At 35.2% G+C, this 72089-nt stretch overlaps 4 protein-coding genes, 2 long non-coding RNA genes and 1 other non-coding gene across 8 annotated transcripts in view; 4 read left to right on the top strand and 3 right to left on the bottom strand.

Annotated features, from left to right (window-relative positions):
* The first annotated feature begins 17784 nt into the window (after positions 1–17784).
* LOC145012132 (protein tesmin/TSO1-like CXC 5) lies at positions 17785–22734 on the top strand. The gene is made up of 7 exons (XM_078970911.1): positions 17785–18589; positions 19149–19256; positions 19327–19504; positions 19575–20059; positions 21308–21402; positions 21514–21873; positions 22261–22734. Exons 1-7 carry the CDS (start codon positions 18207–18209, stop codon positions 22425–22427), a joined length of 1776 nt encoding a protein of 591 aa, XP_078827037.1. The 5' UTR covers positions 17785–18206; the 3' UTR covers positions 22428–22734.
* Positions 22735–24413: 1679 nt separating this feature from the next.
* LOC145010293 (putative protein ABIL1) lies at positions 24414–26439 on the top strand. The gene is made up of 8 exons (XM_078968856.1): positions 24414–24649; positions 24739–24821; positions 25023–25170; positions 25256–25355; positions 25432–25468; positions 25544–25674; positions 26090–26148; positions 26249–26439. Exons 1-8 carry the CDS (start codon positions 24536–24538, stop codon positions 26336–26338), a joined length of 762 nt encoding a protein of 253 aa, XP_078824982.1. The 5' UTR covers positions 24414–24535; the 3' UTR covers positions 26339–26439.
* On the bottom strand, positions 26318–30302 carry LOC145010292 (subtilisin-like protease SBT6.1). Its single transcript, XM_078968855.1, has 9 exons — positions 29576–30302; positions 29372–29500; positions 29140–29292; positions 28755–29056; positions 28412–28675; positions 27288–28335; positions 26719–27219; positions 26589–26643; positions 26318–26512 (listed from the first exon to the last, which is right to left on the bottom strand). Exons 1-9 carry the CDS (start codon positions 30152–30154, stop codon positions 26433–26435), a joined length of 3111 nt encoding a protein of 1036 aa, XP_078824981.1. The 5' UTR covers positions 30155–30302; the 3' UTR covers positions 26318–26432.
* Positions 30303–57626: 27324 nt separating this feature from the next.
* On the bottom strand, positions 57627–57707 carry TRNAL-AAG (transfer RNA leucine (anticodon AAG)). The gene has a single exon. It is a non-coding gene; the product is annotated as a tRNA-Leu (tRNA).
* Positions 57708–62537: 4830 nt separating this feature from the next.
* On the top strand, positions 62538–63666 carry LOC145008190 (heat stress transcription factor C-1-like). The gene is made up of 2 exons (XM_078966816.1): positions 62538–62824; positions 62933–63666. Exons 1-2 carry the CDS (start codon positions 62621–62623, stop codon positions 63530–63532), a joined length of 804 nt encoding a protein of 267 aa, XP_078822942.1. The 5' UTR covers positions 62538–62620; the 3' UTR covers positions 63533–63666.
* A 2217-nt stretch (positions 63667–65883) lies between these two features.
* LOC145008883 (uncharacterized) overlaps positions 65884–72089 on the top strand; it is a 7580-nt gene continuing 1374 nt past the window's right edge. Inside the window, exons 1-2 of one of the 2 annotated variants that reach the window (XR_013663685.1) lie at positions 66181–66805; positions 67189–67335. This is a non-coding gene — a long non-coding RNA (uncharacterized LOC145008883). Of the gene's footprint in view, positions 66806–67188; positions 67336–72089 lie in introns of both variants that reach the window. The other variant, XR_013663686.1, reaches the window with a different exon arrangement.
* Positions 69332–70863, bottom strand: LOC145008884 (uncharacterized). The gene is made up of 2 exons (XR_013663687.1): positions 69995–70863; positions 69332–69663 (listed from the first exon to the last, which is right to left on the bottom strand). It is a non-coding gene; the product is annotated as an uncharacterized LOC145008884 (long non-coding RNA).

The raw sequence follows: 72089 nt of genomic DNA, 5'->3' as shown, positions 1-72089 counted from the left end.
TCTTCGGTCTCACCGCTCTACCTAGGCCTCTCGAATGGTATCTAAGACTGAAGTCATCACTGTCATCCTCATAAACACATCTTGGATCGAAGCACTCGCTGCTCTACGACTAACAAAATCGGCTACCACATTAGCCTTGCCCGGATGATATAAGATCTCACAGTCATAGTATTTCACTACATCCAACCACCTCCTCTATCTCATATTTAGGTTGGGCTGATCCATAGGTACTTTAGGCTGTTGTGGTTCGTATATATGGTACACCGGACTCCATACAGGTAGTGGCGTCGGATCTTGAAGGCGAACACCACCACCCACAACTGCAAATCGTGAGTGGCATACCTTGTCTCATGAGGTTTCAGCTGCCTCAATGCATATGCTATCATGTGTCCCCTCTACATCAACACTGCACCCATCCCGGATATTGAAGCATCACAATAAACTACATAGTCATCCACTCCCTCAAGAAGGGCCAATATTGGGGCTTCGCATAATCTCTGGCAAAGAATCTCAAATGAGGCCTGCTGCTCGGGCCCCCAAGCAAAAGTAACACCCTTCCGGGTCAACCTGGTGAGAGGAATGGCAATCTTGGAGAAATCTCTGATAAACCTACGATAGTAGCCGACCAAACCCAAAAAAACTCCTGATCTTGGACGGGGATCTCGGCACTTCCCATCACTTAACTTCCTCAATCTTGGCCGAGTCGACCAATATCTCATTCTAATTAACGAGGTGTCCCGGGAACTGTGCCTCTCGTAACCAAAAATTACACTTGTAGAATTTAGCATAAAGCCTCTTCGTCCTCAATACTCCAAGAATCTCTCTAAGATACTCCTCATGCTGCTCTCTGGATCTTGAATACACCAAAATATCGTCAAAGAACACGATCACCGATCGATTCAACATAGGCTTGCATACCCGGTTCATGCGGTCCATGAATATTGTCAGTGCGTTGGTGAGTCTGAAAGGCATCACCACAAACTCGTAGTGTCCATAACGAGTCCTAAAGGCCATCTTCTGGATATTCTCCTCGCAGACTCTCATCTGATGATATCCAGATCTTAAATCAATCTTGGAAACCAAGACGCCCCCTACAACTGATCGAACAAATCGTCGATCCTGGATGGTAGATAACGGTTCTTAACCGTCAGCTTGTTCAACTCCCGGTAATCGATACACATCCGGTGTGAACCATCCTTTTTCTTTACAAAAAGGATCGATGCTCCCCTCGGTGAGCTACTCGGTCTGATAAAAACCTTCCCCAGCAGCTCCTGGAGCTGTGAGGATAACTCATGCATCTCTGGTGGCGCAAGATGATAGGGTGGCTTGGCAATAGGCACCACTCCCAGAACCAAATCAATCCGGAACTCCATCTGCCTCTCGGGAGGCACACCCGATAACTCCTTGGGAAAAAATCTGGAAACTCGTACACTATCAGAACCTCGGTGATAGAACTTGGCCTCTCTGTAGCAACCCGCGTATCCATCACGTACGCCAAAAAGCCCATACAACCCTGCTGTAGACTCTGTCTTGCTTTGGAAGCAGAGCAGAAACCTGATCTAGATCGGGTACCCTCGTCATACACCGTAAGCACTCCCCCACTAAGGTCTCGTATAGTTACTAACTAACACTCATAGTCAATCACAACTCCAAACCAACTTAACCAGTCCATGCCCACTATGACACAGACATCACCCATCGCGATCGGTACCAGGTCTATTGGGAACTCAACACCAAAAATATCTAGTACACATCCTCGGATTACATCAGTTGCAAAAACTGCATGCTCGTCGGCTATAGAAACCCTCAAATGTCAACTCAACGCCTCTCGTCAGATACTGATGTGATGACTAAAAGCTGAAGACATGAAGCATCGACTCGCACCCGAGTCAAATAACAACAAAGCAGGTACATAACTCACAAGAAAAGTACCTATACACAGCACATTACGAGCACAACATATCTTAAAATAATATAAATAAAGAAATATGTACCGGCCACGACGTCAGGTCTTGCGCGGACCTCCTCCACTATCATCTGAAAGGCTCTCCCACGAACCCTGGGTGTCTCGACCTTCGCTGGCCGACTCTCAGTAGCACGCAAAGCAGTAGGTACAAAACCCTGTGTTGATCCCTGAACGAGTTGAGGGCACTTGGCCTTCCAATGGCTGGTCTGGTTGCGGTGAAAGCAAACTGCAAACCCCTACCACATTTGTAGCAAATACATGCCCGATACGATCCCCTATGACTCTTGCCGCACTTGCCACACGTGCGACCCTTCTGGACCCTGACTCTCGTATCAGCGGGCTTAGCCCGCTTTGTCGTCGGCTGCAACTGCACTAGTCTCCGGTCCCTACCCCGAGACTCCTCCTCCTCTCTGGTCTGTAACTCTAGCTCAATCTCCCTCCGCATGGAATTAGTCTGAATCTCAATCAATGTCCGGTATGATGAGTTTTCCACGAACTCGCATATATACCTCATCAGTATGCTCAGATATCAGCTCACACATCGTTGCTCGGTGGACACATGCTCAGGGCAGAACAACGCCTGTGAAACATCCTCGTAATCTCAGTCACCGAATTTGTCTTCTGCTTGAGAGATAGAAACTCATGTGCCAAATGTTCCCTTTCCACCGGTGTAACATACTCATCTCAGAACAACTAAATGAACCTATACCACGTCACTTCAGCATGGCCTGCAGGAGGAAAACTGGTAATCACAAACTTCCACTAGTCCTTCGCCCCCGCACGAAGCTGGTTCAGCGCAAACTGAACTCTCAAATGATCATGGGTTGAACATGTATAAAAACACCCCTCGATATCATAGATCCATATCATAGTAGAAATCGGATCCTGTGTCCCATCAAACTCTGGTGGATTCGTGTTGCTGAACTCCCAAAACAACAACGAGTCAACTCCCTGTAGCCTGGCAGCAGCGTCAGTTGTGGTGGCTGCAGCAGCAGTCGCCTCAGTAAATAGCAACATATCGCTCGTCAAATGTCTCAATAAGTGTGGTATTAATAAACTCAAGCATCTCAGGTATCGCCTCTCGAATAGTTGCGACCACCTCCTTATGAACCATCCTGTGAATCTCATCATCACTAGTCCCACTGCTCCCGGTGTTGTGGTGTGTACCCACCATGATGTCTCTGAAACACAACAAAAAAATCATCAGAGACTCTTTGGAGCATACTCACACTCGATCATTCGTCCCTACTTGTTCCTTAGCATCCTAAGGATTCTTACTTAGGTTGCATACATATCCGGTGCTTTCAATATAAGGGCCCAATACTACCTTCCACAACACCATGTAGTCACCCCAAGTCCTCCTCCTAGGATCCCAATTCACAAGTACTCTATCGCTCATGAATAATAGACTACCCTCTCAGTAGACCTCTCATATTCTCATAAAGGTGTATCTGCTAGATTATCCCTCAACTTAGAACTCCCTCTATGTGATTCTTGCTAAATACTCCTACTCAACATTTACTCAAGGCAAATATCAGATAGCAGCAACTCCTAGGTTGAGGCATCACAAATTAGGAAACTCTAGCCCTAGATATGAAATACCTAGCCTATCCTCTATCATGCATCCCTATCATCTCATAAATATCTCATAACATAAATAAGTAAGGGTATTTTGCGAAATCACTGTTAGGGCTCTGGCTGATTGTACACACTGCTCCAACTCGTTTTTCTCTTTAAACTCTTTCTCGTTTTTGGAAAATCATTTCTTTAGAAAATTATTCTCAAATCCTCATTTTGAGTCCGGACACACCCGAAGGTACATCCGAATCCCTCAAACCAAGACTCTGCTACCAACTTGTAACACCGTAAATTTTCAAACAAATTTTTTTATTTAAAATCACATTAATGTCGTTAGTTCAATTTCAAAAATCCACAAAAATAACACTTTATCACAAAACACATATTCATAAATTGTTTAAAACATAATTCAGGATCCTCCAAAACATATCTCCAACTCGTGTGTGTACAATCAAGTCGGAGCCATCTCATGATCCTGAGATGTACCTGAAACACATAACACATAACACATAACACGGTAAGCACAAAGCTTAGTGAGTTCCCTAAAATACCACACACATCTCATTAGCCTCTCATGGATATACTCGAATAAGACCCTCTGGTCACTGTGTCTCAGTGGAACCCTAAGGTCCCACAATTCGGATGGACCCTGCGGTCCTAACTCAGTAAGCTCAAAATAATACACAACATAAATCACAAAGACATAATGCATGATATCACAATACTCAATATAAGCACATAAGACCCCATGGTCACACAAATATTACCACTCTAGGTAAGTATAGTGAGAAGACTCACCTCGTAAGCAAGCAAGTAAATAATCCCATACACGAATCTCGAACTAGTATCCGCCTAACACATAAGATAATTATCTCCAATTAACATTTATATCATGACTCTAAATAAACTAAGTTATTCTCTCTCTCTCTCTCCCTCAAACTCTTGGAACGATGAAAAGACCATTTTACCCCTCCATGGTCCCCATAATCCTTGCCTTGACCAAACCCTAAAGTCAACTGAAGTCAACACTCGAGTCAACAGTCCATGTTGACCTGACTCACCGAGTGCATCTATATGACTCGCCAAGTCCCCATTGTTCCTTTAGAAATGTCGCAAAAACCCAACTTAACATATCGAGTTGCCTCATCAACTCGTCGAGTTACCCATGTCCAGACTCATCGGGGAAAACCCTAGCTGAATCGTCGAGTTAAATCGTTGACTCGGTGAGTTCATTCAGTCCATGTGCTCATTCAGACGTTTTAAGGCAAATCCATGACCCCAAACTCTAGATCTGGCTCCCTAAGGCTCAAATGTCACGTAAAGCTGTGAGCTTTACATCCATGCATGGCATATTAAGCTCATAATACCAGAGTCTCATGGAGGGGGAGCATATGAGTTTATGTATAGATCTATACATGACTGACAATCTCGCGTCCTGACTACTAGCTATAGTTGAAACGGAAGTTCTGGGGTGACAAATGTCATAAATTTCTGACTCCTGAAGAACGTCGTGTAGGCCATTAGTCATATTAGCATGGTTATAATAAACACTCACAATAAGCATTAACTAAAACATTGGGTCTACAGGATAAACACGGCCTCAATTGTTTTATTTAAATAATAAAACTGTATTACACTATTTTCAAGTACAATATTTCATACACGTTGTTTTAGAACAACAGAGAATCATATTATCGTCTATGATTGCTTAGTGTATATGCTAGAGTTATATAAAATTAAGATCCGATCGAATTAGAATTTGGGTCTGTTTTTGGCTCTGTTCTTTGTTTGGTTGTGGGCTTAGGGCAGACCCATTACATGAGACGGCCTATAGAACCTTGATTTTATATAGCTTGTATACACTAAGGGATTATAGAAGGAAGCTATGGGATTTCTAGAATTACACACAGTTACACTAAAAGCACTACAGTATACTACTTACTAATGCGATGCGATTAGCTTTTCAGGAAAACATATATTGACGACCCTTATTGCTAAATCTATGATTACTTAATGTATACGTTAGGGTTATATACAAAGAAGGTCTGATAAGCAGTGGAATGTGTGATTTTCCCTTACTTCCAGTTCCTTGTTTGGTTGTGGGCTTAGGGCAGAGTCACCCATTCGATTGTCCATACGATCTTGATTATATATAATGTGTATTCACTAAGCAATCATAGAATGTAACAATACATGTCACACCATTTACATAAATTAGAACTTCGCATTACAAATTTTAAGCATAAGAAACTTATACTTTTTGGTCTTAAGGTACTAAGACTACAACTCATTTACAAAGAAAATATTGGATTTTCTGGAAGAACACATAAATGTTTTCAATAAAAAAAGAACATATATTTTCACATAAAATGCTTATGAACTCACCTACTTAAATATTGACACTTTTGCAAACCACTTGTATTCTCAGGAAATTAGTAGACAGGTACTCTCACAAGTGTCACGAAGATGGAGCATAATAGCGTCGCGTCTTAGCTTTTGTTATAATTTTGGTTTCAAACAAGCAACATTTTTAAAACAATGTAAATTATATATTTTGAATATGATGGTTTTGCTTCTTTGATTACTATTATTCAATTGTTATGATATTGTAGATGACATCCTTCACCCCCCGAACGTTTCTGCCGTTCCGGTTTGGGGGTCTGACAGATTGGTATCAGAGCATTGTTTATAGTGAAATAAGTATATCAAACCATATAAGATATACAACTATAAATACAATAGGACTAAAACACTCTGACCAAGAGTTATACTTTTTAAATATAATAATATTTTTATAAAAGTATACATGCATACATACATACTAGAACAGTGTCATAATAAGAACAAAACAAAAGTATCAAGATTGTTGAACACTGCGAGTAAACCTTAGTGTATGTAATCAGGTCTGTGGTGAATATAGTCTGATCAACTATATTTATCCGATAGGTGACTAACATATGCCTGGGAATAGGCGTAGTGAGCAACAAGTCTTAAACTTACTAACTCTATATACCAAGAAACCCTAGTTTAAAATACTACATGAGTATTTTATAGTACTATAAATAACTTATGTGAAAACTAAAAGACCCTTATTGGTAGGTCTATAATTGTTGAGTGTATATGCTAAGGTTATATAATTAAGATTTTATAGACATAGAATTTATGATTTTCGCTCTACTTCCTGTTCCTTGTTTGGTTGTGATCTTAGAGTAGGATCACTTATTCGAAGGTCTATTCGATCTTAGTTATATATAATTGGTATGCACTACGTGATTATTGGAGGACCCAGTAAGGATCACGCCATAAAAATTTCATTAGAAATGCTTATGTTAACCTCATAGATTCTTCATAGACCTCAATTCTCGCACCAATCTAGACATCACAACCTTACCAAAACAACCAATAGAGGAGTCGAGGAAGAACCAGGAGGGTTCATGAGGAGGATTCTGAGAAGGGATCGGACGAAAAGATAGCCACCATGAGACAACAAATCTTGTAGCTGGAACTAGGGCAATCATAGCAAGGACAAAGAGAAGAAGAGACCATTCCCGAGACGTGTGAGGAGGCAGAGCACCTTATGCGTCACACTAATAATTAATAAACTAATGAGTTAGTGATTACACTACTCACACTATGTGTTAGGCTTATCGCCTCTTTTGTAGCAACTAATACTAGTAAATCAAATCACAAAATTTCATTTGAGAGTGGTTACTATTAGAAATACATAAGTTTATTTTACATAGATTTCGGTTATGAATTGTTTACAAAAAACTTGGAAATTCGGAACCTGATACACACAAAACTAAGATAAGCTAGTTCAAATAACATCCGACTTATAACCACTACTGAAGACTTACCACCATTTCATCTTTTAAACCTTATGACAGAAAGATGCCTCCACATAGACCAATAAGGTGTGTCATCACCACCGCCACCACCACCACAGTACGACCCTACTGTTTTCCAGACTGCTGTAACAACCGCAGTGACATGCGTTATGACTCAGATCCACGCGAGTGGTGCCAATGGAGCTGATAGTGGTACCAACCCAACTAAACATGGAGACAGCCACAGATACCCAGGGGAGTGTTCCTATAAAGACTTCGCCAACTGCAAACCCAAATCCTTTAATGGAAGGGGGGTCATTGCTCTGATGCAATGGTTCGAGAAAAAAAGTCGATTTTTGAGATATGTGCATGCCTAGAAGGAAGCAAAGTGAAGTTTGCTGCTTACACCCTCTCTAATAGGGCCCTTACATGGTGGAATGGCCATGTCAAGTCACTGGCCCTTATAGTGGCTAACTCAATGGGATGGGGGAACATAAAAGCAATGATGATGGAAGAGTACTGCCCGAGGGGAGAATTAGAAAAGCTGGAACAAGTGCTTTGGAACCTTGCCATGATACACTCTGACATAGTAGCCTACACTAATAGATTCGGCGATCTAGCAGCACTTTGTCCCGATATGGTTAACCCAAAGAGTAAGAAAGTAGAGAGATACATCTGGGGACTATCCCCTCAAATTCAAGGGAATGTATTGGCTTTGAACCCTATTACTTTCGATAGTGCCAAACGCTTGGCCTAGAGACTCATCGACCATGGAGTCCGCCAAGGCGTGATGGCCCCCGTTCCTGAGCCAACCAAAGGGGGTGACTATAAGTGAAAGTCTTGGAGCAAGAAAAAGGGATAGCCAATACAAGAGACCTTGAAGAAACAACAGATTGTTGCTATTCATGCTACCACTACCCTTTCTGCTCCAACACCGGTAAGATAATATGTTGGGATTTTTCCAAAATGCAACAAGTGCAACTTTCGTCACTATGGAGCTTGCGGAGAGTTAAACTGTAAAAATTGCAACAATAAGGGGCACACTTTCCGTTTCTATAGGGCATCAGCACAAGCAATCACCCGGGTTCCCAATGTTGGTGTAAGTTAGGCTTGTTACGAGTGTGGTGAAACGGGACACTTCAAGAGGGATTGTCCAATAGCAAGGAATACTTGTGGAGATGGAAGGGTATTGATGATCACCATAGGAGAGACTCTCCCGGCACCACCTGTGAATAACGGTACTCTTCCAAATAAAAATATTTCAAGCTTAAATTTTTGTTACTAAATACCGGTGCCAATTAAATTCTAATCGTAAATTACTCCCTCATCCGAAAAAATCACATTATTCATATAAAAACAAAGGATCCTTGCAGGTGAGCTATGATGGCTTAGTGTAAATGTTAGGGACATATATAATTAAGATCCTAACACGCTTAAAATGCGTGATTCCACCTTATTTCATGTTCCTTGTTTGGTTGTGGACTTAGGGCAGGGTCACTCATTCGACTCTCTTGTCAATCTTAATTATATATGACTATTTTACACATAGTGATTATAGAGGGACCTGGTAGGGATCATATTATAAAATTTAACTACTAATTATCGAAGCACTCGTACTACTAGTACTCACTAATTTCGGTACAAAATATCCCAGTAGTAGTAACAAAGATAAAACTGAAAGCATTACAGACATGTACATAGAATACACTATCATTCTAAACAGTCACCCCTTCTAAACCGACTTAACATTTGATACAATAAGAAGTTACAACATCGTCATTTGATATGAATTGGATTGTTCCTCACCATACCAATTTTGTGTTCTACAAAGAGACCCTTCGCCTTAACCGACCGACTAACGAAACCCGTTCAATCTATAATGGCAAACCTCTGAATCATCCCTTGCATCTAGACTCATAAGTACCTATGTAAGAAGTACCACGCTCTTTCTAGCCCACAATAGAAATAGGAAGCAGAAGACATCAAGAGTATCCCAGAGGTTTATAACTTTCCCGAGGTATTCCCAGAAGTTCTTTCGGAAATACCACTCATGTGCTAAGTTGAGTTCAAAATCGACCCGTTGCCTCCTACAAACTTTCTTGAACCAAACTTGCTCTTCTTATTGGACCTTGCAGATCCCTCAAACTTCCTCTTTTCACCAACCTCAACTTTGCTGGAGGATCTTCCTTTGATCATCTCCTCAACAGACTTGGCAGCCCAGATAGCTGCCTCTAGAGTAGGTGCTTGACGTACTGGCACCGTATACTCCCATGAAAGTCCCTTTGCATACTTGTCGATTTTCCTTATCTCGTATGGAACAAGGCGCATAGCAAACTCCATTTTATCTGTGAAGTTGTTGGTATATTCATCGATGGACATGCTTCCTTTCTTCAAAGTCAGGAATTGGTTCTCTAGCTCGAGCAAGTTTTGGACCGAGCAGTATTTGCACTTAAAATGTACCAAAAACTCTGCTCACGTAAGTTTCAGGGGCTCATTGGGGATTAGGGTCTTTCCCAGGGTGTTCCACCAGGGAACAATGCCACCTCTAAACATACGCTCTACGAATGTGGTTTGTAGCTTGCCTTTGCAACCGTACGTCATGAAGGCTAATTCCATCTCTGAGATCCAATCCATTACTCCGATGGGATCCTCCTTCCCAGTGAAAGCTTATAACTTGCAAGTTGTAAAGTCCTTATACTTTCATTTGTTTCTCTCGACTCCATCCTCTTGGTTATTTCTCCTAACCACTGGTGGATCAACTTGACCAACAGTCCTGCTGTTGTTTCCTTCTTTTGATTTCCCATCATTCAGTTCTAGCTGTTCGACAGGCATTATAGGTTCACCCCTATTATTCTCGTGCAACATCTGTCTCATCTCTTCTCTTTGTTCAACTAACATGGCCCGGATCATGGATTGGACTCCATCCATTGTGATTGGCTCACCTACAGCTTCTACTACATGTATTGGCTCAATCACTTGGGGTTGTGGTTGTTGGTTTCTATTTCCATTCGCGTTTCCAACTCTACTGCAGGTTCTTTCCATTTCGATCTATACACCAAAGTAGGTGAATTTAGATCTTTATTTATGATATACGTTTAAATCTTCCTTGCCTCTCCGAAACATTACATGCTAGTTCTAATATCGTAGTCGAACGCTTAGAATCCTAAACATATAAGGTTTCCAAATACGGTCGTCAATAGACCATAGATCCGAAAAAATAATAGCATATAAAGCGTCTTTATAGCTATAACATAAATCATTTAGCACATAAAATCATTTTAGGCATATTTCCTAAAATAAAATAGTGCTCGTGTCTAATATATAGTAGACACTCATCTCACAATCATCGCTTAGCATTCTAAGTTTAAGTTTAGAAATCCTAAAAATTCCTAGTTCGCTTAAACTAATGCTCTGATACCAACTGTGACATCCCCATTTTCACGGCCAAAAAAGACTGATTTGTTTATGCTTTGTTTGAAAATCAGAGTAACATTTTAAAGAAAAGTGTTGCGTAATTTGTTCCTAAAAGAAAAAAAAATATGATAAAGATTTATCAAGCATTTCCGAAGAAATGTATTTCATTATATTAAAACCTCGGGATGTCATGTTCGATACAGAATAAAATCATAAATAGAACAATATAGGTCTTACAACATTTATTTACATCTACTGGCCTATAATCCAAAATCCCTCATCAAGTCATCCAACTATGATCTTGTGCCACTACATGTAATACAACAAAACTTAGTGGGTCAGGCTTGGGATCCTGGTGAGCACATAGGGTTTTCAACCTACAATAATAAGTTTATTAATTTCGTCAAACCAAACAAACCCGATTACTCGTTCCCGTTATCCTCACTTTACGTCCCTAAAGCATTTAATATAAGGGACCTAGCCTAAGAATTTTCATCGGGGTGACAACACTACTTCGAGGATTCCTCAACAATTTATGTCATATAAGGCAACCATGAAAGGGATGGAGTACTGCTGGTGATCACTCAGTTCAAATAAACACCTACATGATGCGAGCCTGCTAGCGTTCCACTGGACTATCTAGAATAGTTTGTGGTCGTCATCTATACTCCGTTATATGACTGGATCATAGTAAGCATCGAGACCTCTCATCATTTTATCACACATCCTCTATTTCATCTACCCATGTTATGCCCAACATTTTTGTAGATATAAACTACATGTACAGTTTAAATCATTTAAAACATGTATAAAAATGTTCATCCAGCATAAATATCGAGTAAACAGATAATATGCACACATAGCATGTAATTTATATAAAATACTTCATATCTATGTGTAAATGAAAGTGACTATGCTCTCACTTGTTAAAGTATGATTCCAAACTCGGGCAGCACTTCGCTTCTAACGATTCTATTTTCCATCGACGAAACCTAACATTATTATCGCTAAGTTTTAGTCTAATATTTATTGCGACTAATTATTAGTCTAGATTCATCATTAACTCAAAGTCCACTTCATGATATATCAAGTAAGGAACAACCAGGTAGGATTATATCATAGGTAGAGTTTGTTTGGTATATGAAGTATACTGTTTGGAAATCCCACTTTAAACACCTCACTAAATCACAGCCTAGACATCATCCATGTAAGTAGATCAATCTATATAACGACTTGGAATCACTGATAAATATTGTTTATAAGTTCATAATAACAATAATTAACTTAAACATAAGTTATACTTAAAGTAGGGTAAGCATAACTCACTTACAAGGGGGTTTAGCGAAGAACCGGGCTTTGCGTGGGCGGAACTTCTGAGCCGAAAGCTCTTCTTCTCGGAGCCTTCTAGCACTCCGGGACTCACCGCTAGCACTTAGAAGTTGCTAGGGATTGGTAGGGAGAGATTGGGAGTGTTCATAGGTAAAGAAGGGTTGTGGTGTGAAGAAATGGGGTGATTTACGCCTCTATTTATAGGTTGTCAGCGCCGAGTACGTTGAGCGTACTCAAGAATTACGCTGAGCGTAATGGGTTTTTAAGGGTTATGTCAAGCATTCCCAAAATTACGTTGGGCGTAATGTGTCACGTGTACCTATCACATGCAAAGCCACGGGGAAGAAGGTGTGGCTCAAATTGTGTCACGTGTCACTCGTTGGTTACTCTAAAACTAATTATCTTCTAAAATTCGTAACGTTTGCATACGAGCTCCGTTTTTGACGTTCTTTATATCCACGTGTATGCGAGATCATATTCTACAACTTTCGTTTAGACTCCGTCGACTAATTTTTACTTTATTTTAAAAGTTATATTTTTAACAGGCCTAGACAGGTAAAGTCCATTAAAAATTCATAAATTTGTCATCCGATGTCTGTTTTCGTCTGTCTTTTATTGTTGATCTCCTATTAACGAGATCTTCGATTCTCGTTTAGGTTGTGTCAACTAAAAATAGATCGATCTAAAATTCTGTAACGCCCTGATTCTCAGGTATTACTTAAATAAGATTTATTAGGTTCAGCTCTACTCGACAAGTTGGTTGACCTACTCGTCGAGTAGCAGCGGGGTGGGATCACGTTTTAAGTAACCTACTCGACGAGTCCATGTTGGGACTCGGTGAGTAGGAGCTGGCTATGAAAACCCAAAATCCCGGGGTTTGCACATCTATTTAAAGGAGCCTTAGCCTCCTTTGGCCTCTTTACAGTCCTTGAGAGCCCCCTTAAAACCCTAATTCGTGTGTGTGTGCCTTGGTGTGGCGTTGAAGCTTGGAAAAAGAGGATCTTGAAGGAAGAAAGCTAAGAGTGCAAAGAAAATTGAAGCAAGGAAGGAGTGGAAAGCCGGATTTACCTCAGCTAGCATCCTTTGGAGGTATCAAAGTGCCATTTTTACTTCCCTTTTTCCCTTTTGTTGAGTTTCTAGGGCTTTTATAGATTTTCAAGTTGGTATGATGAGTTATGGGCTAGATCCAAAGTTGTAACTTCAGATCTAGACCCTCCTTGGATTCTAGAAGCATAAAGTCACAGTCTTGGTTGTGATTAAGATCCCTCTTAAGCATGAAGTTCCATTAAGAACTTAGAATAGACATTTAGAGCCTTTATGGTCATGCATGCACGTAAAGTTTGCAACTTTACGTGATAAGCATGCCCTAGAAGCTTGAATCTATGAGTTAGAGTTGTTGCATGGCTCAAAACAAGTCTGTATGGAAAAAAGACTGAATGGACTCGGCGAGTCGCAAGGTTAACTCGGCAAGTCACCTGAAGATGGTCGTGAACTCGACGAGTTGATGAACAACTCGGCAAGTCCGATGAAGATCGCCATAAGACTCGACGAGTTGAAGAACAACTCGGTGAGTCGGATGAGTTTTCTCTGGGATATGTATGAGTGTGTATCCGTCGAGTTGCAAGGAGGGAACTCGACGGGTGACCTTAAGTTTGATTGAGAATCAAAGGAACTCGACGAGTCACTCTGATGACTCGGCGAGTTGGAATATACTCTAGAGTACTCGGCGAGTACCCAAGGGTACTCGGCGAGTGAAGGTCAACATGGACTGTTGACCTTAACTAAGGACTTTGACTTTGACTAGTGGGTTATGGAGCACCTTATAAGGTTAAGGACTTATGAGTATGTTGTGCTATGACGATAGGTGGTGGGGCCTGTGTCAAGTGAACCGAGAGTTGGAGTTTGCCTTTCAAGTCGACATCTGCAAGGTGAGTTATCCTCACTATATCGATAGGGTCTACGGCACCAAGGTCGGCCCCTTTAGTTGTTATTGTTATGGTATGTTGCATGTGGTTATGATCTGTTAGTTCGGAATCGAGGTAGACAGTATGTTATGCTCTTATGATCCATAGGGATTGGTGTGTTAGTGACCTGCTAGGTCAGTACTCTAGTTACAAGAGAGTTCTATGATTGATGATCAGTGTGACAGATATGTTTGATGTTTGTATATGCATGTATATGATAGTATGCGCACATGGTTATTTGCTTGTGGCTGGGTTGAGGCAGTCCTGCTTTGTGCTGAAGGCCAATGTACCCTATGAGTGGTCCGGGGAGACTATAGGCCCATGTGGCAGACCAGTCATACCGAAGGCTCGGGATGGATTCAGACATACTGTAGGCCCGATAGGGGGGTCCAGTCAGGCCGATGGCCCGGTATGCATGTTGATTGAATTGATTATTACTGTTGTGGTATCGTCAATGTGGTATTGGTATTTTGGGGGTAGCTCACTAAGCCCTCGGGCTTACAGCTTTCAGTTTATTGTTTTAGGTATTTCAGGAGATCGTGGAAAGGCGAAGGCGTGACCGTATCACCCCTCATCCTTATTTTATGATTTTTGGGACACTTTGATGGAAAATGATTTGAAAACATTTTGTAAACAATGCTATGTGGTTTTTATTCATGATTGAAAAAGTTTAAATTTGGCGTAAAATTTATGGTTGTTACAAATTCGAATTTCGGGTTGTGCACTCTTATGCCAAATCTTAGAAAAATCATAACTTCCTCATACAAATTCAGATTTGAGCGTTCTTTTTATGCATGCTCTCGTTTTAATGTATACTACAACTTTCATTTAGATCTCTAAGGCTAAAAAGTAGTTTATCAAAAATTCACTTTTCGTTGTAACTCGGATTTCGGCGTTCTTTATATCTCCATAATCCTTGTCACGACTACTACCGCTTTCTTCATAGATATTGGGTTTATCTACACTTTTATTTTTGATGCTTATTTTCACTCTTAGTTTATGATATCTTTATAAACAAGTATAAAACACATAAAATCACATAATATTCAAGTAATTCCTCTTTACTATTTCAAAGTAAGTTACAATGGTTGACCCTAACTATTACATCATCACACCAATGCTTAGCCTAGAAACACGGGCGTTATAATTTTCAACTCTCGTTTAGATTGTTTCGGCTAAAAATCAACCAATTTCTATTTCGGTTTCTGTGTCACGCACTGTTGCGCTGAAACTTCAAACAATCATAACTTCCTCATATGATGTCAGATTTGGACATTTTCTATATGCACGCTCTTGCTTTAACGATTACTATACATTTTGTTTAGATTATTTATCCTAAATAATCTTCTATCAAAAACATGTATTTATCACCATGACAAATAATTATCATATTATTCATTAATGATCTAGCCGTGTCTTGTAGGTGTTACACATGTATACCACAAATACAGGTGATTTACAAATGTTGAGAGTAATCTCATCTAGATTAGTGCACATAAAGGCTCCTCAATTATGTAAATTAATGGTTAGTGCACCTAAATTAAAGGCTCTCTGTTGTGCACTTTAATGGTTTGTACACTTTAAGGATTAGTTACCAGAACGCTTAAGTTATGCATTGAGCTTTAATTCATTCATGCCTTAGTACTCAAAGGTCTTAATATCACATGAATTCGTGAGAATCCATGAAGATATTAATCGTTCACCTTAAGTCTTAAGCCATAAATGACTTCTATGAATTTTTATACTCCGTTTTACTACATATTAATTAATAAATTTTTATACTCCGTTTTACTACATATTAATTAATAAAGAATGATAGCCCAAATCATGATTCAACATTATATAAATCTTAATTCCAAACCTTAAATCATGATTCCGTCCCTGTCAATGTGATTCCAAACAACTATGAAGTTGTGATATTCAAATCCTTTATGAATGTTGTAAGTTATTTTAAACATTTGTAAATTCATTAAAACATTCATAAGTTTGGTTTGAGCAACTCATTTACACTTTTTATCAATGTTTTATACGGTTGAATTCGATTCAAAATCTCATTATTCAATTCCGATGGCGAAATTATCATCATAAACTTCATTGAAATAATGGAATCACAACTAAAAATCATCATATGAACTAATTTCCATAACAATTAGTTTAGATGGATTATATTTAGATCCAATAATGAATATATAAGCAAAACTACAAATTAATATATCTATTATACAACTTCCTTAAACGGTAAGGATTATAATTTACCCAATTCCACAATGTAAGGTGAGATTTGATCATTCATTAGTTGAATATCAACACTTATATGATCTATATCATGTACCAAAGGGCCTTGACTCAAACGGTAGGAGTGTCTCTCATTTGTGAAAGGTCAAGAGTTTGAACCACATAGGTGGTATAATTGGATTTAGGATTTAGTATTTGTTGTTTAAAAATGATTTATATCAAGTACTTGAATTAGCTAAACGACATTAATTTACTAATAAAATTGGATTTGGAAAAATGATCAAACCCTTTATCGAGAGTTGAGCTAGAAATGTGAGATCATACATGAATGGTCTTAGTGAAGAACTCTAGCTTCAACTTCCTTCTTAATCTTCAAACCTTAACCTTAGATCTTACTTAAAAGCTTGAAACGTAGTGTACAATGAAGTTTTACATAATTAATAAGTCACAATAACTACCTTAATATTTCAGAACTATTAAAACATGTATCAAAGATAATAGCTTCACATTTCTTGTGTGACATATTTACAATCGACTATCGTATCGACATATTCAAAATTTCAAAATTGTTAGTCATGTTAAATGGAAATAAAAAACACATATTCTTTTACACAACACTAATATAACCATCACATGGAACGATGATATGTATTATGATCTTGCAAATATACTTTAAATTAATATATTAAGTTTGAAAATGTCTCCTGTTCTAAATAAAATCTGACAAATCGTAATATGAGTAAATTATACGAATGGTCCCTATGGTTTGAAGTAATTTGCACGTTTGGTCCATAACTTATTTTTTTTTAACTCGGAAGGTCCCTATTCTTTGTTTTTGTTACGCGCTTGGTCTCTACTGTTTGTTTTTTGTTACGCGTTTGGTCCATGTCTTACTTAAAAAGATTATTATTTAAATAGAGAAAAATAGTAGGGTAGGTATGGTAAGGTGAGGGAGTGGGGTTGGGGGTGTTTTTATTTAAATAAATTAAAAAATCAAGGGAAAAATAGATTTTTTAGGTAAGACAGGGACCAAACGCGTAACAAAAACAAACATTAAGAACCTTCCGAATTAAAAAAATAATTTATGGACCAAACACGTAAATTACCCTAAACCATAGGGACCATTGGTCGTAATATATGAAACAAGTTACATATAAATCTATTGTAAAGTTTATCTAATATTTATTATAATATAATTATTCAATCAACATTTGATCACCAAAGTTTTATTCCGAATCTATTTATTTAAAAATAAATATGAAAATATATGTTCACTATGAACACTAATCATCTAATTTATGACATAATCTTTTCTTAATTCTTACATGGGAGTCGTATGAATCAACGTGCTGGAATCACCAATTGACTCCGGAATCAAGCATAGCCGTTGGATCAAATGATTCAACCATAGTCATCCGATGGGAATACCAAGACATGATCATACCGTCGAATATTTACAAAATTGAATTTCAAAAGCTCGAGAGAGGGAGGAACAAAGCTACGAAAGGAGAAAGCCTCTATTTTGCTTCTCTTTAGTTTTTCCCCCTTTTCGATTTTTTTTCATCTATTTATCACATCCAAATTAATTACGTCTTTCATCACAATTACTGGCTTCCTATGTTTTCACGACGTTGCGTGGATCGGCTTTCTGCTGATTTGAGGCAAATCTTTGACGAATTCAAGCTGTGAATCTGAGCTGTTGGAGTTGAGTGATAGAAGCTTTTGATGGTTTTTTTTTCTGGGTTTCTCTCTGGGGTTGATTTCTTATTCCAATAGATGTTGAATTTGGTATCAAATTGGGAAATTTAGTGAACGAAGTTGATTGTTTCTCCCTTTCTTTTTTCATACACAAGTTTTTATTCAGCAGACAATTTGAAATTTGGATAAGTAAGAATGGAGAAAGGTGAAGGCGGAGGGGATTTGAATTTCCCTCCGAAAAAGACTCAAACCGAGGCTGCAGCGGCAGCGGCTCCGACGACATCGACGGATTTCCCGGCGGCAAAGAAGCTCGCGCGCCAGCTGGATTTTAATAGTGTTGGTGGCAGTGGCAGTGCATCAGTTACGGCGTCTACAGTTGTTTTCCCTGAGCATCCTCAACGGCTGATGGCAGGACAGATGCAACAGCCACCGCCGTCTCCGTCACAGCCAAAGCTGCCGCCGCCGCAACCACAACTACATCCTCACCCTCAGCCACACCCTCATCCAATACCGTTGAATCCATCGATGCAGCAATCTCACGCTGCAACCACTCATCAACAACCACCTATAAGACCTGTGTAAGTATTCTGCATTACGCCTAATCAAAACTCCAATTAAGTAGTTTCTGATTCAATACATAATCTAACATCAAAGGGCATTTGTACCGATTCAAATCAAGCGTATTTGCCAAACTTCAACTCTTCCATTAAAAAAAATTGCAACTTTCTCTTCAATTAGACAGTAATCATCATTTGGAGATTGATTCTCTTTAGTTACCTTGCCTCTAACATTGGTTAAGAAATTTGATTTTGATGAGTATCCCTCAATGCTCCATTTACGATTAAACACAAACTCTACTCACACCGAGGCCCTGAATATTGTTACATTGAAAAACTATATCTAACAACCAATATGCATTTTCATTCTGCATTTGGGGCTTAATCTCAAATGAAATCATCCAAACTTTATATCCTTTCGTATTGCTCACTACCTTCAAATCTACAACAAGACAACAGAAATAACATATCCATTATTCCCTTTTCCTTTGTGCATTTAATGAGACTCTTTTCTTTGCTAATAGGAAGCCTCAACATTGTCTTATCAGTTTAAATAAAAACAAATACTTTCCCTTTTCAGGAAAATCGAATCTCCAAAAGCACGTCCAAGACAAAATGTTGAAATAAAAGAAGGAACTCCAAAGAAACAAAAACAATGCAACTGCAAACACTCACGATGCTTAAAGTTGTAAGTATATTAAAAAACAAAAAAAACATCATTCTTTGATACATTTATAATACTATGTTATATGTTACAGATATTGTGAATGCTTTGCATCTGGAATATATTGTGATGGATGCAACTGTGTAAACTGTCATAACAATGTTGACAATGAAAGTGCAAGAAGAGATGCTGTTGAAGCAACATTGGAACGAAATCCAAATGCATTTAGACCTAAAATTGCAAGTAGTCCACATGGAACCCGTGATCATAGAGTAAGTATTTTATGAAATTTACAAAACTACCCCTGTGGATCATTAACACTACATAATTTACATATTTCAGGAAGAAGCAGGGGAAGTAGTTGTGGTATTAGGAAAACACAACAAAGGATGCCATTGTAAAAAATCCGGATGCTTAAAGAAATACTGTGAATGTTTTCAAGCAAACATTCTTTGTTCTGATAATTGCAGATGTATGGATTGCAAGAATTTTGAAGGAAGTGAAGAAAGACAAGCTCTTTTTCATGGTGATTCAGGCAATAATATTGCTTATCTTCAACAGGCGGCAAATGCCGCCATTACCGGAGCAATTGGCTCCTCTGGTTATGGATCACCGCCGGTTTCCCGGAAAAGGAAGGGGCAAGAACTCTACTTTGGTGGGCCCATGGAAAAAGATTCATCATCTCTTCATAGGATTCCACAGTTTCAACAAATGAATCATGTTAAAGCTTCTGTTTCTTCTTCTTCTTCTTCTTCAATGTCTCATGTTCTTCTTCCACCTCGTGTTTCTAATGTTGCTCCAGTGGGCCCTTCTAAATTTACATACAGGTGTGTGAATTCATGAAATAGCAATGTAGTTTTATTTTGTTTTTTTGTTTATTATTGTTTTAAATTGTTGGATATTTATAATAGGGTTAAGGGAAATCTCCGGAAAAGTCCCAATATTTTACCCTAATTTACGAAAAAGTCCCAAACTAAAATTGGTTTATGAAACAGTCCCAAAAACCGATAAAAATGACGATTTTGCCCTATTTTCCCGGTTTACCGGTTTCATTACTTACCCGGAAACATTAAAGTCCCATTATTTTACCATAATTTTCATTAAAGTCCTATTATTTTACCATAATTTGGGACTTATTTGTAAATTATGGTAAAATAATGGGACTTTATTAAAACCAGTTAAGTAATGAATGCGGTAAACCGGGAAAATAGGACCAAAGCGTCATTTTTACTGGTAATTAGGACTTTTTCATAAATAAATTTTAGTTTGGGACTTTTTCGTAAATTAGGGTAAAATTTTGGGACTTTTCCGGAGATTTCCCTAGGGTTAATCTCACAAAAGGCCTTGTATTTTGTGTTTTTTCTGGATTAAACCTCAAAAAAAAAAAAATTTGCCTGCAAAAAACGGTTTATTTTTTATTTTTCCCGATTTGGTCCTTTTAGTCATTTTTTGCCGAAAAAAAGGAAATTGTCAGAAAAGTCCTAATATTTTCGGAGAAGTTTCACTTTAATCCCTTTTTTTTTTTTTTTGAAAAGAAAAGTTTTGATTATTTCATTTTACACAATAATATGTCATTTCCTGTTAAAAGAAAAAAAATGATTTTTTTGTTAATTTGAGCCAAAATGAAATAATCGGGGCTTTTCTGTTAAAAAAATAAATTTTGGGATTGAAGTGGAACTTTTCCGAAAATATTGGGACTTTTCTGACAATTTCCCCCCAAAAAATTGTAAAATATTAGGATTCTTTCGAGAAAAACTAAAAAAGTTGAGGGTTTATTTAGAAGGTTGAAGGTTTTTTTTCGGAAAAAAAAAAAATACAAAGTTGAGGGCTTTTTCGGAAAAAAAATGAAAAAACACAAGGTTTTTTGCAGACAATTTTTTTTTTTGAGGTTTAATCTGGAAAAAACACAAAATATAAGATCCTTTTTGAGATTAACCCTATTATAATCAACAAATTAATGAAACTACATTGTTGTTTCTTGCATTTATACATGTTTATAAAATCTTTTAAGTTGCAATGTTTTTTTTTTTTTATTTTTCTAAAACTAACTATTTGATCAATTGTTGAAATTGAAGGTCTCTTTTAGCAGATCTTATTAGGCCAGATGATATAAAGGAGCTTTGTTCTGTTTTAGTGGTGTATGCAAATGAAGCTGCAAGAATGCTTGCAGGTAATTGTAACAAAATAGCAATGTACTTTCATTTATTTTTGTTTATTATAAAATATAATATCTTTACATTCTTTTTTAAAAAAAATGAGTTGTTTATTTGTAAAAATACAGATGATCAGAGAGAAAGCTCAACATTAAAAGAAGAACCTGAAACTGAAAAAGTGGTGGCAGATGAACCTTCAAGTGGGGCCCACAATGATGATGATGATGAAATGGGCCCAAATGGGTCGGGTTCAGATGGGCCAGATGGGTCAAAAGGTAGGCCCATGTCCCCTGGAACTTTAGCATTGATGTGTGATGAACAAGATACGGTTTTCACTGCTTCAAATTCTATACCCGGTGGGGCCCACGTGCCAGCTCAGCTGCCACATGGACAGGTGGTGACTGAAACATATGCTGCTCAGGAGAAGATTGTCTTGACAGCTTTTCGGGATTGTCTTAATCGCCTCATCACTTTTGGAGAATTGAAAGGTAAGTTTGATCGTTTGTCAAATGTCTGAAATACCCTTGGATGAAATTAGAAATCTTGTTTACCCTAAAAGTTGAATTTTGTAAAGATTTATAATGGAAAGTTCCTAAAGATTGCAACTTTCTATTTCCAGAGTTTTTGGATAGCGTTTGTTTTGATTCATTGTTTATCAAATGTCTAAAATACCCTTGAGCAAAATTAGGAATCTTGTTAACCAAATACAAATTCCCAAAACTAGTTAAAGGGTATAATGAGAAATTTCTAAAGATTGCAACTTTCTCAGGAGTCCATGATTTTGATTGATACTTTGTTTTTGGATGGTGTTTTAGTTTTTTGTCAAATGTCTGAAATACCCTTGAGATTCTAACTTTATATTCACTCTTGTACAGAAACACAATGCTCTTCATTGGCTAGAAGTGATTCAGGAGGTCAAAGTCAAATGGAAAGTCAACATGAACAAGTCAACAATGGCTTTGAAAACAATGGAACACATATGAAAATCCCTTTTCGTGCTGAAAATGGAGAATTAAAATTAAAACAAGAAAAAGAGAGATAAAAAGATTTGAGTAGAAAAGAGAGTAAAGCTGCATCTTATAAGTAGTGTTAGGCTATTCTTTGATGCAGAGATGGAAATTACAGTTTGCCCCCCTCCCCATTGTTAGATTACTAACATGAATACTCTTAATTTTTATTTTTTAAATTTAACATAGTTTTTTTTTTTATTATTATTGATGAATATTATAGTTGAGGTAGGTTTTGTGATAGTGAAAGTGTAATGTAATATGTGGGTGTGATCTTTGTGTATACTGTGATGGATCCATGGAGTTTATTTTGTTTTTCTAATAAATATCAATTTTTACTAATTTCTTTTGTCTTTTTCTGCTTAAATCGTTTTTTTTTTAAATAATTGTTGTGGTTTGCTTCTACAAAGATCATGGTTAGTGCTTAGGGAGTCAAAATTAATTTTGTTATCGGTTTCTTAATCAATATCAAGCTATAATGACTCATGCATTAACAAGACCTTGTAAGCAAATTTAGAGAATAATTCATTTTTCCAAACCTTAAAACGATCATATGCAAGATAAATTCTGATCTTAACAACGATAAGTGAAAGTATAATTTTGAGAAAAGAAGTATATTTATGTAGATTTAATTTAAAATCTTAATCGCTTATTCAGATGATGTTGGGATTTGCTTATTTAAAACAACTTATGTTTTTTTAAGTGCTTACTAGTTGATGTGTAACTTACCAAATCGGTGCTTAAGGGAAAAATGTTGGTTAATAAGTTTTTTCTATTGTTTGTGAAAAAAAAAAAAAAACAGAACTGTTATTGTATAAATAAACAACTACGTACATCATCTTAAACTCAGTATTTTAAGAACATTTTCATAGATTAAAATTGGTTGTCTTTTTATACTTTTAATATATATATATATATATATATATATATATATATATATATATATATAATTTTATGAGACCGACATAAAAATATTCTAATATTTTAATCATTTAAAAAAGATAATATGTATAATATTCTAACATTATATGTTTTTAGAATATTTCAATGTAAAATGGGTTAATAATATTGTTTTAGCATATCATAATATATATATATATATATATATATATATATATATATATATATATATATATATATATATATATATATTTGAATAACAAAATATTAGAATAGTTCATTAGAAAAAAGTTGTTTCACGATCTCACAAAATTAGATCCGTCTCAAATTAACCTAACCATATATATATATATATATATATATATATATATATATATATATATATATATATATATATATATATATATATATATATATATATATATATATATATATAACATTTGTAATTTGTAAACATAGGTAACATACATGTGGTTTAGAATGGCAACTCCAGTTGTTTAATCTTCCACTAAAACAACTCCATTCTCTCTTTAATAGTTAACTCATATTTTCAGAACTTCATATATAAATATAATAAATAAATAAATATGTAAGACTAGAAACCCAACTGACTTCATGTGAATTTCCTGCATGTTGGCATATAAATTTTGTCTCACTTAAATATAAAATTCCCTAAAACAAAATCTATAATTTAATGGGTTTTAACTAATTTTTTAGTCTAATTATAGATCTTTAAACCTAGAATGTGTTTGGATATGACAGAATCCAGAAATCTAGATCACATTCTTCTTGTCTATTTGAAATCAAAATACCAAAAAAATAATATATAAATAATCGATTATACATCTACAACAAACAAGAAGTATTTAAGCATGTACAAAAAAAAAATTATTGAATTTAATACTTATTGTTAACAATATGTATGTGTTTTGTTTTTATATATTTTTAGTTAACTGAATTTTTTGAAAAACCAACTTATAATTTCTTAATTACTAGAGTGACTGAATAAAAAGGGTATTTCTGGGAATAACACAAAAGATCACGGGAATAAAATGAAAATATATAAAAAGTTTGTTATCTTTCTTTCTATATATTTCTGCCCATTAAGTTCCCCATGCCTTTTCTGTTCAAAATAAAGAATCTTATATTCTTTATTTATTTCTTTATAAACACACACATACCCAGGTGTTTTTGTGTGTGTTTTTGCATGTTTTTACTATTAATATAACCATTAACCAATCAAATGAAGAAAAAAACCTCAACGAAAATGAAGAACTCATCCCCATCTTCTGAAGATCATAAACAAACCCCACAATCTGAATCAGAAAACGAAACCACTTTCAAGAAATCTCTTCAAGTCAATCTATAACCCCAAAATCTTCTTCTTTTCATAATTCGATTGATTTTTGTTTTGAAATTTTGAATTTTGATTTGTTTTTGTTTCAGGAGTTGAAAGATTTGTGTTCACAGCTTCATCATGCAGCAGATTCCTACCAATCCACTTTCTTAAATTCCAACCAAAAGCAACTGTAAGCAACTACATTCCGATTTTGACTTTTCTGAGTCAAACTTGTTGGATTTCAGTTCTAAATTCTATAAAAAAATATTACTTTTAGTTCGGAAAGACAGCTTTTAATAAGCGCGATAGCAGAAAGTTTGAGCTAAAAATATTAAAAACTCAACGTATAAATTGGATTTGAAAATGAGTAATTTTGACTTTGACTTTTTAGAGTTGTAAAGAACACGAAGGAGTACATACAAAGTGCCTTGGTGACTGTTGTGGATCATCTTGGATCCGTTTCTGCTAATCTGGATCACCATTTGTCTAAAACTTGTTCGATAAATCAAACAGAAGTCAAAATCAATTTCTTGAATCAAGTGAGTTATGTGTTAATAGCATTTTGAAAGTTGTATTTTTTTTATGTTCAAATTTAATTAAAATTATTTTTAATTGACGAAATAGAAACTGTTGACTTGTCAAGACTATTCTCATAAGATTGCTCTAGCTAAAGTTTCCTCAAGTGAGAATATTCTGAGATACAATTCTCGTTATATAAAACCACGTAAGATTCTATCTTTTCCTTTTTGTTTTATGTTATCTGTTTATGTTTGTCTGACATAGAGTTATGTTTGAATCAGCTGTTTCAAATGTTTTGAAACTAAATCAAAGCTTCAGGTATCATATTTTTCTTTTCCTTATTTATTTATTTATTTATTTATTATAGCATATAACCTTCTATGTATTTTATAGGGAATCCGAGAGTCGAATTAGTGTAAAAGATATAAAAGGAAACGATGAATTTAAGGTAGATGAAGAAGTTCCACTTTTCTTGTACACTTGTAACAGCTACAAACCTATGTGTTCATCATCGTCTGTTCGAGGTATCTAAAACCTTAAAAAAAACAAATATTCCTTTGTCATTTTTTCTTATTCTAAATCTGTCACATATAACACAATGGAACACAATGTTTTATACTGCATTTGACATTCATTAAAGAATAAAAACGAAACAATTTTATAATGCATTTGACATTCATTAAATAATAAAACCAAGATGTTAAGAGGCAAAAATTAATTTTTTACCCTACCCTAACAAAAGACATGAATACCCTCCATATCACTATCATAAAAAAAAAAAAAAACTTGTCTAGTCTCCTCTTTGAGACTCAAACTTCATACTAATGGGACAAAATTGATTCTTGTATGTATCAAAACATAAATGTCTTACTCATCACTATTATAGCAAATATAGCCCTAAAAATCTCCTCGATTTATTTACTTATTTATTTATTTCAGTTTTTCCAGTTCGAGATAGCCTATCTGTTCAACCAAAATCTCAATCTTTTCAATTACAGGTGATTTAATTTCTTATATAACATTTTCTTTAATTATCCTCTATATATCAACAAATATAACAAACTAATCACTATCAAATTCTTCCCCATTTTTTTGTAGGACAAAAGTAAGAATAGACGGGGTGTGTTATTCATGAAGTCGCGACCAAATAACGAGATATTATCAGTATGTGGAACCCGAAGAATATGATTCTTTTTATTATTATTAACATCATTCCAAATTTTCATAATCTTTTCCTCTATAAATTTGCAAAAAAATCATTTCCATGATTAAAATAATATGTTTATCTACTGGATCCAGATACTTTCCTTCTTCGACGCCTTTTCTGTCGAATTTTACATAAACTTGTTACAAGAAAAACCCCTGAAACAAAACGAATAATAATTAGGTCATAACAGAAATTGAGCTCACAAAGTATATATACATAAAATTCACTCACCAAAAACAGCAATGATACAAGGTAAAAACCACTGATTTGGAAATATCACAAGAGGCTGCATATAAAATTACAATTTGTTATTCATAATACCAAATATGTAACAAATAAAGTACAAGTTTGAGATTCTTACATCATCTGAATACAGAAAGCTGAAGAATTTATTCCCCGAAAAAGAAAAACTCCTTTTGTTCTTGAAACCCTTTCGAACAGAGTAATCAGATGAAGAGTTTTTTAAACCACTACCCAAATCGATAGCCTGATGACCTGGCAATCTATGGTTTCTTCCTCTAACCTGCAACCCATACCCCTTCGTTCCCCACACATCAAACCTCGAGTCATTCCGACACACCAATTCCTTTCCGATCACTCTGGAATACATCGAGAAATTCAATTCCGTTCTTCTAGAAGGTAATCGTTCATCACCTTCATCCATCGATTGTTTCAGTTTCACTGAATTGGAAAACAAAACCGGATCTTTAATGCTTCTGCTTGTGAAATCCAACATTTTTGTTAAAAGCCAGAAACAATCTTTCACCATGTGACTCGAATCCAAACAGTTGGAATCACCATATACGCCGATTCTACCCTCTCCAACTTCCACAACACCAAGAATCGCTGCATCTCCATCTCCCTAAAATTAACTCGTTAACGTAACTTCATAATCCAAAAGAGGGTAAAATAGTAAATTCACATGTGTACCTTATCCGTATGCCCATTATTACCCGCGCTATCAAACAAAGGAAACCGATGCAAAAACCCGCCTTTTGGGAATTTAACAATGTTGCTTCCCGATGCATACCTACATCTATCATGTTCGATTTTGATATTTCCATTGAGAATCCGATCACCAAATGCGATCCCAAATGGAAACAGAAGATCGTTTAAAGCGGGTAAATTCGCGCCACCTGTTACTGGGGTCCACCAACTCCGTGTATTGTCGTCGAAAAATCTCATCTTTGTGATCGTGTCGACGTTATACCAATCACCAAACACCACCAAACCCAACCCACTAACCACGACATCGTCTTTTAGCTTGCGTATCTCCTCTTCGAAATACTCGTCTTCAAGATCCACCATTAACAAACTCCCGTAATTGTTCGCGTCAAAGCAAGTCAACGGGGATCCAAGCGTTTCAATAAAGTAACCTTCTTCTCTTAAAACGTTAAACATTGAATGGAAATTCGTATGCAAATGGTCTCCATGCCAATCGAGAATGTCGTTATGAACGGATAATGAATCCCTAGGGACATACCCGGGTGGGTATTTTATGTTATGAAATTGATCGAATAAAACCCGTTTTGATCTCACCGGAGTCGGAATCACTTTAAGCTTTAGATGTAACACGCACGTGCTGTTTTGGAAGGTGGTTTCTCCGGTCGCCGGAGGGGAGTAGATATGAACGACCACCTTCCCGGAGATGTCGCCGGAAAAGTCAGATCCTTCTTCTTTGATTTGGAGGTGTAAAGCGAGGTAGCCAGTCCATGGCCAGATGATGTCGGAGTAAGTGAAACGGATGTTGAGGAGATTACCTTGTTCAGTCGCCGGAATCCATGATGGTGCAGATGAGAAGTAGCCGATTACTCCCATTCCGTTGAGGATGGTGGCGTTGAAAAGCACAGGCATCCCGCCTGCGTATAGCGGTTGCTGGCAGAAAGGCCACGTGTATGGGCAGTCTGTGTAATCGAGAACATTCGGGAAGATTGTCGCTCGAGGCTTGTAGTTTTTCAAGATTTCATATGATTCTAACCTGTTATATCAAAAAAAATATCAAAAAAATACGTCTTTTTGAGTTTTTGCTACAATTAAAATATATAAAAACTTACAAATCAACCCTTCCGGAACCCTGCTCATACATATTATGACCAGAAAGCTTCACAGCACCTTCAACTAGGGTTTGCTTCATGCTTGCAGGATTCAAGATCTTCTTTCTTTCACTTTCAGGGATGACACTAACAAGAAGACACACAACACCAGCAACGACAGGACTTGCTACACTTGTTCCTGATAGTGTTCTACATCCTGTTCCTATAGCAGATCCTCGGATATTCTTCCCATAAGCAACTACATCTGGTTTTACACGTCCATATCTGTAGTAAAGATCAAATTTTATAGATTTTGATTAAATCTTTGATCATTTAACTAAATGAATGAAAAAAGATAGAATACCCATGAGGGATCTCCCAAGTGCTCATGCCACGTGATGAAAATGAAGCAATGTTGGAACTGTAATCAATTCCACCAACACCGATGACATCACTTTGATCAGCAGGGTTGTTTAAAGTGCCATAATATGGTCCATCGTTGCCAATTGCAGACACCATTATGATGTTGCTTGCTGTTAATTCCCAAACTTTCTCGACAAATGGAAGATCCATGTTATCAGGTCCACCGATGCTTAGGTTCAAGACATCCATGTTGGTTGCGATTGCATAGTTGAATGCATCAAGAAACCATGATGTGTATGAAACCTGTAAGAAGCTGAATAGAAATTTATGACTCTTAACATAGTTTTGAAGATGGAAGTGATGAGGAACTGTAGTGTAGGTGTTACCTGTGCATCTGTAAACACACGGAAAGCGTAAATCTCTGTATCTGGTGCAAACCCTAGACATTCTGTGTTTTCACCAGCAATCACTCCAGCAACAAATGTTCCATGTCCAAGATTATCGTTTAGTGAATTCTCATTCGTCCAGTTTGTGCGTTCCTGATGTTGTGAAAGAGAAATAAAATGTTGGATGCCAACTTAAGGAGAAAGTCATGGAGTCCATCAATGGTGATGATACCTTTATATTGCGGAAATGGGGGTGATCAGAACGAATTCCGGTATCAAATATAGCCATCTTTACTTTTGCTCCGGTGTACCCTTTTGACCAAAGTGCATCTGCTCCAAACAGGGATGTAACTTGAGATTTCTGCATCGAAAGTAATCAGATCACACCGTGATTGCCATAGAAGGAACTATGGATTCAAATGTTGTTGATGTTTACCTGAGATAAAAGCTGTCGTTTCCACTCAATCGTCTGGTTAGCAGTCGTGGCTGCAGCTACGAAATCTTCACCATCAGTAAATGACATCGATGTGAAGATCTTCCCAGGTCGCTTCTTCCCATCTACAAACGCCCCAACTCGATCGTACCTTTTCTTCTTCATTCCACCAAGCAAGCTCCTTAAATGGTAGCTCGAATCAACCCTAACATCTTTCACCATCTCCAGTGTCTCAAACTTCCTAACAACCGAATCAACAGCGTCATCGTCGATGGAGACGACTCCAAAATCCGTGGGGAATTTAGAAGCAGGGTTGTTTCTATCGATCCATTCCCAAGAACACGAGTTGTACGGTACTTCATTGGCGTTATGCTCGAGATACGCTTTGTGGTCTTCCGCTTTCTTGTATTGGATGAATCTGACAATGTAGTTCTTGCGATTGATCGGTGGTGGTGGTGGTTGTAGTGATGGTTTCGGGATTAGGGTTTGGTTTTCTGATGGGTTGTTGAAGCGGTAAATGGAGATTGAGATGCAGAGGAAGATGAATGAGAAATTGAATTTGGGGGTAAGGATCTTCGTCATGATGACGCTCTGGTTTAATTGATTTGGCGGGAAAGATCCCTCATTGATAGTTGGATTTGAAGAATTTGTTTGGACATGGAATGTCGTCTTCTTCAGTGCCTTTAACTGTATATGAAAATTGAAATCGATGGAACTTTTCCAAGTTGTTAAACAAATCCAAGATGAACTTCGATTGTTACAGCTTTTGTCCGTTTAATTAATGTTTTCTTTCTTTCTTTCAATTTTGGTAGCGAAATGTTTTTTTTTTTTTTTTTTTGAGAGAGATTAGTATAAAATACATTATAAATAGGTTGAACCGTTGAACTTAAGGGTGAGCAATGTGCGGTTTGATGTGGTTTTAGGGGCAAACCAAATCGGAAACCACAAGGTGCGGGTTTAAATTCTAGAAACCGTTGGGTGCGATATTTCAATGGTTCGGTTTTGCGGTTTTTGAGTGCGGTTTCGATTTGTACCGGTTCGATGCCGGTTTAAAACTTATTCAAACATATGGTGCGGTTTTTATGTTCACTGGTACGATTTTTTTAACCATAATGTTCATGTGAAGATTTATAATTGTATGACATGCTATCATTTCGTTTCTTCATATTTAGAAGCTTTAATTTTAAGTTTTTTATGTTGTTTAATTGATCATTTCATTTGCAACCTATATTCTTAAGCTCATTTTTCTATTCAATTTGTGCTTAGAAGTTACAAGCTTGCAAGTTGTAGCCCACATAGTGTTTACATATTAAATATAATATCTAATTACTAATTACCGTCAAGTTTAATATATAATATATGTATAAAGTAGAATTTATTGGTTTTTTAATAATATGTATAATTGTATAATATAAATTAGTGATTTATTTTATTGTTAATAAGCTTACGGTGTGGTTTGGTTTTGGTGCTCCGGTTTCTAAATAAAAACTGAACCAAACCAATAAATTTAGGTTTTCAAAAAAATATATGCATCATCGGTTTTTGCATCGGTTTCGGTTTTTTGGTTGCGGTTTTTGCGATTTTTGCTTTATCAGTTCGGTTTTTGCTCGCCCCTAGTTGAAATATTGGTTTATCACGACCCCGGGATAGACCTAGCAAACGTGTCGTGTCATGTCAAGACATTAAACGGGTTGAAAGGGTTTGACCCTAACCCGACCCATTTAATTATTGTGTCGTGTCAACCCATCATTTTCGTGTTGGGTTTCAGGTTAAGGTCTAGACATTGTAAATATGTTGTGTCATGTCTGCTTGAAACATTTTAAAGGTTGGAAAGAAAGAGTTATGGATGCAAAAGTGAAACATTGGAGTTAGGAGATGGAATGAAAAAAATTACTAAGTTTAGAAGGCAAATTGAAAAGAGTTGAAGTTCAAAAGCAAAGGGAATAAGTGGTGATGATGAGTAAAATTAAGTAACTTCGAAAATTTGAATATTATTTCTAATTCTTGAGTTTGGCCCACTACAAATCTATAATATATAATATATTTATAAAAATATGAAATTTATAATAAATAATATATAATTAAACGGGTCATATCCGAGTCATCATCAAGTTAAAAGTCTTGACCCGAACCTTACCCGTTTAATTATCGTTTCGTGTCGTGTCGTGTGTAATACCGTAAATTTTCAAACAAAATTTTCATTTCAAAACACATATCACATTTCCTCAAAATCACAAGTAATAATTTATCAACACATTTTTATTTCATAATTGTTTATCACAAATCCAGGATCCTCCAAACATAACTCTTCTCTCATGTGTACAATCGAGCCGGTGCCTTCCCGATATCATGTAAAGTACCTAAAACACATAACACGGTAAGCACGAAGCTTAGTGAGTTCCCCAAAATACCACACATGTTTCAATAGCCTCTCATGGCTATGCTCGAGATAAGACCCTCCGGTCAATGTGTCTCAGTGGGACCCTCCGGTCTCATAGCTCGGGTGGACCCTCCGGTCCCAACTCAGTAAACTCAGCATAATACACAACATAAATCACAGAGAAATAATGTAGGATATCACAATACACAATATAAGTGCATAAGACCCTCTGGCTCACACAACTCAGATTACCACACTAGGTAAGTATAGTGAGAAGACTCACCTCGCAAGCAAGCAAGCAATTATCCTCGTACTTGAATCTCGAACTAGCCACCGCCTAACATACAGGATAAATATCTCTAATTAATACTCGATTTTTGACTCGAAGTAAACCAAAGGTTTCTCTTTCTTTCTCTAACTTTGGAAGTGGGTAAAAGAACAATTTACCCCTCCATGGTCTCCATTACTTATGTTTGACCAACCCTATGATCAACATAAATCAAACTCGAGTCAACAGTCCACGTTTGACCCGACTCACCGAGTGCATCTATGTGGCTCGTCGATTCCTCTTGCTACTACTATCATATCGCGAAGATTCACATTGACTCGTCAACTCGCCAAGTCACCCATGTCGAGACTCATCGGGGAGAAACCCCATCCGACTCATCGAGTAGGCTCAAAGACTCGGCGAGTCCTTGCAATCTGATCTTTCATTCAAAAGTTTGCAATCAGATCTATCACTCCAAACAATGGATCTAAACTCTCAGGACTTGATTATCACGTAAAGTCATGATAATATGTCTGATAATATGTCATAACATAATGACCGTACCCATGCCCGTGATCAAAGCGTCACAGTAAACCATGAAATCATCTACACCCTCTTGCAGGGTGAGAATCAGTGCCTCGCACAACTGATGTCTGAGAGTATTGAAGGCTACCTGCTATTCAGGCCCTCAACGAAAGGCCATCGACTTCTTGGTCAGTCGGGCCAAAAGAACCACAATCTCGGAGAAGTCGCATGTAAATCTCCGGTAGTAACCTGCTAGACCCAGGAAACTCTGAATCTCAGATGGAGACCTCGGAATCTCCCACTGCATCACGGCCTCTATCTTGGCCGGATCAACTAGAATACCCTTTTGGTTGACAAGGTGCCCAAGAGATTGCACCCCGCACAACCATAACTCACATTTGGAGGACTTTATAAAAAGTCTCTCCCCCACTTAGATTCGACTAAGTCTTCACTGCATGCAAGAATTGAAGGATTTCCAATCCTTCTCGTGTTCTAATATCCCATTGATGGCAACCTGTGCCTGCCAATGCTAGCGTTTAATCACTGATTAAACCTTGAGATATCACATCCTCGGAAATCTCGATGAGTACTCTTGACATTTGATCCAGTCTGACACCTCGATCCATCTATCATTTTGTCAATTGAAGGTCTCAATCTTCACTCTGGCTAACGAATCCTCATTCTCATTTCCAATCTTGCAGTACCACTAAACTCTAACCGAACACAACCCATGCAAAAATACAATTATCCTAAACATGCGATAACCAACCACTTATGCATCTAACACCCGCGACTAACACTACCCTTTTCATGTCACCAGCTCTGTCCTAGCAACGGTAGTGCCTTGAACTCCAAAGTTCATCCATAGATAATTACCGACCATACCTGAACAATGATAGAATCCCTGAACGCTGACTTCATTGGAGAACAATCACTCCAACCCTGATCGAGTATCCTCTAAATAATACTCATGCATAGATCCCGACAAAAATCCGGAATGATAACGGTACGCATGAAATCCACTCAGCAAGATGCATCCCTTTGTGGGTTCATTAAGGACCTTTCGGCATGCAAGATGACATATATGATCCTTGATAACCCAAACACTAGCAGGAAACTATCTAAGCCCGTAACCATATTTGTCAAGTACTTAACCCGATTGTGCATGGTCCTTTTGTGTTGCCTTCACCAAAGCAACTTGACTAGAGAAATAATAGAGAAAGAGGTTATTATGATTTATTAATATGTTATAAGAATAATATATTAAAGGAGAAATCATAAATGTTTAATTAATATTGGTCAATAATTAATTAGGAATTAATTTTGTGATCAAGTGTAATTAATTAAACTAGAGGGGTTGAATTGTAATTATGTGATAGTTACAAAATATGGTAATGGTTATCCTAGATATAGGTTGGACGAATTCAAGGGATAAGATATCCTTGAAATCATCCAAAGGATAAGGATAAGGGTTTTCAAGGCTTATCTTATGGTTACTTGGTGGGCAAGCAACTAGATAAGGATAAGGACTGAAACCTTAATCTCTACACCTATATAAAGACCCCTAAGGCCATAAGAATTCGTCCATGCCTTGTCTAGGGTTCCTAGGGATGAATTTCACACCTCGTCCCTCTCTCTATTACCTCTCCATTTGCTCTTGGTGTTTGTGAGCCATTAGAGGTATTACACTTGTGGTACTTGCTTTCAAAGACAAGAAGGTTCAAGATTTAAGTTGTTATTACAATATAACAACAAGAGGTATGTATTTCATCTTTCCTTGAGGATTTCGAAATTCTTAGAAGCCTTTTAGGGTTCTTCAAGTGTTCATAATGTTGTGTATCAAATAGTGAAAACGTAGATCCAATTCTAGGGTTGCATGCACACATAGGATTGTTTGTACAAAACCCAACAGTGGTATCAGAGCCTTTGGTTAACTTGTTTTCAATTAGTTTATTCAATTGTATGAACTTGACATATTAGGGTTTATTGCCAATAAACCCTAGGAGGCTAAGTTTTTTCGAGATTAGGGTTTGCAAACCCTAATTTGCAAGAGTTTGAATAAGATCTTCAAATCCTTTCCTTAAACCCTTAAATTTCGAAATCTAGGGTTTGTCTTAATCTCTTGATTTTCGAAATTAGCCTCCTCCCCAAGATAAGATCCTAAATTTTAGGGATTTGGATTATCTCATATCTTGTAATTATCTTCTAATTGTTATATATGGTAATTATAGATTTTGCCTTATCCTAACCATAATTTCGAAAACAAGAGAGATAATTAAGGGATTAGGATATCTTAAATGTATAAATGGTAATTACCCTCATGATTTATATGATTTAATAATTAAATTAATAGTCTAATTCAAGATAATTATTAAATCAAGAGTTGTAATATTTAAAATTTTTATTTACATGTCATAAATTCGAAAAAAAAAATTAAGAGAAATTAAAACTAAATTGTTTTGAAAAGTTTCAAAACTTGCCCTCAAGTTTTGGAATTTAAACTTTGATTAAAAGTTTAATTTTGATGCATATTTAAATTCTAAACCCTAATGTTTTGAAATGTTTCAAAACTTGCCCTCAAGTTTTGGAATTTAAAAGTTGATTAAAAGTTTAATTTAGAAATGTTAAATTCTAAAACCCTAGTATTATTTTGAAAAGTTCAAATCACACCCTTATGGTTTTATTAATTAATTAAGGTGTATAATTAAAAAAAGTTTAATAAATCCATAAAAGTTTTGGTTTACAATTAAAACTATAATTGTTATATTTGACCACCTAACATTTTAAAAGTGTAAATACACCCTATACTATATATAACATTAACAGTATAACATTATATATATATATATATATGAGTAAAAGTCAGTCTACCGTTAGTAGACCTCATTCACGAAGCTGGTCTATAAGGGGTGTTTAAGGAAATCACCTATAAAATGACGATTTAATGGGTATCCACTCTTACCCACCGCACTATTGACTAGTGGAGGGTCGTTAGCCGAACGGGTAGGATAGGACAAAACTTTCCATTATAAGTATAATGAAGTACAAAAGTAACTAAATGTTTTACAAATTCCCAATCTTAGTTACTTAGGCAAAAGTGAATTGATGCAATTCCATGAAATTACACTTTGTGCCCTTGCGAAGACGTTAGTGGAGCGTGTGTGGTTTACCGGTACACTAACTGGTTCTAAGAAAAGGTAGCAAAGGGTGACTCAATGTTTGTCATAGTTCGGTGGAGCGTGTGTGGTTTACCGGAACATCGAATAGGTGACTGTAACATATGAGGGCACCATGTAAGTTTGCATGGTTATTCACACCCGCTTTGTGATCCTCGGCATCCCAGTCACAAACAAGAGGGGCATATCGAGATTTAAAAATGCCATTGAAAGTTCAATGAATATCAAAGGATCTAGGAGTTTTCATAGATTTAAAACTTAAATTTCCTTTTCATTTTTTCACGGTGGAAATTAGTGAATCGTTATTCACTTACCTTCAAATGTTCTGCAATTTGGGTTACGGCATCCCTCTCCCGAGTTGTAGAATATTGTGTTGTGTCCTAGCGTTAGTATCTTATTTGGGTGATTTACTAAGGACTCAATCAATCAACTAACTTGAATTCGTTTTCTCCCGTTTTGTAGGTGTCAAAGTTCGACAACTATGGTCTTCCCAAATCCCGTGGAACAAGCATTCCACATGAAGATGGTATTCCACGATTCGATCGAGGAACAAGATATCATGCTTCACTTGCTCCACCTCCTCCAATTGTTCTCCCTAACCCACAAGATCGAAGAATTGAAAGGTTCAATATCACTAAGGCCCTACTGGAAATGAAACATGAAGATGGTAAATCCGTGTGTGCCCACATTCTAGGAATGAAATCACACATCGATAGGTTGATTATGTTGGGTGTGTCATTTCCCGATGAGTTGGATGTGAACTGGGTTCTGCAGTCACTCCCTGAAACATATAATGAGTTCAAAAGAAAGTATTATATGATGGATCATGACGATAACCTCATTGACCTAACTTACATGCTCATTGCTGCTGAATCAGAAATGATTTGGCGAAGCAATGGAGCGTATTTGTTGGGAAGGTCAACCGACCATGCTTCCGAGGACGTTCTAAGAGAAGTGACCTGCGTTTGCTGCCAAGAGAAAGGGTGTTGGATAAAAGTCTGCCCCAAGATCCTGATGTTGGATAAGGTGTCTAAGTCCATAACTATTTCTGGTATGTACTTGACCCGACCCGGCATGGTCCATTTGGGTTGCATGGCACCATGCAATTGGATAGACTAAATGAGAGAAATAACACTTGGAGATTATTAATATATTATAAGTTCTAATATATTAATAGTATTATTTGATTAGTTTGATCAAGAATTAATTTAGAATTAATTAAGTGATCAAAAGATAACTAATTAAATATATGGGTTGATTATGTAAATCATCCATATCTTGTATAGTGGGCTAAGAGGCTCCATGGATTATCAAGTTGGGTTCCACCCATAGGATGCTCCATGGATGCTCCATGGGAGTTACAAACCCATGGGTCATGGAAATGAAGAGTCATGACACATTAGGGTTTACATGGTGTGACCCTAGATGTGTCAACACTATATAAGAACCATATTCTCCACCAAAATGGGCTACACATGTGAAATAAGAGGGCTAGGCCGATTTCAAGTAGTGTGCATTCTCTCAAAAGTCTTTCCAAGAGCATTTGGTGTTGTGTGAAGCATTTGAGGCATCACACTTGGGGTGCTAGGCTCATAAGGTTTCAAGGAACATAAGCAACAACAAGGTAAGTTATTCTATCTATCATTCAAGTTAAAATTGTTCCCCATGTATGCTAGATAGGAATATAGCCTTGGAATTCAACTTTTCATGATAATTATACAAACATAGATCCAAGGTTATTAGGGTTGCATGTACACTTAGGAAGTGTTAGAATGCTCAAAACCCAACAATGGTATCAGAGCCTAGGCTTGTCTGTTTGTTATTTGTGCTAAAAAGTTGAAGAAAGTCGAAAAACTTGTTGTCTGACTGTTGGACTCGTCGAGTCCATGGGGGGACTCGTCGAGTTCACTTGTATCTTCAACCTACTCGTCGAGTAGGTTAATGCACTCAGCAAGTATGGTCGACAGAGTGCAGATTTTCGACTTTAGTTGCTGGAAATGGATTAGAAACATTACCCTAAACTGTTTTGGTACTTGAAAACTTGTTTTAGATGGTGTAATGTCTTTGCTAATTCATTTACAACAACTAGTTATCAAAATTACAAAGTTTTAAGTGTAATTTTGATTTATGAATCTTCATGTTCTTGTTCTTATGATGTTTTAGATGATCATAGGAATTATTTGTAACCTATGTGGTAGATTAATTCTTGATCATAATGTGTTTTAATGGAGTCGATAACTTGTCCTCAAGTTATGGAAAACCAAGAGTCACACTTGAATTAAAACCATTAAAAGAACACAAGAGTTAGAAAAATGAAGAGTCTTCATTTTATTACTCTATTAAACTCATAAGTTACAAGAAATGAAAAGTTTTGAAAGTTACAAAACTTGCCCTCAAGTTTTAGAACAAGTAAAGTCTTATTAAAACTTTAGTTCCAACCCTTAGAATTTTAAAAGTTAAAATTCAACCCTTATACTTATATTATTATAATTTAATAATTATATATATATATATATATATATATATATATATATATATATATATATATATATATATATATGTATGTATAAGAACAAAGTCGTCTTACCGCTAGTACGCCTCATACACGAAGCCGGTCTATAAGGTGGGTATAAGGTTCTCACCCACCGCTCGCTTGACTGGTGGAGGGTCGTTATCCGAACGGGTAGGACAAGGACTTATAAATTCTCATTAAAAGTATGATGAATATTATAAAGTAACTATATGTTTTATTAAATTCCCAATCTTAGTTACTTTAGGAAAATGTGAATAAGGTGCTAATCCATGAAATTACACTTTACACTTTGTCTAAGTCGTTGGTGGAGCGTGTGTGGTTAACCGGCACACTAACTTGGACTTAACAAGGTAGGTAAAGGGTGACTTAAGGTTTATTATAGTATCGGTGAAGCGTGTGTGGTTTACCGGCACATCGATTGAGTGATAAAAATTAAGGGTACCAAGTGATTTGCATGGTTACTTCACACCTCGTTTTGTGATCCTCGGTATCCCAGTCACAAAACTTGGAGGGCACACTCGAGATTGAAACATGCCTTTGAAAAGTTCATTGAATCTCAAAGAATCTAGGAATTTCTAAGAACCAATCAAAAACCTAATATCTAATATTTCGGTTTTCGTGGTGGAAATTGGTGAATCGTCATTCACCTACCTTTCAAATATGTTATAGCTTGGATTACGGCATACCTCTTCTAAGTTATAATATATTGTGATTGGATCCTAGCCTTAATATTACATTTGGGTGTTTTATTAAGGACTCTCTTAATATCTAAACTAATCTTGTCCTCTTCCTTCAGATGTCTTCAAACAATGTTGCTTCTGGCTCTAATCCTAATGGCTCCTTTACCCTTATGAACTTGTGTGGGAATGTCACTTTTGATGGATCCAACTTCAATGAGTGGATTAGAAACATCAGGATGATTACCCGCTACGAGGACAAAGAATATGTCCTTGACAAGGAGCTTAAGGAGATTGACGAGACCACTGCAACTCCTCAGGAGATCGCTGACTTTCAGGCACATGAAAGGGATGCTACGAAAGTAGCATGCATCATGATGGTCACGATGACAGCGGAACTCCAAAAGTCCTATGAGGATTTCTACCCTTATGAAATGCACCAAGATTTGATGGAAAGATACCATCAAAGTGCACGACAAGAGAGGTACGAAATCATCTGCTCCATGATAATAACCATGATGAAGGACGGGGATTCCGTCACGAGCCACATGCAGAAAATGCAAAGGTATGTGGATCGATTGTTGAAGCTTAATGTGAACTTCCCTGAGGAGCTTGCAATAGATATAATTTTGCGCTCCTTACCATCGTGCTATGATCAATTCCGCATGACATATCACATGAATAAGGAAGAGGTCACACTCAGCAAACTTCAGGGACTTCTCAAGACCGTAGAATCAGGTCTTAAGGGGAAGTCGGTTGTTAACACTCCTACTCCAAGCTCCACTCCGGTTTTGGCAATCGGGAAAAGTCGAGGGAAGAAGAGAAAGAGTTCTTCGAAGGGTACCAAGGTTAGGACCCTTGATGGCTCTTCTTCAAGTGGAACCAAGAAAGGTTTTGTCACTCCTTCTTCTGACCCAAAAGAGGCTGAATGCTTCTATTGCCATGAAAAATCACATTGGAAGCAGAACTGCCCAAAATACCAGCAAGATGTGAAGGATGGGAAAGTTAAACCCAACCATGCAGGTATTTACACTATCATTTCTAATAACACACCCCATTCTAAATCTTGGGTCCTTGATACCGGTTGTGGTATTCACATTTGTTGTGACTTGCAGGGACTAAGAAGAAGTGAGAATGTGGAGCAAGGAAGAATAAACTTAATCATGGGGAATAGAAAAGTTACACCTGTCACCAAGATTGGAGTTTATACTTTATCGCTAAGTAGTGGGTTAAATTTAGATTTGAATAAATATTGTTATTCGCCAAAAATGGCAAGAAATATTATTTCCTTTCATGCATTGTATAAACAAGGTTTCACCTTTTCATTTGATAATGAAGTTGGTTCGATTAATGCTTTCTTTAATAATGTTCTTTATTTTAAAGCATTACCTTGTGATGGTGTGTATGAAGTTGTATCTGTTGTAGATAACTCAGGAAATAATGTTTTGTGTATTGATTCTCTTAATAATAATAACTTGGATAAAACATCATTATGGCATTGTCGTCTTGGACATATAAGCAAGAAACGCATAGGCCAACTCCAAAAGGATGGAGTCTTGGAGTCGTTTGACCTAAAGTCAAATGATAGTTGCGAATCATGCTTACTTGGAAAAATGACGAAGTCACCCTTCACAGGCTCGTGTGAGAGGGGTGAAGGTTTGTTGGACCTTGTACACACGGATGTGTGTGGACCATTCAAACATGCCACAAGGGATGCTAATCGTTATTATTTGACTTTTACTGATGATTACATTAGATATGGATATGTCTACTTAATCAAGCATAAGTCAGAGACTTTCGAAAGGTTTAAGGAATTTAAACAGGAAGTCGAGAATCAATTGGGCAGGAACATTAAGATGCTTCGATCCGATCGAGGTGGTGAGTATCTTCGTTCAGAGTTCCTCGACTATCTAAGGGAATGTGGGATTGTCTCACAATTGACACCTCCCAGGACACCGCAGTTGAATGGTGTGGCTGAGAGGCGTAATCGAACCTTGTTAGACATGGTTCGTTCCATGATGAGTCGAGATTCGCTACCAATCTCATTCTGGGGGTATGCCTTAGAGACTGCCTCCCATATCCTTAATCTAATCCCTACAAAGAAAGTTGCCAAAACTCCTCACGAGATGTGGACTGGTAAAGTACCCAAACTAGACCATATCAAGATTTGGGGTTGCGAGGCTTTCATGAGTTGCGAGACTCATGATAAGCTCGAACCTCGAAGAGAGAGGTGTATTTTCATCGGCTACCCACAACAATCCTTTGGTTACCTCTTCTACAAACCTAGTGATAATGTGGTCTTTGTAGCAAGAAGAGGAGTCTTTCGAGAAAGAGAGTTTATAAGCCAAGGAGACAGTGGGAGGCAAATTGATCTTGAAGAAATTCAAGAGTCAAGTGGTGAAGGAACTTCAAACTCTAGCCCTCAACTTGAGGAGGAAACTCCTGTTGAGCCAATTGACGAATCTGTACCTCTGAGGCGTTCCACGAGAGTTAGGAGTGCACCTGAGCATTACTATGGATTCCATATTATTGCGGAAGGTGAGACACTTATTAGTGATGGGACACTAGTAAGTCAAGATGACCCTAACAACTACGAGGAAGCCATGGCAGGCCCCGAGTCTGCTAAATGGAAAGAGGCTATGGATAGCAAGATATAATCCATGTATGACAATCAAGTTTGGAACTTGGTTGAGAATGTACCAGGTCGTAAGACAGTAGGGTGCAAATGGATCTTCAAGAAGAAGACCGACATGGATGGTAATGTACACACTTATAAGGCTCGATTGGTCGCAAAGGGCTTCTCTCAAATTCTTGGAGTGGATTATGATGAGACCTTTTCTCCAGTAGCCAAGATTAAGTCTATTAGAGTTATGTTAGCCATAGCTGCATTTCATGACTATGAAATTTGGCAAATGGATGTCAAAACCGCTTTCCTTAATGGAAAGTTGGCTGAAGATGTTTACATGAGACAGCCAGAAGGTTTTGTCAGCAACGAGTACCCTAATAGAGTGTGTAAGCTTGAGAAATCCATCTATGGATTAAAGCAAGCACCTCGCAGATGGAATCTTTGCTTTGATGAAAAGGTCAAGGAATTTGGCTTTTCTAGGAGTGAAGATGAATCTTGTGTGTATGTCAAGGCTAGTGGGAGTATAGTTAGCTTTTTGGTATTGTATGTGGATGACATACTACTCATAGCAAACGACATTCCAACCCTGCAGGAAGTAAAGTTCTGGCTTGGGAAGTGTTTCGCTATGAAGGACCTTGGTGAAGCTGCCTATATTTTAGGGATAAGGATCTTGAGAGATCAGAGTAAAAGACTAATTGGACTTAGTCAGAGTACCTACTTGGATAAGGTGCTGAAGAGATTCAGCATGCAGGACTCCAAGAAAGGAGAGTTACCCATCCAGAGTAATGCCAAATTAAGTAAGACACAAAGCCCTAGCACTGAGGCTGAGATAGCAGAAATGAGTCGAATACCTTATGATTCGGCTGTAGGATCGATCATGTATGCTATGACGTGTACTCGACCTGATGTAGCCTTTGCCCTGAGCATGGTTAGCAGGTTTCAGGGGAACCCTGGCAAGGTACACTGGACTACGGTAAAGAATATTCTCAAGTACCTACGAAGGACTAAGGACTGGGTCCTTACCCTCGGTGGGAGTGATGACTTGAGAGTTGTAGGGTATAGTGATGCTAGCTTCCAGACTAATAGGGATAATTTCCGCTCTCAGTCGGGCTGGGTCTTTACCCCCCACGGAGGAGCAATTTCTTGTAAGAGTTCCAAGCAAGAGACAGTGGCTAATTCAACTTGCGAATCAGAGTATATTGCAGCGAGCGAGGCAGCAAAGGAGGCTATATGGCTAAAGAACTTCATCGGATACCTTGGAGTTGTACCAGCTATTAAAGAGCCAATGGAAATTTTCTGTGATAGTGAAAGTGTTGTTGCCTTAGCCAAGGAACCAAGGGATTACGGGAGATCCAGGCACATCAACAGAAAATACCATTTTATTAGACATCGAATAGAAGAAGGACTCCTCGTGGCAAAGAGGGTATCATCGGATGAGAACCCAGCAGATCCCCTCACGAAGGGATTGACTCGGGTTAAGCATCTCCAGCATGCTCGGAGCCTAGGGCTGAAGGATAATATTAGATTTAGTAGTTAGATAACCTCGAAATTTGTAAAGTGTAATTGACATCAGATGATGAATAAAATGTGTTTTATTTATGAGTAAAGTGTTGCTATCTCTTGTCAATCGTTTACTATATTTCTTTTGCATGTTTTGACTTCCAGAATAATTTTGTTTGGTATAACATATTATTCAAACCTCCATAGTCGGTCATATGTCGGAAGTAGGTATGAATCAAGACTGTCATGATTGGTTGCAGAGGTCAAAGGTGTTAGACTAGGCTACAACAATCATGAGTGCTCATAAGTTCTGAGCATTGGACTCAACCCACGCTCACTGGAATCACTTCATGGAATTCTATCTCGAGTGATCGTGAGACGGTAATATCATATAAGTCTTCAAACCTAGAGATATGATTTGTTACTTACAAGTTGGTTATGCATCGATTGTACGAAAACGCATTGGTAACTCGATGTTATAAATTGTGCTTTTGTGTGTAATTCAATGAGTGGTAGAATAAACATATGAGTCAAAGTTTATCTGTTCCTTCTTGGATTAGAAGCTGATATCTGGGCCCCTCGATGATTTTGTTTTGACCTATGTACCGGGCCCGTCAGAACTAAGTTGATGTGTTCAATTAAGTTCTTTGTCAAACAAATCGGAAATCGGGAAACAAACTGTTGGACAATAAGTAAGACATTGTTCCATGTATTCGTCCGAGTGATAATCTAGAACAGAGGATTATATGATCACTTATTTTAAATGGCGTACCATCATCTTCTCAGTTCCGAGAAACCTTGAAAAGAGCTACGATTGTCGATCGGTTCCTGAAGTCATACTTGCAGTAATAGTTATTAGACTTATCCAAGTGGGAGACTGTTGGATAAGGTGTCTAAGTCCATAACTATTTCTGGTATGTACTTGACCCGACCCGGCATGGTCCATTTGGGTTGCATGGCACCATGCAATTGGATAGACTAAATGAGAGAACTAACACTTGGAGATTATTAATATATTATAAGTTCTAATATATTAATAATATTATTTGATTAGTTTGATCAAGAATTAATTTAGAATTAATTAAGTGATCAAAAGATAACTAATTAAATATATGGGTTGATTATGTAAATCATCCATATCTTGTATAGTAGGCTAAGAGGCTCCATGGATTATCAAGTTGGGTTCCACCCATAGGATGCTCCATGGGAGTTACAAACCCATGGGTCATGGAAATGAAGAGTCATGACACATTAGGGTTTACATGGTGTAACCCTAGATGTGGCAACACTATATAAGAACCATATTCTCCACCAAAATGGGCTATACATGTGAAATAAGAGGGCTAGGCCGATTTCAAGTAGTGTGCATTCTCTCAAAAGTCTTTCCAAGAGCATTTGGTGTTGTGTGAATCATTTGAGGCATCACACTTTGGGTGCTAGGCTCATAAGGTTTCAAGGAACATAAGCAACAACAAGGTAAGTTATTCTATCTATCATTCAAGTTAAAATTGTTCCCCATGTATGCTAGATAGGAATATAGCCTTGGAATTCAACTTTGCATGATAATTAGACAAACATAGATCCAAGGTTATTAGGGTTGCATGTACACTTAGGAAGTGTTAGAATGCTCAAAACCCAACACCTGAAGGTTCCAAAGATGGGAGAGTCAAAGAGTATGGCTGTGAATGTTTTGCAGGATCGGTGAAAAGAAAGGAAGCTTGATGAAAGAGCAAGATGAGTCTAATCACAAAGAAATGGATCTCAATCGCATGGACTTGAAGATTAGATTTTGAGCTTATATAATTATGATAGAATTGTTAGGAATATTCGACTACATAGTTTTCAATGGATTTTGCATTGTAAGGACAAATGTTTTCCGCTGCTTTTATAAATAAAATAAATTTTGTTTGACTTATTTATTTATTTGTTTATTTCCTTGCAATGAAATTGTTATGAAAATTGATGTTTACATATTTCTGCAACGAATGGATATGATTGTTATTTATGGAAGTGTCAAGAATTTACCAAATAGGGAGAGTTTCTCATCGCCCAAATTTCAATTGGACAGAAATTTGGAATCACGCAACTTGGTTGCATGATGAATGATAAATTTCATATTTGGAAATTAGACTAATTCATTGACAAAGTGTCAAGTGAAGGACTAGGAGATCGAGCACACAAAGTTGTGTGTTGATCAAGTCCACCATAAGAGTAACAAAGATATTCATCATGATTTACTAAAGGTTTAGTAAATATGATAAGATTAAGTGTAATTTGGAATTGATTAAAAAGGGGTAAATCAATGGCAGAACGAATAAGAAGAATCAAGTAGGCAGAAAGATAAAAGGTTCTCCATTCTATGAAGAAGGGAGAGTACCTTTTATGTTTTATGATAGGTCTTAATGATTAAGAACCATATCTCAAATGATCATCTAAGTGAGTCTTAGTACAATTGTATGTTTAAGAAGAGGAATCAAGAATTAAAGAAATGGTTAAATCAAGAAGTCAATCATACTTCGTTCTAAAACAAGTCTTAGAGTTAAGATTGTGACAATGAGTGACAAGTATTAAAAGGTTTATAACGTTCATCAAATGTGGAAAGTTGTGATGTCTTGGATAAGACAAAGACCGACTAGGACCAATTTATGAAGTGTTTTGATTAAAAACTACACTAACTCTTGAATATTTGTTTGTCAAGAAATGTCTATTGACAATAGAATCTTATATGTCAAGGAGTCGGTAGGAGTCTTAATGGTCTTGAAAGGTTTCAAGAACAAATCAAATACACCTTATCGATCATCACTAGCACACGAGTTGAGGTTAACAACCTATCGTGTTGACATTATTTTGTTTCTGTGCGGTTCCAATTGAGTTAATTATGCATGTGAGTCGTATGAGTTCTCATTTGAATGCATAAAAGTCAAGGACCTTGATCAATGGAAAGTACATTGATAGGAAAAGGTGAGTTGCTTAACTACTTGGAAGACATGGTTGGAAGCCGTGCTACCATAAGTCAAGAAATCAAGATTAAGAAAGTTCGATCCATATGAGTTTGAATTTGTCGTAAACCTTGGTTTTAACAAATTCACATGGATATGAACACATACACCGTTTAAATCTAAGTGTCATAAGATTTCCTCCTTCATGAAAATGATTGTGAGAAAATGCTTTCACTAAGAAAGATTTTAAGAAGATAGTGATTGTAAAATTGCATTCTCGAATTCGATTATGGTTACGATATCCCTTTCCATGATTTGAATTGTGAGGTTTGGCAATTAGTCTTAATTGTTTAGACAAACATATGAACTATCTAAGGCAAATGTGTATAAGTTCAAGAAGCATTGATAAAAGATTTTCAAAGCACTAAGTATTAGAAACATGAACTTAAGAAATTCAATAAGTATTGTTTTTCTGAAAGTTAAGTTGTTTCTGAATACATGTCAAAGCTAGTGGGAGCATAAGTGTTATGTTTTATAATAATCATCATGATAGTGGAAGCATAAATGTTATGATTGTATGATTATTAAGGCATGTATTCCAAGTTGGCAATATTAATTATAGAAAACAAGAGTTATACCTTGCAAAGTCGTAAGGGTTGTAAAGTTGTTTTGCTATAATTAAGGGAGAGAATTATTATGCTTCATTTCAAATCTAAAGGCTTAGGTTGAGAAATGTTATTAAATTTAGTCAAAGGTACATAGTGTGTTCTTAAAATTTCGATTATGATTACGGCATTCCTCTTCACAATTCGAGTTTTGAGAACATAGCAAATAAAACATTATGCATCGTGTCCCATACGCTTCGGGTAAAGGATCGATTGCAAGTGCTTTAATATTTGACCATTCTAAAGTTTTCCAAATGTCTAGCACATTTAGAGGGAAAAGGGACTAGAATCGGGTTTGACTAAAATAATTAAACAACTATCAAAGGATAATTCAAAGTTCGAATAGGATTGGTTGCTTGTGAGTAGTTGGAAGCATGGTATTGGATGGACCATATCGACATTATTATGAATAGAAAAGATTCCATTAATAATGAGTTGTCATATGGAAAATATAGAAATGTTTCCATATTGGATGGACCATATCAACATTATTATGAATAGATAATATTCTATTAAGAATAAGTTGTCATATGGAAAATATGGAAACGTTTCCATATTGGGAATTGAATATTGAAAATCTATGTCTAGATTAGAAACATTTATGCAAAAGGATGCTCAAAGGAATGTAATTTGAGTGAGAGACATCATATCTAATGAATTGTGTAGTAACAATCTCCGATAGAGGACTTTGTAATATCATTGACAATAGTCTTTGTGACTTTGGTGCAGTGACATTACGAAAGGATCATTGCATAAAATGTTAGAATCTAGCATATTCTATAAGTAGCAAGAATTTGATATTCTTTCACTTATGGAAAAGGATTTAGAGTTGTGAAATGAGAGTGATTGGAAATGTGTTCAATTTGATCTATTTCACAAAGAAAGAACCATAGGTAAACATTGTGTGCATGCTAGGAGCATGGGACAAGTGTAATAATTCAAGTAAGAAGTCGATTACCTGAAACGAAAAATAATGAGTAATCAATATGGTGATAAATAAAAGGTGTTTTATTTATGCTCAAAGGTTTGAGGCCATATGAGATTAGTATTATTCTTGTGTTTCACTTTGCATGTTTTGACTTCCTGAATAATTTAATTGGTTTAGAACAGTCAAATTATTCGAACAGGCCACAGTCGTTCATATGTTGGAAGTATATATGAATGAAGACTGTCGTGAATTGGTGTGTGGATTGTCTAAAAGAGTATTAGACATAAGTAAATGTTTGCTGCAACGTTCATGAGTGCTTATGAATAAGATTTGAGCATTGGATTAAACCCACGCTCACTTGGATCACTCCATGAATTGTATCATGAGTGATTGGTGAGACGATAACATCTTATATTCTTGAAACCGAGATGTGTGAGTTGTATATTGCAAATCGGTTGCACATTGATAATATGTAAACGCACCAGTAACTTGGTGTCATAAAACATATTGTTGTGTGTGATTCGGTGAGTGAGTACAAGCAAGCATTGTATCAAAGTTTATCCGTTCCTTTTATCCAAAGTAGGATAAAAGCGATATCTTTGGACCCCTCGATGATTTAGTGATGACAAACGTAAATGCTCGGCCGGGCTAGGGCTAATTTGATTTGTTCAATTAGTCAGTCGTCGTAAATCGGAAATCGGGAAACAACACATAGACTGAGAGAATGATTTCAATCCATGTCTCACGTCTATACGATATATAAAATGGAGGAATATATGATCCCTTATCTAAAGGACAGGTTACTGATAAGATCAGAGTTTGACATCGTCTTTGAGAGCTACGATTGCTAATCGGGTAGTACTTACTATTATAGTTACTAGACTTATCCAAGTGGGAGACTGTTGGATTAGTGTCTAAGCCCGTAACCATATTTGTCAAGTACTTGACCCGATTGTGCATGGTCCTTTTGGGTTGCCTTCACCAAAGCAACTTGACTGGAGAAATAATAGAGAAAGAGGTTATTATGATTTATTAATATGTTATAAGAATAATATATTAAAGGAGAAATCATAAATGTTTAATTAATATTGGTCAATAATTAATTAGGAATTAATTTTGTGATCAAGTGTAATTAATTAAACTAGAGGGGTTGAATTGTAATTATATGATAGTTACAAAATATGGTAATGGTTATCCTAGATATAGGTTGGACGAATTCAGGGGATAAGATATCCTTGAAATCGTCCAAAGGATAAGGATAAGGGTTTTCAAGGCTTATCTTATGGTTACTTGGTGGGCAAGCAACTAGATAAGGATAAGGACTGAAACCCTAATCTCTACACCTATATAAAGACCCCTAAGGCCATAAGAATTCGTCCATGCCTTGTCTAGGGTTCCTAGGGACGAATCTCACACCTCTTCCCTCTCTCTATTACCTCTCCATTTTCTCTTGGTGTTTGTGAGCCATTAGAGGTATTACACTTGTGGTACTTGCTTTCAAAGACAAGGAGGTTCAAGATTTAAGTTGTTATTACAATATAACAACAAGAGGTATGTATTTCATCTTTCCTTGAGGATTTCGAAATTCTTAGAAGCCTTTTAGGGTTCTTCAAGTGTTCATAATGTTGTGTATCTAATAGTGAAAACGTAGATACAATTCTAGGGTTGCATGCACACATAGGATTGTTTGTACAAAACCCAACAGAAACCGACCCAAACTCTAACTTATCCAAACTCATTCATAACTCCAACGCGATACGTATCCCCAACATCCATCTAGTAGCACTAAAAGATGACATTCCCGCAACATCTGGAGGAATACTAATCACCTTTTACTAACATGACCAACCCCGCTACCCTGTAGTAGACTAACCCCTTGGAGTGACAAACTCCCTTGTACACTGTCTTGTACATGCTGCACTGACTCTGGCCCTGCTGGCCCTTCACCTGATGATCAGAAATCATGGGTCTCTTCCCGAGACCCCTTTATATACGCACCTGACACACACCTCTCTTTCTAGGGTGCTCCCAAATCGATCCTGCATTTGCAACTCTTGGAAATCATATCCTTCAGGGTTTGACACCCTGTCATGCTCACTAGCTCGCTTGCCAATGGCTAAGCTGCAACAAATGGAACATCCCCTGTCCCCAAACCGGGTCACAAACTCTTCCCTTAAGCTTCTTAGATTCTCCAAGACTCTCACTGATTTGAGTATGGATCTTGTGCTTTCAGTAGTACGGGCCCAATACTACCTTCCACACCTATCCATACTTTCCTCAGCAATCCTCTCGAATCCTCCAAGTCACTTCCTTAAACTAATACCCCAAGTCTCAATCATCCTCACTGCTAACTCACTGAAACATATCCTAGGCTTCCTTAGGTTCCCGAACTCACCCAATCCTCAGCTGCTGAAAGATTCCCAGTAATGGCAACTAGCTACCTCATGAATATAGCCACATGCAACAGAGATCAGATAATCCTTCAAGTAACTGACTCATCCCTATAACGGTTAGAATCAAACGAGAGCTGCACAATAGGGTCAAATTTATCACTCTGAGATTATCCAGCCTGTACCACATGTGACTTAGCATATTCACTAAATAGCTAACTCACATTACTAAGAGTCCACAAAGCATAAAGCAAGCAGTATTCAGACAATGGAAAATATAACCATCATATTCCAATCAAATCATTTTATCCTCTAATTAGGAATCTGTACATGCAATTCAAAGGCTCATACAATTAGGCATAACCTAAACAGGCTATCCTATCACTGACTGATCAATACTAGCATACAAGTCTACAAACACATATAATAGGCATATAAGGCATCCTCCTAGATCCTTAGCCCTAATCTAGCATGCGGTTCTCATAAGCATATCACATCATAACATCTCATAACATGTACGGATATCTTGGGGAAAACTTACTTGAGCTCGGCTGATTGCACGCAGACCTTGTTCTTTTCAAAGTCATTTTCTCTTTTCAAACTTCTTTTTATAAAATGCTTTTACTTTTGAAAATTTTTATACCAAGCCCTTAGTTTGAGTTCAGACACACCCGAGAGTATGTCCGAATCCCTCAAACCAAGGCTCTGATACCAACTTGTAATATCCTAAAAATACAGGCCAAAAATTTCACTTTTAAATACGTCATTATAAAACCAACGGTGTAATAAAACATTTGTAATTTCATGTCATGTCAAAACCAAAGTAGAGATAATTAAACATGTTATTATAAAACAATATCATAGTGTAATCCCAAAGATCTCATGTGCGGAAAACCATAGTGTGATGCGTTGCGATCAAGCCGGCTCCTTTCCTTTAAACACGAAGTACCTGAAACCAAAACTGAAAACCGTAAGCACGAAGCTTAGTGAGTTCCCCCATCATACCACATACCATACAATCACATATCATACATATTGCCAGACATTTCTAGGGTGCCCGACCTACCCGGTACGGCCATTCTGGGGTGCCGACCTACCCGCATCAAGCCATTCTGGGGTGCTGACTACCCTTCGGTCCTAACAACCGAACCTTGGGGACTATTTCACCCCCTACTGTTACTATCACATATATCATAACATAACATATTATCAGACATATGTGGGGTGCCTGAACTACCCTTCGGTCCTATCAACCGAACTTGGGGACTGGTCCCCTCCTACTACCTCTATCACATAAAATATAACAAGCCAGCATGCAAACATATAATCACATACTATCAGACGTGTCTAGGGTGTCTGACTACCCTTAGGTCCTAACAACCGAACTTTACTACTATCACATACAACATATCATGCTAGCATATAACATATCAGGTAGTAGCAACCTAGATGGTATCACAAAGACAATCATCTATCATACGTCTCCTACTGGTGGGCCGGCATTGTGGGCTTAGACCCACCGCTACTGGAAGGTAACTCACCTCATACTGCTGAAGTCCCGTAGATACAACCCCACACTGCTGAAGTCCCACATACTCAACCCCAGCTGCTGGATGACAGATTCCCGAACTGTCAACACCAAAATAACACCGAATTAATAATTGGGTCCCAACACATAACCATAAATACATACTTGGATAATTACTACATTACCCTAAGATTGGCTTTATTCAAGTCCAAGGCCCAAACCATAGGCCCAAAGCGAACTAGGAATCAAAGCCCAGCATATGGCCCAATTTTCCAAATTGGGCCCAGGCCTATATGTGGTCTTATGGCCCAACATAATACAATCATTAAGACCCAACTATGGTCCATCTATGGCCCAAATTTCCAAATTGGGCCCAACCCCTTACATGGGACTTACCCTAGGCCCATTAAATTATTTTAGCCCATATAATTATTCTTGGACGGCCCATTAATAATCCAATCATTAAGGCCCAATAGAAAGGCCCAACAATAAACCCAAGTGAAGTTAGGGTTTCACATAAAATGCCGATTAGGGTTAAGTTTCCTACTTAACCCATTAAGGAATTATTCCTCTAAGGACTTAATCCATTAAGTCCATCATTCTTTTAAATAAGTCATATGGTGTGATTGGGCTTAATCACACAATTCCATTCCAATGGCCCAAATGTGGGTCTCGATAAGTCCAAGCCCATAATCCCAAATTAGAGTTTTCACATGAAATGATGATTAAGGTTCAGTGTTTCTTTCTTAACCCATTAAGGACTTAATCCATTAAATCCATTATGCCCTACGCTAGTTTGCCAATGATTATTACTTATTATTTAAGATTTAATAATTAATTCTCGTGTGCGTCCCAAGCAATTTCCATAAATTAGGGTTTTATTGGCATTATGGTCTTCCAATCCAAATATTAGCCCATTTATCAATTTGTTGGCCTTTTATGACAATTAGGGCTTTATTGGGCCTAATAAGCCCACTAAAATCTTATTAAGCCAATATAGGTTTAATTGGATCCATTAGAGTCCGTTAAGCTTCATTGGGCCCATTAAAGCTCCTTTGAGCCCATTAGGGTTTCTAGCACCCCAAACGAATCAATCTCACAAGGCAAGCACACCACCACCCGACACGGCGGTCGGTGGCGGTAGCCACCACCCTAGGGATGCTTATGAAGATCAAGTAAGATTATATATATTTGTATTTCATGTTTTAAGTTCCATTTAACAATGTACTTTTTACTTTGTAGACATACATGCAAGATTTTTGTTAGATTAGTTTATAGTATGAATGTAAGATTGTTAAAACTAAGAATTTGTTTAGTTATATAATTAATGTATTATATTGACAATGTAGGATTTGAATGGGTTACCAAATCTATCATCATCAAGATATCGAAACTCGGATGTTCATGATGCCAATAATGAAGATGGTAATCCGGCTAATTGGATTGGAAAAGACTTTGATGACCAAGTAAGATTAGCTCATTACCAATATTTACTTCTTTAGCATTCTGTCCAAAATTTGAATGTTGCATAAGTCACTCAATTTAAGTTGTTTTGACCTGAATCTTTTTCCTACAGGTAGATTAGGATTTTCAGTTAAGTTTAGACTATTAAAATGCTTGATTTGATTCAAAACTGAATGAGTTACAAACCCCGCAAGGAAGCGTTTCAAATCATAATTTTTTTTTTATTTATTTTTTTATTTTTTATGTTTCAGCAATTAAACATAATCTGACATTGTTGTTCAAATGTGCATAACTCACTCAGTTTAAGTTTTTTTTACCTGAATCCTTTTCCTACATGTAGTTTAGGTTTTGTAGTTAATTTTAGACTATAAAAACGCTTGATTTGTTTAAATATTGAATGAGTTACAAGCCCCGTAAGGAAGCATGTCAAATCAGATTTTTTTTTTTTTTTTTTTTAATGTTTCAGCAATTAAACGTAATCTGACTTTGTTGTTCAAATGTGCATAACTCACTTAACTTAAGTTGTTTTGACCCGAATCTTTTTCCTACACGTGGTTTAGATTTTGTAGTTAAGTTTAGACTATAAAAATGATTGATTTGGTTAAAAATTGAATGAGTTACAAGCCCCGCAAGGAAGCGTGTCAAAATCAGATTTTTTTAATGTTTCAACAATTAAACGTAATATGACTTTGTTGTTCAAATGTGCATAACTTACTCAGTTGAAGTTGTTATGGCCTGAATCTTTTTCCTACATGTATTTTAGGCTTTGTAGTTAAGTTTAGACTATAAAAACATTTAATTTGGTTAAAAATTGAATGAGTTACATGTCTTGGAATATAGCATACCAAATATGTTTTTTGTTGCAGCAACATACATGAAACTTTGAATGTATTTTATTTGTTCTTTTTTATAAATCCAATGTTTCAGAAAAGTGTGGAATGGATACCATCACATTCATACTTTGAGATGATTAAAAAGATGATGGAGTTCCTTGAGAAGTTTAAGAAGAAAACTGAAAAAGTTTCGTGTTCAACAAAGCCTATATTCAATACGTATACCCGGAGATCCTAAACATAGAGCAACATCTTAGGAAACATGAATCCAACCTGGATTTTTTGTTTATGGTACCGGATATGAAAGAAAAATATGACAGATATTGGGGTGACTATGACAATATAAGTGATTATGTCTTCTTTGTGACATTCTTAGATCCTCAATGCAAGTCAAAGTTTATGAAAATTGTTTATACCCAAATGCTTAAAGTCAAGAACAAAGATAATAAGATGTCCGTTGATGAGATAGAATCGAAAGCACGTGCAAAGGTTATTAAAATCGAATGCAAATTGGACAAATTTTTCAAGACGTACTTGGAAATGTCAAACATAACCTCATCGTCTCAACAAGAAACTCCCGAAGAAGTTGTTAATTTTGATGACAAAAATGAATTCTTTGGAAGTGATATGACCTTGGGAGGTTTCCCATCGACTTTGTCAGAAAGTTAATTGCAACGATACTTAAACGAGGACCTAATTGGATTTGACAAATGATATAATATCCTCACATGGTGAAAAAATAACACGGTGCGGTTCCCGATCGTTGCTCGAATGGCAAGAGGTATCGACCTTCTTTTACTCTAATTTTCATTTTTAATTTATAAATTCATGTAGTGTATTATACACTAATTTGTTTCTTAATAAATATTTTGGGGATGCAAATTTCCACCGTAGCATCCGAATCCACATTCACTAACGGTCGTCGAGTAATTACTGACTACCGTACTAATTTGTCCGTTGTGATTGTGGAGGCATTGATATGCACTCAAGATTGGCTAAGAAAGAGTAGCTTGCCTATATATGACTACGACGAAGTGCACGATGTGTTAGTTGACGATGACATCGCTATTGGTGATACACTAATACTTGTTACATCTTATTTTTAACGTTTTATTAGTAATTTTTACATTTTATTAAGTAATAACGCTTTTCTTTTGTATTATATATAGACATTGTGGATGCTATACACAACTTAAAGCTAACGGGGAAGAGATTGGAGAATTAGTCAAAATGTTACATAGATGTTGGAATCCACATATTAAACTTTGTTTTTTTTAGAGGAGGGGGGGGGGGGGGGGGGGAGGGGAACTTGAAAGTATATTTTGAATGTTGAATATTAGATAGTTAATGATGGTGTAATGGTTTTTTGAAAGAGAGATATTGATTTATTTTTGATAATATCAAAATTGTAGTTTTTCATATATTGTTCGGCAAACGCTTTTTTATGTAGATTACATTCAAAAAAATTAACAAAACCCAACAGTTTTACAAAATGACAAACAAAACCTATAGACATTATGAAACAATTAGTGCACACAAATATGTATTAAACTAAAACCGACAAGAACCGGACATAAAACGAAATCATAACCCAAAAATACATTATTATTTCTCGAAGATCGGTTCCAAAATTGAAGACCCGTTAAAAACCGAAACCGGTAGAACCGGTGGGTCGGTTCGGTTCTTAATTTTGGTCGAAGCCGATCCCCGGGTCGGATCCGAGTCGAGCCGGTTCAGTTCGTTTGCTCATGCATATCTGATGATATAGGGCAAGGTATTCCAAAAATGGAACAAGTGTTAAAAGTGCATCCAATTGATTCGATCTTGATGAATTTCAAAAAGAGAAATGAGGGTTTGAAAAAATCTATAACGAGAATTCTTGCAATTCATTGGGTATTCTTAATTGATGTTGAGCTAACTGGATATGAGGTTTTCACATATGACATGTGTGAATTGTATATTTTAGCACATCAAATACATGTTTTTTTATGTTTATATATGTTATTTGGTTAACATATAAATGAAAAAAAAATCATATTTTTCTCAAATATGTATGCGGTTTTTGTAGATGACATCTAAGAAAATATCAAAGAAAATGTACATTTTCATACATCATATTTGTATATTTTCTCATATCCCATATAAGAAAAATATATAATTTTCAGATTCATTTTAAGAAAATATACATTTTAATGTATGAAAAAATGTATTTTTTTTTTCTTTTATAGCAAATTGTGTCTAAAAGATGTTGGATATAGCTCCAAAATAGTGTATTTTCTCAAATAGATATAACATTTTTGTAGATCCATCTATGAAGATATAATATTATCATTTATTTCCTTACATGTTCTTTAACACTTCATTTGTTAATGTAGCATGAACAATCATTTAGTGACCAAATGAATGCCAAAGCTACTACAGACAACCTTTTGATTCTTAGAGGAAACAAATAGTTCGTTGACAATTGAGCATTTGGATTGACTTATTTATAATGAGATTTTTTTTTTTTTCATATAAAATGGTCGAGTATTTAGAAAAATGTAATAGATATGAAATGTACGCCGTTTCTTGCTTTATTTCCTATTGAAGCTTTGATTCAAATAATTTATGAGCATATGCGAAAATAAAATGTAAAAAATGAGATTTTTTTTTTTTACTTTGAATTAGTGGACCACATTAGACCTATTTTCTCGACCTATTTGGATAATTTTTACAGCCCACGAAATGTTGGAGTGACGTTTTTTTCAGCCCAACAAGACGTGCGACTTTTTTGCAGATGGATAATTTTTTTCACATGAATCTATTAGCGAAAAAGATGGCTGTGGGATTTCGACTATTTTTTTATTAAATTTTGAAACATAATAAATAAAATCAGACCTACTTTTTTACTATTTACAAATATTAGTGACTACAAACATCCAATAAATGACCTGGAATTCTCTTCTCTTATAAATAATAGATCCATAGTATTAATTAATAAATTACATAAAGTCAAAACAAAACATTTATCATGTGTTTGCTGTAAGCCCCATTAAATCGCACTGCAACACATTGGTCCAGCCACTTGCAGGTTTCTTTAATAATTCTTTTTTGCCGTTTTAGGGAGAGAAAAAAAACCTAAGTAGGTAAATATAACCACATATACATATACATATACAATAAGTTGTCTGCGTATAAAATATCATCAAACATTCCAATAATTATATGAGCATGTATAATAAACATTATTTACATGCATAAAATCATAAAATATCACATGAAGAAGTTGTACTATAAGTCGTTTTTTATAAGTTGAACTAAAAAGATGGACATAGTAAAATATAACAAATTGTTGTTTATCTATTGCTAGTCATTATTTCAATTTGATAATACTGATTTAGACTTTTAGTGCATATTTGATTTTAAATTTCTTAAAGTTGATTAATAATGTATCACGTTATTGCATTATGTTTCTAATTAGATATTATATTTTAATAAACGGGGGGAGTTTCACAAAAAAACAAAAGTTTGACTTGATATGTATTATGTAACCTAAAGTTGCCATTAATTGGTGATTAGATATTTGAAATATTTATTACTAAATATAGAATAAATAACGTATGAAAAAATAAAAAATTCATTTTGTTGAGAGTGGGATTTGAACCCACGCCCTTTCGGACCAGAACCTTAATCTGGCGCCTTAGACCAACTCGGCCATCTCAACATTTGGTTGCAAAATCATAGGACACTAACTTAACACTAAATAAAAATATTTTATTGAAAATATTTAGAGGAAAAGCAAACTGTTATAAAACAGCTCAAAAAAAAAAAAAAAAAAAAAGATTATTTGAAAATATTTACAATTCTTTCTCCAGTCACATGAACATTTAACTATAAGGATTTCATATTCGAAAATCATAATCCTTTTTGAAAATACTTATCTTCGAACATTTTCCCCGAAAATTTCTTATGAAGTTTGAAAAGTTTGACTTTCCGAACCTACTTTACGAAGTCACATTTTGAAAACCATAATTTTCTAACATAATTGTTATAAGTGGGTGTTTTAGAAAAAAATTCATTATTATTATTATTATTATTATATGATATGAGTTGGAAACTTTTGGTTATTATGGTGAATATTCATATTCATTGTTTTTAACGTAATTAACATTAGAAAATTTTATATGAATGGTTCATGTGTTTTGCCAAAATTAGTATGGTGATGCCAACTATCAAAACATTTACGTGTTTACTCATATGCTTTTTAATTTCTTGCATGCTTTGTTATTAATGCATGTAAAATGACTTTTATACCTTATTTATTTATTTTATATTTTTTAAATAATTTTGATAATAACAAAAAAGAAAATAAACACCCCTTTCCCTCCCTCACCCATTTCTGTCTCCATATTTCTGCCAACCTACCATAGTTCAATATTATTGCAAGAGATTTATTAGACAATATTATCATCGTAGCTTCTAAAAACAACAATAATCCTCACTGAAAGAGATATCGAAGCACCTACATATACTAGAGCCTCTAAAACAACATAGACCTACAAACCACAACAAAGAAAAATCGCTAGATGGTAACTAACGACGACACTAACCATTTATGGAGGAGGAAGTCGGTGGCAATAACCAATTTTCCCGATTTTTGTTTGTCATTAAACTCATAAACCCTATATTCTAATCATTTAAAAAAATTTAAACACAACTTTTAAAATTTGGAGCAAGAAAAAACTCATCATCCACTTGTTCCTTAAAAAGGCCATGAAATTAGGTGTGATGGATGGGCATATTTGAAAATGGCAAGTAGATGATAACTTTAAAAAACACTTCAAATATGCCCATGTGGTTTCAATAAATGGCAAGGTTGGTCCCTTTTTAACATTTCATATAATCGTGGTCATTATCCCCCCCCCCCCCCAGGCTTGTTTTTGTCTTTTTGGACATAATCATTCTCCAACTACATGCATTAATAAATCCATATGAAGGTTGCAACTTTAGGTTTTTTCTTATCGTCATTTAGATGAAAAAAAAATTCATCATCGCAAACGAACCACAAGTACCAAAGCTATGACTACGTTCAACAAATATCTAACAAGAATACACTCATGTTTATCCCCTCTAGTGATTACAAAAATATTGAAAATCATTTAGGATTAATAATTACCATATATAAATCATTGATTTGCAAGTTTGAAATCTCAATAATAGCCAAATATTATTATGAAAAGTGAATAACAAAAACAAATGAATGTTTCTAAAATGTCATTACCATATATGAATCACTTCATAAATGTATGAGCGATTAGTTAAGTGAAACTATAAATGGAGATATGAGAGTAACTTCTATGAGTATGGCTACCGAAAGTGTCTAGAAGCCATCAATGGTGATGGTGTAAAAGGAGATGTTTTTGCTGGTATTGACCCAGATTTGGATGCTCAAGTAGAATTTGGAGCATTCCAAAAACTTGGAGATCTGACTACAAGAAGACAAATAGGTTGATATAACATTTCTTTGGTGTCTTTCGAGTCTTTTTTTTTTTTTTTTTTTTTTTTTTTTTTTTTTGATATAGGGTTTCAAGAAGATGTGAGATATTTACGAGACGATTAGCCATGACCGGAAATAATTAGATAATTTGAATTTAATTTAAAGATTTAGTCAACTATCCATTGCCGAAGAAGGAGTCGGCCACCAAAACCGTTTCAAAGATGGTATGCCCAATCACCAGTTCATATATTTAAAATAAAGATTAAGATTTCAGAAATGGTTCGAAGGTAAAATAGTCTTTTTACTATTAATTTAACATAAATTCAAACAAACTATTAAGAAAAGGACCAGCCATGTTGTTATTATTATTATTATTATTATTATTATTATTATTATTATTATTATTATTATTTAAACCACAAAGATAGATTTAAAGCGTATTTAAAAGTTATCCTTAACTTGATACTTTTTAGAAAGATCAAGGACTAATCTTTTAAATTTTGTTTTGTTTTATTATAGTTTTGTATTGGATTTGATTTTCAAGGCCTGACCAATGAGATAAGCTATCGAATACCTTGGACCCCCTTCTGGGCCCATGGCATGAATATCCTGACAGCCACGCTTTCGCAACTTGTGTTCCTTTGTTTATATTCTACACTTCAACTTTCATTGTGCACATTCCTTTTACTTTATTTTTTAAATTACATTTAAGGAATTCAAATGAGGGGTTAATATTAATATTACAAAATAGATTATATTTTTCATACAATATTAATATATTAAAAAAGTATTATACAGAAGGTAACGACAAGAACTTTTTTGTTCATAAAAGTACTATTATTATTATTATTATTATTTAAATGATTTTAGTGATATTTTATGAATATAATGTTTCATTCATTTGAATTTGTGATTATTTTCTTAAATGTTATGTGTAAATATATAAATAGATTATTACCTATTTATGAAATTAATTATTAAAAAATAAATAATTTTTATGTTAAATTATGGACGTATTCGGTACGGTTTTTTTTAACAATTTTTAGATTTTAACTAATAAGAAAAAACCCGGAAAAAAAAAGTTTCGATAGTAAGAGTTTTTAACTTTTACTTTAAACAAAAAACTACTAATACAAAAGTTATTTCGAGTAGTTTTTTTTTGGAACTTTTAGCTTTTGATTTAATATATATTTTTATTTAAAAGTTAACAAATACTTTTACAAAAAAAAAAAAAAAAAAAAAAAAAAAACTTTTGTGCAAATAAAATCTACAACTTGTAGTTACCAATTGCCAACTTTTATCTATCAACTTTCAGCTTCCAACTTTCTACACCAACTAATAAAGTTAATAATGATTTATCTTTCCCTATACTTTACTTTTTACATTAAAAAAATAATAATATTTGTTGGATTTCTTAAGCATCAAATACATTAAGGTAGCGAAAAACAATTATAAGATTTACCTAAATATACATGCACCATAAAATCTAGGTTTTACTTGTTTTAGCAATACACTTTAAAAACCAACAAACGAAAGAATTACTAACCTCTTGATTGCTTGATTATGATCTTGTGAGTGTTTATGAATGAAGGATCCAACATGGCACATCTCTAATGAAGTCAGACACACAACACCAAAAGCAAAAATGATTAAACCTAAATTTAGGGTTTATCGAAAATTCACTACCCCTAGGTTATGAATTTCATATACTAGGAGAGACAAGAGAGAGATTGACGATATCTAAGAGAATAATCAGCTCTAGGGTTTAACCCATAACAATATATTTATAGTCTATAGATAAAATCCTAAAATGATTCAAACTCTAAGGTTAATCTTTATCTGATTCAAACCTGCATATCACTATTTATGTAGTCTTCAAAACCATCCCCTGTAAGCTCTCTGGGAGCTTTTGGGATATTCCGATTAATCCATTGGATTAATTAGTATTTAACCTCTTTAATTAATTATAAAAATAATTTCTAATTAATTTACTAACTCTTTAATAAATTAACAACTTATTTCTCTCCATTTTCTTATGGGTCATGGGGCCAATCCAAAAGGACTCTCCTATTATTAAAAATATTATCAAAATAGTTAAACTTGGATATTATTTTCCAATAATATTCAAAATATTTTTTCTTCACTTTTTAGATTTTTATAAATACCCTTTAATTTAGAAAGTTTTATTTATTTGTTATTTTTTATAAATTGTCTAAAATATTTTTGTTACAAGAAATTTAATATTTATATTATTAAATAAATATAACTAAAACTATAATTACTATAAAAAAATCAAATTAATTGTGATATTAATAAAAAAATATTTTATTAAACAAATGATTTCATTTATAATTTATAAATACATTTGCAACAATTATTATATTTAAATATACAAATATAATTAATACAACTTAAAATATATAAACTCTAAGAGTAAAAAAAATTAAATAAGTTAGATATATATAAACTCACAATTGAAATATCAAAGATACATAATGAAACTTAGGTGCTGTTTGTTTTTCTGAAGCAAAAATATCTGAAGTCTACCTGCAACCCTCTGTAGCAGAAGAGGTGGAACAAACGGCTGCAACATTTAAAAAAATATATGTTTGTTTTTTTTACGTTTGCAGACTGCTGCAGTACGTTAAAGTAAGACGTGAAGAGGTTTGAAGCAACTGGTTTAGTGCTGCGCCACGCATCACACGCGCAACAGTTTTAAGTCAAAAGTCTTCTGAAAAACAAACAATTGCAAATGGTCAAGTGCTGCATATGTGCTGCACGACACAACAATAAGAGGTTAAAAGAGGTTTTGTAGAAAAAACTAAAACACCTAAGAATCTATTTATAATGTAAATAAATAGTATTCAAATTTGGAATAATATTTTTCATAAGTCTATTTTTAAATTTAAAAATAGAATTAGATTCGAGACATTTATTTTGCTTTTTACTCTATAAACAGAGATACGTTAACAATAAATTTATGAAAATAATTTTTCTTCCCGAATTATATTATGATAATAGTATTTTAGATATTTAAATAAAATAATAACCTTGGCTCTAGTATACCAAGTGTCCACGAAGTATGTTTTTCAAGCACATATCTCCCTCTCTTTTTGGCTCTGCAGAAAAAGAATCAAACAATGGAGGTGAACGACGCGATTGCGCCGTTTGTTTTGAAGACTTACCAAATGGTAAACGATCCGTCGTCGGATTATCTCATCCGGTGGGGGAAAGCCGACAACAGCTTCATCGTCGTCGACTCCTCACGTTTCTCTCAATGCCTCTTGCCTGCATTCTTCAAGCACAGCAATTTCTCCAGTTTCATACGCCAATTAAATACTTATGTAAGCAATCCCAACTTTCTCTCCAATTAGGTTAAATGTTGTTTTTGTTGGAGGTGTTTATAGTTTTGATTTGTGGATTAATGGGTTAATAATGATTTGCTTTTTTAGGGATTCAGAAAAGTGGATCCTGATAAATGTGAATTCGCGAATGAGTGGTTTTTGAGAGGACAGGTACATTTACTGAAGAACATAGGAAGGAAAAAGCAGAGTAATATCAGAGGGAATGTTAACGATGAGGAAGATGAAATGGTGGTGGAGATTGCGAGATTGAAGGAGGAGCAGAAGGTATTGGAGAAGGAGATGATAGGGATGAGAAAGCGGCTTGAGGCGACGGAGCGACGGCCGAAGCAAATCATGGCGTTATTGTGTCAAGTGGCTGAAGATCCGCAGATCTTGACGCGTATGATGCTCGAGACGAAACAAAAACGGTTGGTGGAGAAGAAAAGGCAACGGACGTCGCCGGCGTCGTCGAGTAGCGTTGCGAATTCGGTTAAATCTGATGAATGTGAGGTGTCCGAATCGTTTGCTGAGGGAGCGTTGTTTTGGCGGTCGTCGACGGTGGCAGATGCACCGATGATGAGGTTTCCGACGAACAAGGCCGGTGGTGGCGGTGGTAGCTTTGATACTGACCATGGAAGCGGGCCGGTAGGTTCAGATGTAAGACCACCACCACCTTATCCTTTTTCGCTGTTGGGCGGCGGCTTTTAGATTTTAGTTTGATGTGTTTAATTAAATGATTGTTATTTGTTTTCATTTCTTTTTGTCCAATTTTATTGTTATTAATTTATGAAAATAAATTACATGCACATAGTATAAATGATTTTGGTATTTGTCAATAAAAACATGAGAGGTAGTATTCACCATTAAATTCATATTTATTTATGGTTTAAAAATAAATATTATTTTAAATTTTTTGACTACCTATTATAAATCTAACGAGTTTAATAAATATTATTAAATATAACGAGTTTAATAAATATTATTAAATTTATATTTGAGGTTGAAAATCACCATTAAACTTATATTTTTGTATGAAATTTATTATTAAACTATTTTTTTATAATAAATATTATTAAATTTGCATTTAATGTTGAAAAGCACCATTAAGCTTGTATTTTTGTATGAAATGTATTAGTAAATTAATTATATATATATATATATATATATATATATATATATATATATATATATATATTCATATTTTCCAATGATTATCAATTTGTCGATCATATTTTTAGCTAAAATAATTCCAAAGAAAAATGATAATATAATTTTAAATGTTTATTTTCTAAAACATTCTAAAGTACACAATCTCCTCATTCCACTCCCACCCATTCCATATACGAGGCACACATTTTCATACTCTTCTCCCCCTCGTCCTAATTTGCCAAATCCATCCTACCTAGGCCACAACCTATTTAGAGCCGAATCTGAAAAATAAAATATTCTTAAATGTTTTGGACAAATAAAAAAAAATAGTCATTATCTTTATTGTAATTTTATATTTTTAAATAAAATATATAATAATAAAAATTAGCACTATGCATCTGTCCATTTTGACCCCCTCTAAGCCTCATGATATTTTCTTTCTTGAATCACGAAACAACTATAAACAATTTTGTTTAAAGATTTTAAATTAATAATTTTATTGGTGGTGTAGATGGGTGTGATTTAGTGGCAAATGGTGGCGATTTGTTGAAGATGGATGATATTGATAAGAGTAGATGGTGCATATAAGGGAAAATGATTTAAAAAGGTAACGAAGTTTTAAAAGTGTACAATTGAGTTCTGGTAATAGATTTGCTAAAATAATCTTCAAATCGTTGCAAATTCATGATCGGTTGTTGGCCCTAATAAGAATGTGACATAATTTTGACGTTAATAAGCCTTTTTTTTTAGAACTTGACTAAACAGCCCCTAATTAACTAATGAGGCGCCTTAATCAAACCTGAATTATGTTCTTTTGTCAATCGCATGATCATTTTTTATCAAAGGCTGAAAATTGGTCCTTTGTCTCACAATATACCTTTGGTCTAAAATGAACATCTTCCTCTCTCTCTCTCTTTCTCTTTCTTTTTCTCTCTCTCTCTCTCTCTATATATATATATATATATATATATATATATATATATATATATATATATATATATATATATATATATATATATATGAAGAGGTTCATTTGAGACAAAATGTATTTCTCTTTTTTTCTTTCTCTCTCTCTCTCTCTCTCTCTATATATATATATATATATATATATATATATATATATATATATATATATATATATATATGAAGAGGTTCATTTGAGACAAAATGTATTTTGTAAGACAGAGGGACCTACACACACATACACACACACATATATATATATATATATATATATATATATATATATATATATATATATATATATATATATAGAGAGAGAGAGAGAGAGAGAGAAAAAAAAAAGTTCAATAGAGAACCATAATTATCAAAGAATCAATCTTTTTTTTCAACTTTTAGAACTTATTTTTTATTAAAAAAAAAAAAACTAAAAATACTGAAATTCATAACTTTTTATCCCTTTTCCAATGACATCAAATTCGATAAAAAAAACTTCGTCAAATTCACAATGTAAATCTTTGAAAATTCACAATGTGATCCGAAAAATATATTTAACATTCATAATGTTAAGTTATGAATTTAGATATTTTTAGTTTTTTTCAATAAAGAATAAGTTTAATTCTTGAAAAAAATATTTGATTTCTTGTTAAACTAATAATTATGGTTTTCTATTGAACTTTTTCATATATATATATATTAGTATTTTTGAGTTTTTAAAAAAAATTATTTGGGTTAGCTTATATTGTGATAAAAGAAATTATGAATTTATAAGTTTTATTTATTATATTTTTTGGATTAAGTTATATGTATAAACCGACAAAAATAAAATATGCTTATATATTTCGAATTATTTAGTATTTTTATATACAATATTATATGTAATAGTATTTTTATATATAATATTATATGTAAAAATATTAAGTTATAACCTAAAAGTGTTAGGTTTTAATGAATGTATTATAGTATTTTTCATCTTTTTAAGCCATAAATTATTTTAAAAGAACATTTTCAAATTCAAGCCCAAACACCCTGTAGATGTGTCAAGCTTCTCTTTACGAACACTTTTGTTGTAAACAAAATCATAACAAGACAAGCCTTCGGTAAAGTATATTAAGAAACAAAATAATAATACAAACAACAAGTATGAGAAAACAAGACAAGTCTATAATAAAGTATATTAAGAAACAAAATAATAATACAAACAACAAGTATGAGAAAACAAGACAAGTCTATAATAAAGTATATTAAGAAACAAAATAATAATACAAACAACAAGTATGAGAAAACCCTCGTGAAAAACAAAAAACTAAAGTTAAAAGGACATGTCTCAAAACTCTAATCTAGATAGCTAGTGAAGACAAAAGAAATATGATAATACCTACATCTAAAGCTTAACATACAAAAGAAACATATCATTCCTTATCAACCCACTCTGAGTTAGACCTTGTGTGAGAGACCTCTTACTCGGTCGGATAAGAGGTCATCTGTGATTCGGTCCAAATCAGAGCGTTTGATAATACCGGTTTAAGCTCTTACCCAGTCCACCTTGCTCTTACCAAGTCATTCTAATAAAGATGTCAACTAAGGAAAGAAATGTCATTTCACTTCTACCCTTCTCCTTATGTCTCCTTGGACATGACTTCACTGCATCCTTTCCCTCTTGATCTGCTTCAGCCTTCACCACCTCCTCCTTCGTCTTCATCTCCCGTGCCCTCCACCGCCTTCCTCTACAGCGTCAACCAAGAATTTTAATTGACAACATCTTCACGAGTTTACCTCGTCTACCGCCTTCCAGTACTTGTTTATGAGATCCCCGGTTGTTCTTCTATAGTTGTTGAATCGCTACCACTGCTTCTAGGGTTCTCACCAAAGGTAAAGATCTTCCAAGGTTCAACAATTTCATTGTTCTAATATTTGCATCTAATCCTTCTCTTAATTGTTTAATTGGATGTGTATATTTACTCTGTTTTTCTCTTGGGATTCATGGAATTTTGATTACTTTGTATCCAAGTTTCGTATTTTTTCTTGAAAATGTCAATGTTTAGGAAGATAATGAGGGTTTACGCTTGTTTCAATTTTCAAGGATTTAATGTTATATATTTTGTTTAATTCCATTACATCTTTTGAAGGGTTTTTTCTTGGTTACTTTGTGTTCCTTTTTTTCCCTTGAATTTAACGTGATTGTGTAACACCGTTCCAGGTATGAATTAATTTATAAACGTTTAACTTATATTTTGGGTGGCCACGGTGTGTAGGGGTGAGCAAAGGCGGGTACCCGCCTAATTTTACACGAACCGGAACCGACGGTTCCTGTAATTTTGGAACGGAATCAGAACCGGTTGCATCGGTTCCTAAATATTTGGAACCGCTCCCGGAACCGCCGGAACCGGTTCCGGTTCCAGGTACCCGACATCTTATTTTTAAGAAAAAAAAATTACAATATGAAAAAATTATAACTTCATGGCTTACATTTTAAATTATAAATATTATAAAATGATGTTTAAAAGCAAAAATAATATCTTCGTTGTATATATCCTAAGTTATAGCTGATTTTTAGTTTATAAGTGTATAAATGTTATCCCTGAATTCAATGCCATGTACATAAACAACATAAAAAAAACATAAATGAAGTACAAAAAAAAAATCGTTAATTGTGAACAAAACATAATCGTGTAGAATATTAGAAGTTATTAACTAAGTTTTTAATTTTATATACTAAAATTTGAAAAATTACTTTTCTAGTGTCTTACACTAATGAGTATTAATCATCAACATTATATATATATATATATATAAACTAGCCGTTTACCCGCACCAAAGGACGAGTTCAAATAGTTTCTTTCAGAAATTAGTTTATAAAGACTAATAGTTTTTTTTTTTTCCATAAAATAGTTTACAACATCTAATAAGTCAATACACCGTGAGAGATATATTCTACTGAAATAATTGTGTTTCTGATTTTATATATAGATTTTATTTCAGAACATAACGAATTTTTTTTTCTTACCATGAATGAATATTGTTATTCCCTAGAGTGTGGATAGTTCGATTTTTACTAAAACTAAAACGAAGTTCAACATTTTGTTTTTTGAATTTGGGTATACAAAATTATCAGTTTTCGGTTTCGGTTTCTGGTTTTTTCTATAATTTATTATAAAGTTGTAATGTTTTTGTAGTCACATACATTGTTTATAAACTCACATCATAACATGCTTATGTTTTTTCAATATAAGTCACAAAATAATTAATGAATATCCAAGTGAGAACACCACAAGTATGTGAATATCCATGTGACAATGACCACAAGCTGCAAAACATATAAATTAAAAGTCACCAATCAACACTTCAAATGAAATAAATATCAACCATAACAGAAAAATGAATATATTATATGAAGGAAAGGGCAAAATCGCCATATTTCAACAAACCTATCAAAAGACTATCAAAAGACTATGATATCAACATAAAGAGAAAAATTGTCCAAAGCAGGGCTAAAGTGCAAATTGACTATTCTAAAGCCTATTAGATAATACACATTTTGGTCAAAAGCGACATTAACATTGTACTCATGTTAGGTGTTGGCTAAAGGTTTCAAAGTACATTTTCTAGGGAAAATAAGCAACATAAACATAATGCCTAACTTCTAGGTCAAATAAACTCTCATGTGAAAAGCAACATGCCCCATATTGGTGTGTAAATGACATCAACATTAGCAACAAATTACATTTGAAGAATATTCTATACAACTTAAAAAAAAAAAAAGTTAGACTACTGATTCCTCGGAGGATGTTGTATCATTATGGTTCAAATGACACAACAATATAAAATCAGCTCCTTAACCTTTTCAATCAAATAGTCATATCACATATCTACATCTAAAGTCATAAAAGTTTTAAATTTATTTGATAAATGCACACATGTAACAAAATTGTCACATGTTAAAATAACATGAATGTAAGAAAATATTTTATAAAAACACACTTGGTATAAGTATAAACCCATAAACCCATCGATTTTCATGCATAACTTTTCAATTTTCAAGCATCCCAAAACCTGCTACAGATTTAAAGTACGATGTTATTAGTCCACATTCAAAAATCAAAACTAAATTAAAAATCACCAATTTTCTATCAATCCAACATTAAAGTAGGATGCTAGAGCATAAATCCAAATTTTCTATGGGTCAAAACTAAAAACATCATTAATCCATCTAGACTATAGAACGGTATGGCTAATTTTAACAAACAACGTTAATCCATCTAGAATACATAAAGTTGAACATTAAAAAGCAATTCAACATGAATACTGAGAAAAAAAACTCAAATTATATAATATAAATCAAATCTTTATATGAATAATAAATTAAATTTATGGAGGAGGTGAATGATATGTATAAAATTTCACACAAAGACATCAGATTTTATTGCCACCCGGAAACTCTGCTACATACTTGATATAAAAAAAAAAAAAAAAAAAAAAAAAAAAAAAAAAAAAAATTCAAAACTATCTATAACTACTATATAAAGTTTAATGTTAGACTAAAATATGAGGTAAAGTTCAGGTTATGCTGACATTAATATCAACATCAAGCGTGGAAAGCTTCATGGCACCCAAATGTGTCTTGTATCAAGAAAAAATAAGAACCTACAATAAGGCAAAAGACACTACCAAGAAACCTGTTATAATTGTTATTTGAGCTACTTAGGGTTGGGGTGTAGTGAACGTCGAACCTGTAAGCAAATTCATCAACATAACCACAAAGAAAACTCATCAAAAGAAAAACCTCAGACACATCACTTATGCAAAATTAAAATCGTCAACAAAAACACAAATAATGAAAGAAATGGCAAGATATTGTTTTATCCTAACTAAGAATTTAAAACGCATGAACCTTAGTATGGGAAGTTGATGGCAGTAACAAAAAAAATCATATTGTTGTAAAAAATATCAAAATTTGATCATGTGAACCGGTAAAAGTCATAGGTTGTAACCAAAAATCGGAATCAAAACATCAATTAGACACAACCTGTAATTGATCATAACATAAGAGATAAACCTAACCTGCAATCGATCAAAACATAAGAGAGAGCATGAGTGACGGTGGTCTGTGTTTGTGCATAGAGAAACACACACATACAGAGAGAGAGAGAGAGAGAGAGAGAGAGAGAGAGAGAGAGAGAGATAGAGAGAGAGAGAGAGATGGTTATTGATGGTTTAGGAATGGTGGCCCTAGTCTACATCTTCCGCCGGTGGGTGTTAACGGAAGCACCTCCATCAAGTTAAGATAATTTGTAGAGAGGGATGGCGACGTCGACATTGATTTTTGTGTTCTAGGGTTTCTAGAGAGAAATTATAGAGATGGATAAAGTTAATCATCATATAAAGAGATGGGACTGAGATAATTAGAAATTTTGGGATTCTAAGTTAATGTAACTATATTCCTTATGAATCGTTCTTGTGATACGAATTTGTTGACTAACTATGATTTACGGAATTTAAATGTAAAAGAAAGACCAGGTCAAGATAAGATAAAAAAGATGGGAATCAAATACGCACGAATTAAGGTGGTATTGATATCGATTTTCAGGGTAGATCTACAGGATGGGTGTCTGATGGAGGAGAAGACAACGAGTGTTCTTAGAGAGAAGGGGGATGGAGAGGAAGGAATCATGGCTTGCTGCAATGTTTGACAAAAGCAAGAAGCAAGAACCCAGTAGGTTCTATTTTTAAGAGAGAGTGTGTGTGAGGTTTATTGGGATGGTGTATGGGGAAAAGAGAATCGGTGGCACATATAACAAAATAAGGGAATGCATGCTAGAATTGATGGATATCAGCAAAAATATCACGATTCAACACGGACTCCAATAGGGATTAAAGGGGCTAAATTAAAAGCGGAAGAGATGAGAGCGAGAGAACTATTCAAAATATGCCTAATTGTTTCACCTAATAAGATTCATTATTTTTCTAATGCGTAAATAACGCATTATGGTTTTCTACGATTTAATTTTCAGCGTTTGACCAAAGATGTTTTATAAGGTAATATATATATATATATATATATATATATATATATATATATAAACAGGTTCCGGCGGATACCCATCGGGTAGCGGTTCCAAAAAATGAGAACCGGAACCGGAACCACTAAGATGGTTCCTAAATTTTAAGAATCGGAACCGAAACCGCATAAGGCGGTTCCAGTTTCAGAACCGACAGTTCCAGTTCCAGTTCCGAAAATAGGTAACCAGTTATAATGTTCACCCCTAACAGTGTGGTATAGCTTTACCACGCCGTGGTAGTAGTGTTCTGATCGCATATTTAAATGTCCGCTACAACGTGGCAAGTGTTTTTGGGAGAAAACCCTAATTCTTGGGCTTTGGACTCTATTTAACAGACATTAAGGCTAGGGTTTCATGGTCTTTTAGCCTCCATCACCCCTCAAGCTCAAAAATCCTAACCCTAGCCTACATTGCAATTATGAACTCGTTTTGATGTTTTTAGTGATCTTTAAAGGAGAAGGAGGCCTTTGGTGTGGTAATCTTCATTGCAAGCATCATCTACATCAGTTACTATATCTTCTAGACCTTGGTGAGTGTCCAAGGCCCACCATTTTCCTTGCTAAGTTGCTAGATCTTAAATTTTGTCCATTTTCTTCATGTCTTAATGGGTTTGAGTGGTGAGATTTCAGAAAGTTTGCAACTTTATGAATCTCCAGACCATTTGGAGTATTTGGTGCTTTGGCTCTGGATTAGAAATGAGTTTTGGTGTCATGCATTGATTTTTTGCCATTAACCCTTATTTTGACATAATAGGAGTTCAAGACATGTATGTATGAAAAGCATGGATTTTTATGTTAGTTATGATGCTAGAAACCTTTTTGGAAATATTGGACAATAGGTCTTCAAGATTAACTGCTTATTGATTAAGCTAAGTTATGTTTTGCCTTTTTGGTCCTAGGAGTTGAGATCTTTATCTCTTGGAGGGTCTAAATGGATAAAGTTGGAAATTTTATCCCTTTAGACCATAGAATGGACGAGATATGAGCTTTGGAGCGCTTAGAATCGAATAAAACGACTTAAGTTTGAGGTAAAAAGATGCTATCTTGATCATTTTTCTTGTGAGATCTTAGTTTGGGGAGTTCTAGGGTTTTTCCCCA

The sequence above is a fragment of the Lactuca saligna genome, chromosome 8, assembly GCF_052625555.1.
Source record: "Lactuca saligna cultivar CGN05327 chromosome 8, ASM5262555v1, whole genome shotgun sequence".
Classification (NCBI taxonomy): Eukaryota; Viridiplantae; Streptophyta; class Magnoliopsida; order Asterales; family Asteraceae; genus Lactuca; species Lactuca saligna.
This window is presented reverse-complemented; position numbering and strand designations above follow the sequence as displayed.

Bases quoted from the DNA above. Each gene is read 5' to 3' on its own strand.
- LOC145010293 (XM_078968856.1), top strand. From the start codon at position 24,536: ATGAAGAAAAAAACCTCAACGAAAATGAAGAACTCATCCCCATCTTCT. The intron at 24,650-24,738 runs GTCAATCTATAA...TTTTTGTTTCAG, and splicing joins CTTTCAAGAAATCTCTTCAA to GAGTTGAAAGATTTGTGTTC. The intron at 25,356-25,431 runs GTAAGATTCTAT...TGTTTGAATCAG, and splicing joins TTCTCGTTATATAAAACCAC to CTGTTTCAAATGTTTTGAAA.
- LOC145008190 (XM_078966816.1), top strand. From the start codon at position 62,621: ATGGAGGTGAACGACGCGATTGCGCCGTTTGTTTTGAAGACTTACCAA. The intron at 62,825-62,932 runs GTAAGCAATCCC...TTGCTTTTTTAG, and splicing joins TACGCCAATTAAATACTTAT to GGATTCAGAAAAGTGGATCC.
- LOC145010292 (XM_078968855.1), bottom strand. From the start codon at position 30,154: ATGACGAAGATCCTTACCCCCAAATTCAATTTCTCATTCATCTTCCTC. The intron at 29,501-29,575 runs GTAAACATCAAC...CTTTCGATGCAG, and splicing joins AACGACAGCTTTTATCTCAG to AAATCTCAAGTTACATCCCT. The intron at 27,220-27,287 runs GTACACATGTGA...AGTTAATTTTAG, and splicing joins ATAATGGGCATACGGATAAG to GGAGATGGAGATGCAGCGAT.
- LOC145012132 (XM_078970911.1), top strand. From the start codon at position 18,207: ATGGAGAAAGGTGAAGGCGGAGGGGATTTGAATTTCCCTCCGAAAAAG. The intron at 20,060-21,307 runs GTGTGTGAATTC...TTGAAATTGAAG, and splicing joins CCTTCTAAATTTACATACAG to GTCTCTTTTAGCAGATCTTA. The intron at 21,403-21,513 runs GTAATTGTAACA...GTAAAAATACAG, and splicing joins AGCTGCAAGAATGCTTGCAG to ATGATCAGAGAGAAAGCTCA.